The sequence below is a fragment of the Manacus vitellinus genome, unplaced genomic scaffold, assembly GCF_001715985.3.
Source record: "Manacus vitellinus isolate BGI_N305 unplaced genomic scaffold, ASM171598v3 scaffold_3_pilon, whole genome shotgun sequence".
NCBI classification, from domain to species: Eukaryota; Metazoa; Chordata; class Aves; order Passeriformes; family Pipridae; genus Manacus; species Manacus vitellinus.
In genome coordinates this window covers 20,864,509-20,936,597 of record NW_021940535.1, presented here as the reverse complement: position 1 = coordinate 20,936,597, position 72,089 = coordinate 20,864,509, and the positions used below count along the sequence as shown (strand labels likewise).

The 72,089-nt window shown below is 37.9% G+C and overlaps 1 long non-coding RNA gene across 1 annotated transcript; it reads left to right on the top strand.

The window, feature by feature from the left end:
- The first annotated feature begins 48,472 nt into the window (after positions 1-48,472).
- Positions 48,473-68,734, top strand: LOC115307669. The gene is made up of 3 exons (XR_003916011.1): positions 48,473-48,613; positions 52,561-52,616; positions 68,701-68,734. It is a non-coding gene; the product is annotated as an uncharacterized LOC115307669 (long non-coding RNA).
- Positions 68,735-72,089: the final 3,355 nt, after the last annotated feature.

The following is a 72,089-nucleotide window of genomic DNA, read 5'->3' as shown; positions in this document are numbered from 1 at the left end:
GCTGACAACTTCTTCCCCCCCCCCAGCAAAACTGTGCTTTTACTTCTTGAGTTGAGTGATAAATGCTCTTACTGAAGCTCCTGGTTAATTTTTTTACATACATTTCTGAACTCTTTCTTAATATTTTGCAAATACACTCAAAGCATGAAGAGTGATTTATAAACTTTGGCCTTTGACCATTGTAAGATCCACACTGAAAAAAATACCATTCAGTTTCCAAGCTAAAAAAGATACAAAGGAATGATGGCTGCATTGTACTATAAAATTTATTTTCACTCCATTGCGGTGATTCTTGCAAGGCTGAGGTAGTTCTCTACTTTAGTTTTTCCTGTTTGCAAATGTTAAGAGAAGCATATCTGACAAGCACAGGTTCAAAGTGGTAATAAGAACTACATACAATCTTGAGGGAGAACATCTGTCAGGAACCAGGATTTCTACAAATTTTGGGTGAGACACTCTTGACACTTTTGCACTGGAGATATTAGAATCAAAGTGTGATCAGACAGGAGAGAGATCAATCCTTTCAAGGATGGAAAAATGTTGGTATCTTTTCCAAGGAACAAGGGATAGGACAAGAGGAAATGGCCTCAAGCTGTGCCAGGGGAGTTTAGATGGGATGTTAGGAAAAGTTTCTTCACTGAAAGCCTTGGAACAGGCTGTTCAGGGAAGAGGTGGAGTCACCATCCCTGGAGGTATTTAAAACCTGTGCAGATGTGGTACTTAAGTTAAACTGGCAGTACTGGGTTAATGTTTGGACTTGATGATCTTAGAGGTCTTTTTCAAACTAAACAATTCTATGATTCTCTGTAATATATTCCAAAGAGGTATTATTTATTCTGAAAGGAATTTGGCACACATTAGGATTTTTCCTTCCTTTCCCCCCCCCCATCCCCAGTTTCTGTAAAGCACTCTGGAAGTTTTCACTAACAACTTCTGTCTTCTTAACTGACATATGGAAAAGACACGATGTTGGCATGAAGTTATCTCCTGGTAACAGTGCCAGGAGAGTGTTATTTTGCAGCATTGTTTAATACAGGAAACTGCTTTGCCTTTTGTCTATAATTTCAGTTTTTCTGAATGTTTGTTTTTATATTGATAATGTTAATATTGACAGTTTCTTCTGCATTTTGAAATGTCTAATAAAAAGGATAACGGTATCAGGAAACATTTTTTGTTGATCTTGTATTTCTTTTTTAATTCCCTCTGTTTTATGTGTCTTTAATGAGTTCTCTGGGGCAGATATTGAAGAATAGCTATTCTAGGAAAAATTGCAATATAGACATGGCAGCTTTTTATGTCTGAAAACCTTCTATTAGTGCTAACATTAACATCCATTTTAGCTGTGTAACAATGAACTGGGTGCTTCTCTGTTAACACAGAAATCAAAACTGTCAGTTCAGGTCAAATCCTGATTCTTTGCTCACGACAGCAATAGGCAAGTCAGGAAGATGGGAGTGGGATTTCCACATCCCTGCTTGTTTCCTGACTTACAGACTGAGCAATTTTGATTTGGGAAGTAACTGAGTCTAGGCATAAAGGCTTCAAAATCCTTTTAAATAATAACAGCCAACATTTTTGATTGCAAATTGTAGATAAAAATCCTGGCTCTGTTGGAGTCAGCATTAAAACATCCCACTGGCTTGAGCAGAGCCAGGATTTCACACGCGGTGTTCGAAGCACCATGAGGACATTGATTGATTCTCTCTTGCCCTGTCTAAGAAGTGGGTTGTCTTTAATTTGCAGACCAAGATAGCAAAATGAAATAACTTGGTCCTTCCTTCACAGAGAGTTGATAAGTGCTGGGTCAGGAATTTGGGGTTCATGTTTGTCAGTTCATGCCTGACACCATCTTTTACAGAGAACTTTTGCATGGTATCCCTGCGTGTTATGTTGATACTCCATTCTTTAATCTTGTTTTCACTTGACCATCTTTTTACTGATCTTTTCATTTATTGTGTGCTTCTCTAGCACTTTTTCCCTCTAGTTAATTTACAGTGGTTCTATTTCTGGCCATTAGATTTTCTCTCCTCCTTTTACGGTTATAACAGAGCAAACACATGCAACTCATCCTTCGGACTGCACGTACTGGCTGCTTTCTTGCTACAAAATATGAGCAACTCTGTCCTGTCACAATTATGCACTGACATGTAGCAGATGTATTACTGTTGTTCCAAAAGTACTATTTTCTTACCACTTTTAAATGATTTTAAAATAATTTCACTAGCCTTCAGTCTCTCTTTATGAACTTAATAGATGCATTCTAAAATGTGTAAATATTTATTGAAGTATTTGGAAATAATCTGTACAAGCTTAATTTTTATATTCCTACCGGTTGCTAGCTATTAGTTGGGTGATGTGAAATTCATTTATCTGTCCTTGTTGTATATTGTATTCTACACAAAAACTTAAATTACTTCCATAACAAAGACATCTTGTGAACAATGGTGGACATGCCTGCTGTATCCAACATCTTATGCTGTGCTTCTGGGAACAAATAATACACTATCTTTTTATATTTCCTATTCATTTCCCCAGTCCGTTCGTTGTTATACTTGTTCTCAGTTTAATGCTGGCTTCTTTCCTCTATCAAATGAGATCTTTTGGAGTACCTTGGCATGTATTGTGATTTAATAGTCATTAACTGGGTTTTCTCTATGGACAAAGAAAGGCTGGCACAGCTAGAACTCCCTGTGTCCCTCCCTCCTTTCTCTTCTACCCTGGCACCTTAAGCTCCAGCTTTTTAACAGCTGAGGTCTTATCTGTGATCCCTGATATTTGTCATGAGGGTTCATCACTTGGAAAAAGACAGTACTCAGTTGTTTAAGAGTTGTGTTCAGTGATTTTGTAACAGCGTCAGATGGCTCGGACTAAGTGAGCCGAATCTGAGTTTGAACACAAATTTTCTATGGTTGGTAGTCCTTATCGTTTTGTTTTTCACTTGTAGAGCAAAGTCATGCTGAAATTTGCAAGTTTAATTCTTTATAACAAAATGTTGAAATGTGGCAGCTTCATAACTGAATTGCCACTTGCTTTCTGCTAAGCATTATAATCAGTTTTGGCTCCAAACTGAAACCTGTTCTCAAGTACTCCTACATTTTGATCTGGGACAAATCCAAAATGCACAGAGTATTTCTCTCTTGGTTCTTGTTAGGAAGGTATCAGGCTTTGCCAAGAGCAGTGATTTTTACTAGATATCAATGTAAGAAGGAATGATGTCTTTGTAACAAATAATTCTGTGAGATTTCTACTAATTTGGTCCAGCTATTTTTCAGAGATACTGCCTTTCCCATCAGCTTGGGTTGCTATTGCTGCCAAAGCAGTTGCTTGATCCAGCCTAAACTCTAGCGTAAAACTTACCGAAGTCTGTACCCAAACTAGTGCTTCTCAGTATACCTTTGCCTGTGTTATCACATCACTATTGACATCATATATTTCCAAAGTGGAGGGGAGGGAAGGGCAGAGGAGGAACTGCCATCTGTGTGACCAGCTTCATTCATTATATGCTCAGTAACACATTCTGTGACTGTGGTGGGCTATTCATTTTAAATGGTATTATTGCTGTTCATGGAGGCATAGCTGAAATGCTAGCTTGAGCGTTAGATTGTGTATATTTAAATGCTAACAGTTGTAAAAAATGGTAAGCACTTCCTAGCTCTGTAATTTTTTACTGAAATGATCGCGTGGATTGGTACTATTTTCTTATGTGTTTGAATAATCCATATATTGCTTCGACTCAAAAATAGGAATATACATTTGTATGTATATACCTGGGTATGCCTAGGAGAATGCAAGTCTCTAGAAATTTTGGAAATCCATCCAGATAGATACAAATTCAGTGATTCTTCAGGTCCCTGAAATATTGACTGATATGTAACAGAAGATGATAGCAGGGTTCATTCAAAAATTTTTGAGTATTCATTGACATCTAAGAGTGCTTGATTCTGTGGGTAATTATTGAAATACAAGTGCTTTTTATGAAGGAATTCAGTGTTACTGGAAAACCATTTACATCATTGCTCACTCTTCCTGCATTGTGCCTGCATTGTGAACAGGCCAGATGGTGCTTTGCTGCATGTGAGCACAGTAATAATTGCAGTTCTCAAAGTGAATGACTACGTTTTGCAGCATGACACCAATTTTAGATGAAAATGAGTCCTGGTGTATTGACAGGGACAAGCAGAGGGAAGCCATGGCCCACAGAGGGGGAGTGGACTTGCTTTCTGGCTATTCCCTCTTATTATTCCTTATATACATTAACAAATGTCTATGTAAATTAGGGCCATTTGAAGAGATGTTTGAGTGGGGTTAAGTTTCAGAAATTATTCCTTGTCTTCCCCAAGGCTGTGTGTTTCAGGATCCTGGCAAATTTCTTACAGTATTGTTTAAAGGAATTAAGCGTAATAGAAGTTAATATGTATTTTGAAATGCAAGTTTTGATTGGTAGAGCTGGAGAACATTTTGCTGCCAATTACCTATTATCATGTACTCAAAAACATTTGTTTCTTAGCTCTACACCAAGTTGTTTTCATTCTCCAAATAATTTGACCAACTTAACTGTTAAATGCATTTTTACTCCTCTATTCTGCCCAAAGTTTCATCACTAGTCTCCTGGTCTGCTCAGAAATGACTAAGCATCCATCCTTGCCTCCCATTCCTGCTCTTCTCTTTTCACTTTATGCCTCTTCCAGGACACCTTTTCTCTTCTCTTCTCTCCCTTCTGTTTGAAGTTGCAGTGTTCAGCTACCTGGGCTCTCTGCTTCCCCTGTCCTCTTTTGAGGTCCCAGACTTGCCTGGCCTTTTTGAGTGGGAGGGGAGGAGATGTTGGAGGCAAGTTGTCAGCTTCAGCAGGTCTTAATAGGAGAGAGAGGTGGGAAATTGGGAAAGGGAAGGGGGCTGGGGTGGAAGAAGGTTGCTAGGGATTAGGTTTCCATCTGCCAGTCTCTCATCTGTCCTTACCCAGGTTGTGGACTGCTAGTGCTCCCCTCCTTTTCTGCTGTTGAAAAGAAAGAAGAAAGCATGGGCTTTTGTTTGTTTAAAAGCATAAAAGAAAGAGGGAATTAAGCTCATTAGGCCTCCTTATTAGTCAGCATTGAATGTAGAAAGTAAGCTTGAGTAAATGCAGGCTTGAAAAATGGTGTAAAATCATTCAATAGCAGCATTTAAGGGGAAGCTGAAAGTCCTTTTTTTTCCTGCAAATTTGAAAAATTCTGAAAGTAATGATTTTACATTAGAGTACAAAAATTAAAATCTGACATATGAACAATTAATTGTATCACCAGTTGATTGTTTCTCTCTTACTGATCATCTAAAGAATCTAAATACTTTTGAAGCAAAAATTTTTAATTCATACTTCAGTTGTTTCTGCAGTACACACTACAGACTTGGGTTGTGTATTGCTGTATGAATTATAAGAGCAGATTTGTTACTTTAAATAAGTGCTCTGAGGTAATGTATATGAATATATACATGTATATGAATGTATATGAATATATATATGTCTATATGTACATGAATATTCTCAAATAACTATTTATGTTTAGTAGGATGTTGTTTTACTTGCAAGGCAATTTTCTGTTTTCCTGCTCTTGGCTTTATCTCCGATCTATGCTATGCTGGAAAATAGACCAAATTCTGTGTTATCTGCTCTGATAAAAAATGTTTTCTTGATTTTAATCATGGAAAGAGAATTCCTGTTGACAAGTTACTGGATTTACCATAATTAGAAATTGACTGGGTGCTGAGAGTGCTTAGTTAACTTAATATTTATGATACAGAATGTCTAAATGCAGGATGCAAGTTATTTGCTAAGATATTTTGAATGTAACAAATAGGCAGCATTTGACAGTGAAATAGTACAAAGTTTCAGAAAAATGCAAAAACCAGGTATTGGTAGCCTAAAAATTCACAGGTAAACTACTGATGCCTGTTACTGCTGCTATTGAAAATGAGACATATCGATGTTTCAGCGACTGCTGCTACTAGAAACCACGATACAAACTGACGATATTGACAGGAAAAATTATCTTGGGAAAGCAGTAATTAGTGCATTCTTAGCACATTTACATGTTTGATGAATGCAAGGGGTGTAGCAACCAGAGTGATGTGCTCCTAGTATTACTAATGGCTTTGTGCTATGCCCCCGTCTGCCCATCACCATGGCCACATGCTCTTGCAGAGGGCAAGAAGCCCTGGAGCTTTCAGAGGGATTGGAACACCTTCTTCGAACCACAGCCACTCTGTTTGCCCTGCCCATTAGATTAGAAATGCAATTGTGCAACTTCAGTAAAGTGCTGTGTGCTTGTGGCTTCAGCAGTGTCACTGTACCAGGGCTTTAGCACCTGTGCAGGCCTGGTGTGGTGAACAGTGAGTGCAAGAGCTGGGGTGCTGCATCACCATCATGGATAGCTCCAGTGCTGCCAGTTAGTGTCTGATGGTCTCTTCCAAGCTGCTGGCAAGGTTTTTCTCTGGTGTGTGGGAATTCAATTTTCATCGAAAATTCTGTTAACTTAGTGTGGCGGTGGCAGGTGGAGGTGGTCTCTTGCAAGTAGGACATGTAGAAAAGGGAAATGGGCATTATTTTCACCTCGTAGACAGTACTACTGTTTTCTTCTTGTTTTGTTTTGAAAGCAGTCACTTTTAAAGATTTAGTATAAATGAGGTAGTTGCTCCTGGCAGTCTTTGAAATTCTGAGCGTGCATCATTAGTATGTCTCCATGAGCTACATGGCTCCATTGTATTTTTCCATGATTTGCTTGCTTTTGAAGGAACCAGTTTCAGAGAAGACATTTTCACACAGTGCTTTAAGAAAATAAGAGAAATCAGACAGTTGTTTACAGTACTTGTAACAACACCTTCATTGACGTGTCTCATTTTTTGGTATCCTTTTATCTACATGTCTAAAATTAAATTAGGTCTCCATTACTAAAATTAGAAGAGTCATTGGATTAGAAGTGCTCTCTTTCTGATCCTTAACTGAATGAAAGGAGCTTCTTTTGATAAAACTGTAATAGAATTAAATGCTCTACATCTCACGTCCCAAAATCTTATGGATGGAGTATTAAGTTTATTATATCCATCAGACTAAAAACACCTTAAAAGGTGGGACAGAATTCTCTGAACAGGGAAGTAAGGGTTTTGTGAGTAAGAGAGATTAGTCATTCAGCCCAAGTATTACCCTCACATACTGGATTTTTGTTCAAGGTAGCTTTTCTACCTTGCACAAACAGAACTCCTGTTGTATTCAACACAAGTTTTACTTGTTTGAGATGGCATGCTTTTCATAGACTTCATTGGATTACACTTAGGCTTAATACAAAGCTTGTGCATAAGTATTTCTACTAATTGGGACCACAACATTCAGCATAATTTAGCTCTGGCATCTTTAATCTACTTCTTGGCACTGTTACTCAATATATGTGTTTTGTATGATTTAAGTATTTGTATATTTCTAAAATAATTTCTTTTCCACTCCAGAAATTATTTATTGTTGAATCCCAACCAAGTTATTTTCTGCTGAAGTTTCTGGTTCAGAGGTATTGAGTGAATCTTCACTAAAAGGGGTGTAGGGGAAAAGCAACAATCCCAAAAGCATCTATACCTTTAACAGGTCCGAGCTTGAGAATTGAATGGAAACAAGAAAATAGGTTCCAAACTTCACATTTCTCAATGAGATATGCCCTGTTACCTGGCCAGAAAATAGTATTAAAAGTCAATATCATCTGTCAACAAATGGCTACATTTTTCCATGATTTAAAAGTAGCAAGATCAAACACCTTCAGAGCAGTTGCCCTTAGGAAGATGTAAATCCTTCAAGGTTGTTGGGGTCTGTGGATTCCTTTGGTGTGAAATGGACTCTGGACAAGGCCTTTGCTACCTGCTTCTGAGAGGCCTCGGTGGATGACACTGAGCAGTGGGTGATTGAAAAGTGACCTTTTTTTGAGCACTTTGACTCACAATCTATGCCAGTCCCACACTGAGGTTATTGGGTGAGCTGGGATGATGCAGCAGGATATAGGATGGGAAAGAGTTCTCTTTGGAAACAGTCTAGTTCCTTATGTACAGGAAATGGCATTGTTGGGCCCAGTTGAGTTTCATCTGGACAAGGTATATTCAATAGGACCCTGAGTTCTGCCCACATTTTTACAAACAGTACTGCAATGGAGTGCCAGCTCTCATTTCAAAACTGTTCACCCAATCTTGCCAAAGAGCTAGGGCTCAAGTTAAGAGGACTACGTTTTTGTGTAGATAAGCCTACTATGTAGCCATGTGTGCCAAATTTTGCATGTATCCTAACATTCAAAGTAAAGAGAATGAAAAGCCATTTTGGTGACACCATTTCAGCTGTTGAATGTCTGTTGGGGTGTGAAATTTATACATCTTTGAATTTATCTATGAACTTCTCATTGAAATTTATGAGCATAATCCACATTTGCTCTTCTTTTAAACTTGGTGGCATAGGAGGGAAAGTTGGTGTTTAAATTTCTTTCCTATAATTGGGTTATTCTCCATGAAGGAATTTTCGGACTGCACTCAGGTTATTTAGCATGATGCAATGTATTCTGTAATGTGAGCAAGTCTCTTTCATGTCTGATGTGTCACTTTTATAAACAGAACTACAGAGGAGTACCTTTGAAAACTGCTAAGGCGATATTTGCAGTTTTCATTACCTTCTTCTATTAGTGGCTATTCAAGCTGATACATCTTTTATGTGAGCAGTTCCAAAACTTACCTGCTTTGGACTCTTTTCTGCCTTCCAGCCTTGAAGCACCATTTCCAGATGCAAGTTGCACTGCTTCTCTGAAGTTGAGATATCCTTGAAACCCTGTTTCTGATTGCTGGGATCCCACATTCAGACCTGACACTATATGCAGAAGTGTTAAAGCCTGACTGGCCTTGCTTTAAACTGCTGTGATATACTGTTGTGTTTGTCACAACAGGTGACAACCGTGAGATTTATCCAACAGGAGAATGTCCAGGCCTGCATGAAGAAGTCAGTTTGTCGTCATTCAGGGAAACAACAGGCATCTACTAGAAAGAATGAGAAAATCTAAGGAAAGGTGCATTGGGAGATGCTGACTATGTAATGGTGTCAGTCTCCTATGGAAGAAACTCAGAAGAAAGCAAGGAGTGGGAGCTTTGAAATTAAAAACTCATCTGCAGCAGGATAAATGAACTATGGTCTGTACATCAGGAACAAGTGGGGCTGTAGAAGTCATGCTTCACAGTTTACATAAGGGATTTATTCGGAAGGGTTGGTAGGAACATACTTGTGGTGGAAAAATGTGTTTAGTAAGAAAAGCAGACAGACCTAAACATAGATCAAGCAAGTGTAGTACCCAGGTTATGTAGATGTAGTCTTAGACTGGATCTATCTGATTCTAATTTTACATTTGGTTTTAAGAAATATAGTAGGTTAGGGCTTAAATCTTAGGCAAACTGCTAATTATAGAAAGTGAACTCGCTCCTATTGTTTCTTTTTAGGTTGGAAAAAGCTTGAAGTGTTAAAGGCTAGTCAAGTTCACAGAGGGGCAGGATGTAACTGGAAACATTTCCTTGTGCATAGTGAAGCACTGATCTAAAGAGGAAGTGTCTGAAGGGTGGATAAATGCCTGCGTGTATATTTAGCCAAAACCTCTGTGACAAAGGGCAGCAGGGACTGGAAGGATTGCCCGGACCTTGGTGCGCAGCAGTGGTGGTGGAGGAGCCAGCTATCTTGAACAGGCAGCACCCAACCTTCTGTCCAGGCTGGGTGCTGGCAGCAGGGTCTAACCTCACAAAATTTCTCTTATGTGCCCAGTATCATCTCAACATCAATATAAATTAAGAGTTTAAAGAGTACTATTTTTCACATATATTTATGTGAAGGCTGTGAAAACCTTTGCAAATACAGCATCTTAACTAATTTGCAAAATCTGTAAGGTTTTTTAAACAATACACATGTTTAACTGGGTTACTGAGGGAAACAAATGTTTTGGTGTTGTGATCAATTTTTTGAAGGAAATGAGTGTTGCAACCGCTGCAGGAATTAAAAATCCAAATTCAGTTTTGTTAATTCAATAAATAGTTAGGTCATTCCAAGACAACGGGGTTCTAAAAGATAGTCTGTGAACTAAAAACTGTTCATAACTATAATGTTCTGTTTATTATATATGAAATATATTTTTTAAAAAAATTTCTGACTTGGAGATTGTTTATTTGAGGGCAAAAAGCTAACTCTTACCTTTTTAGAAAATGCAGTGTTTTCTGGAATGCTTGGTTCAGCAAATATAGAACTATATTTTGAGAAATTTATTCCACTTAACTTCGTTAAAAGAAACTTGAGCATCTGGCAGTGTAATAATAAAATCTGTAGTGTATTTCTCTTCAAAATACAGCTGAATGCAATCTTCCCCCCGATATTTTGATGAGTATGTGATAGCTATATCAACTATTTCTGTTACTTATTTTGACAGGTTAACATTTTGATGGGAATTTTCCATGGAGTGAATCTTTTTGTAAACATGTACTTAATAAATTAGAAGTTGACTAGCAGGCAGTGATGACTAAATCATTATGTAGGAAATATTAATATTACAAAGATTCATGTATCTTAAGAATTATTTGAGTTTGTGGTCTCTTTGCATATGTTGCTGTTACCAGAAACCAACCAAGGAACAAACAATCCATCCCCTTGGTATATTTTTGCTAGTTTCCAGAATGATGTCAAGTGAAGAACTGCACACTTTTATCTTCTAAATGCAGCTTTACCCTCCCATAGGAAAAAAAATTGGAAAAATCTCATTTAATGTAATTGACATATCACAAAACACAATTTAAAAAAGTTATATCCATCAGTACTTCTTCTATTTCTTGTATTTGGGTCTTTAGTGTTTTGTTGTCTTTCAGGTATCATTTTCCCATGTATAGACCATTTCTCCTCTTAGAACACCAAGAACATACATATGCTGAAGGCAATATTTGGCATACGAAAATCGTGTAACGATAAAAACCTTAGGAAATTAAACTAGGGACCAAAAGTGCTAAGATATGATAAGATGTTGCATTGCACTTCAAAAAGCAAAGATGTTTGTTGTTTGGGGTTTTTTTTAATAATAAGCACATGTCAGACAAGACTTTTTTCCTGTTAAAACGCATGGTTGGATTAGCAGAAGAGGTGGTGCCATTTGGACAATGTATATGCTAATTTATAAACACTTGAAGTTTATTCCTTTTTCCTCCTTGATATGCCTTCTCAGTTGATGAGTAATAAATCACTTTTAAGCCAGGGCACAGGGGACTATGGCACAGAAGAAAATGCAAGGATGACAGGCTCATTTACTGGCTTAGCACACAAACATGTTGGGCATATTGCCATTACTCATCTTGAGTTTGGAGTTCAGTTCAAAGAGATGCTTGTCAATGTATTTCCAAAAGGATGCGTCATTTCCATAATGATGCTGGTGGTGACTGCACACTCAGTAGAAGCTGTGAAGAAGCTGGAACTTCCTCTTTGTTCTTGTTTTGACATGGGATATATGGTTTATACAAACTAGGTTATAGGGTATTAAAATAAATGAATAATTGTACATTGTTTTCTGGTTAGAAGAAAGTTGAAAGCACGCTTTTCAAAACACCAAGCTTTGCCCAGACTTTGTCTGGTACATTACCAAGGAGGACATGCCCTGATTTGTTGGGTGGATCACCTTCATCGAAATGGACTTTCTGGGGCTGCAGCTGGTCAGAATACACTGAGGAAAGGAGGATGCTGAGGAAGCACTGGTAGATGGCCCAGTCACATCTGTCCACCATCCTTCCTGCTCTCCTGTTAAAGAAAGGCAGTGTCAATGAACTCTCATTGAATGATAGCTCTGAATAAGCCTTATCTGGGTGACAATTCTAGAGAAGTTCTAGCAGAAATTTAGAAATACATGTAAATGCATGTCATAGGGGAAAAAAATTAAACCCCAGAAAATTAGTCTTATCCTACACCCCCCAGGAGAAAGTGTTCTAGCTTCTTTTCTGTCCTGCTTGCGAACATGAGGGGTTCTGGTCATCCTGCAGAATGATTAATCTCCCTTTCAAAGAGCTATTATGGTCAGTGGCAGGATGTGGTGATGCCATCAGAAAACCTTTACTACATGCTCTTTCAGGAATAAAACACAACTTTAATTTCTCAGAAGAAACATTCTTTGCCAAGCAAGAGGAAGGAGTAATTGTAGGCTGGATAGATGGAGGAGGAAAAATCCCGATAAAGTCCTTGCTATGTTTTGATAAAGGACATTTTAACAGTTCTGATTCAGCAGCTTCTCAGTGGCCATAATACTTACCTGAAGTCCCTAAGTATTGCCATGACCAAGCCTGTATATGCACTTTACCTGACCCATGTGCCATAGATTATACTATAACTGTTTTACTGTACTCGCAAAAAAAATCTGCCTAAATGAATTAAACTTTCTAATACTTTTTCAAATTTATAAAGTGAACTATATATAAATCAAACTCTTTTTAGATAAAATTTTATGTCTATGAAGTCTTTCCTCCAAAATATCTGAAAATCAGATCAAATTCTGTCTTCTTCTCATCTTCATAGTTAATAGTTTGTGTTTATTCCTTTGTATCTAAGTTAATTTGTTTTAGCATCAACATTTTATTGCCTACCACTGAGCCCACAAACATCTGTAACTTCCCTAACAAAATTATTTTTTTCTAATAATAAAAAGGGGTGGGGTTTTTCTGTGTAGAAGTATAATCAAAAATTGATTACACCAAACCAACTAAAAATTTCAATGGGAACTTGAATCTGAAGAATTCCCAATACAGAGAATAGAAACAAAGTGCAACTAGATAAATGTGACTCCTTTTCATAGTTATTTATATAAGTAACAGGAACTAGGCTATGCTAATAAGCAAGTCAGCCTTTGAAGTACAAAGCATATGCAAATGTGTTAGCCAAAATTTGGAGTCTGGAATGTAATTAAGTGAGCAGAAGAAATACTGAGGGTGCAGAAAAGTTACAGAACTTTGGCCCACTTTGCAAGTGGAATTTTCTGAACCTTGTGAAGTTTTTCATCATGTCCCACATCTTTTTCATTCTTCTAAGTTTAATTTCAGGTGGTAAGTGATATCGTAAGCTGGCAGTTCATGGATACATGACTTGTGTGTTAATGTTCATACATTCTTCCTGTTGTTTATGTAAATAAGGGATTTGTGCATTTACCTTTGTGTTACTTAGATCTTAGCAAGCACAGTGTTTTTGGGAATGCTCAGGCTTAGGTAATTTTGCTCCTTAATTTCCTTTAGCTTCTTTCCAACCAATATGCTCAACGAATTTAAAGGGAAAAGCTGGCCCAGACCTAGGGGAATGGAAAGGTGAAGGATGAACATATGGACTTTGAATATTAGGAAAATGAAAAAAACTACATGTGAATGGATATAACTATTTGTAGAAGAAAAAGCCAATAGAGAGAGTATAGAAAAGGGAGAAACAGAAGGGCAAGAAGGGAAATTTTGAACACTTGAATAGTAGCAGAAACGAGTAAATTAATTTAAAGAAGAAACTTATCATATTAGTGGTAGGAAGCTGGTGTGTACTTTCAAAGCAACCCAATGCCTCCTTAAAGGCATTTCCTATCTCTGTTGATTAGCACAGGTCACGGAAGTAGCTGGTGAAGCCCAACAGGAAACAGTCATGTGCAGCCCCGCACGCTTTCACTCCTCTTTTAAATGGTTTGTATCCTGTTTTTTAAGCAGGTAATGATTAAATGTCTCACAGAAAAAACAGAATTTGGATGGTGTGGTATTTTAGCTTTGCTTAAAAATATTTTAACATGCATGTCTCTTTTCTGGAACTGGCAAAGTTTTGACTAACCATGTTTATAGTCTGGTGTTTTATTGCCATACCGCTCTATAATGTTCAAGCTGGGATTAGGAACCTTGTGGGATAATCACTGCACAAAACACCATTTACCACTTCAGAAAACTTTATTCATTCTTAGTCTATGTCCTGTATAGTCCAGAATACTTCTTTTGGCAGAAGTGATGGTAAGTTTCAGGATGTTAAAACACCATCTTTAAAGATTATGCTTTTTATACAATTTCTTGTTCCCATTTGTTCTTTGCTCAGCAAAACCACCTGAGCATCAACTGTACAGTGTGGCTTCAAAATCATAATTCTTCTGCTGAGGAAAGACATTATTTACCAAATGCTTCAGACTTTTCAAGAATGTGACTGAAACCAAAAAATATGTTCTGATTTCTGTTCACATGCACAAACTGTGTATTATTTTCCCATGGAAAATATGATTTTTGTGTGCCACAGCATTATTTAGAAATGGGTCCTGTGTTGCCTGTACTCCAAGAGTGACTGTGAGTGGCAGTAGGAGGTTTGGGAGTGCAAGGAATACACATCAGAACCATTCTGCACAGATCTTATTACAAACCAAGTACAGAACACATTGAATCAGATCTTCACTGAGACAAATCACTGAAGGTCTGCAGAAAGCTGCCATCACCACTGGCATCCTCAGAATTAGAATGAGGTTGGAAATCTGCTGGCTTAGGCAAGCTGTCTAGTCCACTTGGATGGTATTAAGGTTTTGGACTTAGCATTTTTTGGCAAATTTACTCTTGGGAAAAATGGTAGTTGAGCCTTATGTAATTAGGTAATGTCGTGTATGAAAAAAATAGAGTGATTTCTGAGAACATTTATACAATAGCAAGTTTAAATGCTCTTAGAAATCAAAAGTTGTTATGACTGTCCAACCAGAGGTTCTTAGAGCTTTGGAGACCCCAGGGTGCTTCAGAAATCTTTATGCTGAAGCAGCCTTCCCTCATATTGTCTAGGTAGACTGACAGTTGTTGAATAGATTACCAGTCCAGACAGGAGCTGGTGGGATGTGAAGAACAATTTTTATTTTGTTTTGGAAAGGAGACAACTCTAGAGATGTTGTGAAGAAGTAGCACTGCATGAACACTGATTGGACAAGGGAAGAAACAGAAAGTGCCTCCAGCTTTTTGAACTTAATTAATAGAGTGGTGGGTGACACTAGGAAATCGCAAAAGGTATAAAGCAGAAAGAGTTTCAGAGGCGAAGGAGTTTTACATTTAAAAATAGAAAGGTCCTTTTTGAAGATTGTCTTTTAGAACCTATTAGAAATTGATGTGTTAGACTCTCTTTCTTTTAATGAAATAGGACCTGAGTGTTTTATACAATAACATACATTTGCATGCTGTGGAAAGTGATTTTTATGTTAAACATATTTATTCTGTGAGTTCAGACAAATGCCTTGAGGAATGAAGCTTGTATAATCAACTTCAGTGTGAACAAAATTTTCATCAGGGAGAGGCTGTTAATGCAAGCTTAAAATGAAAATTTTGCAATTTTTTATTAAGAATTCGGAATTCATTGCATATCTCATACTGTACATGTTGTTAGAAAGATACTTCATATATACCATTGTACTTAAAAATTGAGCAGAAAGAAATCAGTGGTTCCCCATCTCTGGTAAGAAGCCTCAATACCTCTCCCAGCTTAATCAAGCATTCCAGATTCAATAACCCAACTCAGAACAGTTTGGCATAACCACATCCTGTGTTAAGGGATGATTTAGTGAGTGACGTGCTTACTATTTGGAGTAGTACGTGAAGCCACAACAGTATAACTACCATGGGTCTCCTGCACAAGGTGACAAGATCGTGACAAATCCCCAAGTTCTCTTAAGTGAATGTCTTTATTTGACATGAGAAGTGGAGATAAATGCTTCATTCTTGGTTTAAAATTTAAGATCTGGGTAATCTATACAATACAATAATAATATACCAAATATTGCTCACACAAATTCTGGTTTCCCCCTTCATGCAGTGTTACTGGAGTAGTGAAGTTTTTGTTTCTCACCCTACTTGCGATGCAGTCAGGAGAACACTTTTTGTAATAGATTGACTTCTAGCTCCATGTCCCAACTCTCATTTACCTTTAAGTCTATAATTTGTTCTCTAATGTCTATTATAAAGAAGGAAAACATGACTAGATGCCTTTGAGAAATCAGATGTGTAAAGTGTTGTGAAGTAACCAACCCAGAGCTATTAATTGCATTTTAGTTTAATGCTTCATATATTTTTTTGTCTATGTTACACATGAGAGTTTTTAATAGGAGGCATGATTCTGAAAGCCATGGAGCATATCAACAATGAAATAATTGTCTTAAGAGACACTGTAAGGCTGATAATCCCAAATTTTACCTACATGTTTTTTGTTTACTTTATGGGCTTGATGCTAGTCTAGACCTGCCACTAATGCTGCTAGCTTCAAAGCCTCTTTGGTACAAGAGGAACCTCCCTCTGCCTCTTTTACCTCCGGCAGTGTGGTTGTTTGAAGCTGTTCTTTGTTTTCAGTCTGCACATCATAATGTTAGTCTGCATATAACACAGGCGTTCAGGTTCTTTCAACTCCGTGTAGTAATCAGATTTATGAGAATGTTGTTAGGGTTGTAGTCAAAATGTTCATTGATAGTGTAAAAGCACATTATTACCTTACTTGTAACTTTCAAATCACCTCACTGCAGGAAAGTGACCCCATTAATTCAAAATGACTGAAATACAAGGATAAAAAGAGTCAAAGCCAAATACAGAATAAATTTTGAAGATTGAAAGTATATTTTGATAATGTGGAGCATCCTGGGTGAGGGCAGTTGGCAAGCCTCTAGTGATTCTGTTGCATGGGTATTTAGAATAGCTAAGCAATTGAACTTTTAGGGTCATAAGCATGCAACAGAGAACTTCAGTGCTAAGCACTGAATATATATGGAGATTTTCCCTTGACAAAAAGGAGATGAAAATTTGAGATAAAGCAGTGACTTCAGTAACACTTGATGATTAGTGTATCTAAATTTTCGGTGAGCAGTTTGATACTCTGAGAGCAGCTGGTTGAAAGTTTCTAAAGCTTAAAAACTAGGACTCAGAATCTCTTGAAAATAGGGCCAATGTCCCAGCTAACCTCAAATTTGCAGTGCTAAGTCCCTAGTATTTAGAAGTATGAGCAGTTGGCATTGTGCTGAGACTGACAGGAAGACAAAATTTGGAGAAGATCTCATTTTTAATACTTGCCACCTGAACACAAATATTTACATGTATTTTGCTAAGTAAACACTCTTTCTTTATAACACAGACTTTTTGGTGATAGATTTACATGTTATTTTTCCTTTTATTTGGTTCCAAAGTTTAATATGTTTTTAAATGTCTTCTGGTATCTAATTTAGATATCCTATTCTCTCATAGGCTGTTGACTTTGAGTGTGATAAGAGTCATTTGCTCTTAATAATCAAGTGTCATCATCATCATGGCTGGGCTTTGCGAATGAAGATTAGGGAAAGGTCTCTACCCACGTTTGTCACAAGCACGCTGGTGGCTAAAAAGGCCAATACGAGACAGGCACGTCCGGTTGCAAAAGGCACAGCAGAAAGACTCCTTAGATGGTATATTCTGAAAGGCACGATTCTTTCTGCGTTGTCTTTTCTCCTCGAGAGTGATCCTGCGTGTGTTCTCAAAAGCATCAGCTGCGTTATAGATGGTGTGTCTCCAGGCCTCCCAATTGGAGGCCAGAGTAGACCAGTTATGATGATCAATATGGCCAAGGCTGAGATGTTGTTTCAGGGAGTCCTTGTATCTTCTCTTCGGGGTCCTCTCTTGCGGCAGCCAGTGGCAAGTTCACCATACAGCAAGATCTTAGGGAGGCAGTGGTCCTTCATCCTTGAGATGTGCCCTGCCCAGAGCAGCTGTGTTCTCAGCAGCACGGCCTCAATACATGTGACTGCTGCTTGTTCTAGAACAGATGTGAGAGGCAGCCTTCGTATCAACGCTGCCATCAATCAGGTGTAAGCTAGAGAGTATATGGCGTACCATTTAAATTTATGTGTATTTGCTGTATCTTCATTGCCCAAACAAAAATAAATAAATAATAAGAGGGGAACCTGGCAATTTCTACCCATGAGTAACATGGCTGGCAGGTTAATTGCAGGTTTAGGCATGAATATGCAAATGCAGGGATGATTCACAATTGCAGGAATAAAAGGATAATGAATGAAATCTTTGGCTAGATGTAGGGTTATGCCTGACACTAGAGAGGATGAATATAATACTTCCTCAGTTGGGCAATCATCATGATCAAGAACAAGTTGTTCCATGAGCAGAACAGCAATGAAACCTAGTTTTTTATGGGTTCGTAACAAACCCATTGCACTGCATGACTTCACCTCCTCACCTTGTGCTTCACCCCAGTGTAGACAGCTACAGTTCCCGTGCTCTTCAGTTCTCCCTTGCCTCAAAGTAGTCCCCTGTACTCTTTCCCTGGTCATATTTCCTCCTCCCCTCATGCTCCCTTGACTGTCAGCTATGCAGCTATGTAGCTATGCATTCTTTTAAATTTAACAAACCAAACTCTTAAATCCCTACTGTGGCCTTTCTTGCGTTGGAAAGTCACAAATTTTAAGCTTTGTTTTTGAGAATGCCACTGATACAATGCAAGCCTGAAGACACTTGTAACTTAAGACACTATTTAGTTGGGAAGGAAAAATTTGAGAAGCCTGAAATTCTATTGGACTGTAGGATCTCAGTGGCTTTTAAAAATCTCTAGTCGTTAAGATGCAGAGAAACCCTTGACTAACTCCTAATTAACTCTCACCAGCTTAGGAGGAAAGTGAAGATTTAACCTTCACTTTCTATCAGTCATATATTTGTTCATGGACTTTTAAGTTTTGCCACTTCTTTGGTAACTTCCTACCTGTCCTACATAATGGACTAGAGAAGTTCTTTTAATATACCTGTTTTGGATAATATGAGTGGTATGCTCTTGTGGTTTTGTGACCATAAAGATTTGCAAAATGCTTATTTGCAAGGCGAAGAATAAGATGAATCTGAACAGTCTTCCTACACAACATGCTTTTAGCTGCAATAACCCTTCAGAGTTAATCTATCATCAAGGTTATGGCACTGGCAGGTTTTGCTATTGTTTCAGTGCACCACAGTTATATTTCTCTTTCTCCCTGGTTTTGCTTTATGCTCTGTGACAGTTGAGACACTTGGTGAGTGTCGATGAGCTCTGCTTTTTTTTGTGGCTTCTCAAATAGCCTGAGTGATGAAAAGAGCTGGAATGAAACAGGACTTTGGCCCTATCTGTGCTTCCTTGCTGATTTTCTGAAGATTTTTTTCAATGTAATTTCAATGTGAAACAGAAGATAGTGTGGTGGTCTGAGTAGGTTTGAAAAGTAATATGACATTTACCAGAAAGTACTTGTGAGGAATAAAAACAGAATTGGGTTTGTGACTGTTTGGGTTGTAGAGGAATGACACTTTGATCAATAGTCCTTCAGTATACAAAATTGCTGCCGATGTCTTTAGTGAATGTACATAATAGGGAGACAAGGCAGTTGTGTGGAACACTATGATCGTCTGGACGAGCTGAACCAATCTGAAGAAAAAAACCCTAACGTAGTTTCTGTTTTAAAGGATGGTCTCTGATTGACTGTGTCAGAATGGGGCTACAGTGTCCCAGCAAACAGTGACTGATATTTTTTGAAAATTGATAGTGAAAACACCACTTGAGAGAGGCTTTGGCAAAATGAGCTCATAAACACTGAGAACATGTAAGTAGGGCGGTAACTATCAGGAGCAGACAGATGGCTTATGGTATGACTGTCACTGGTGCTAGAGTACTGAGTCAGTCCTCCTCATCTCATTCAAAAAGGAAGTTGTAAAAGTTAACAGCAAACAAGATAGACACCAGATACAGGTCCTGAGTAATGAATGAGTCTTATACAATAAATGTAAAAAACACATGAGGCTCATTTTGTCATAAAGGAGTTTGAGGGAGAGCTAGATTACAGTGTACAAATTCCTCCACAGAGGAGATATGGAGTGCTAAAGGCTTTTTTAATTTAGTGGAAAATGAGTCATAGTCATAAACAGAAACCAGATAAAGTCAAAGTAGAAATTAGGTACTCGATTAAACCGTGAGAAAGGATGAATGAGCAAGGGAGATGGTGCAGTGTCTATCCCTTGATTTCTCCCAGTCAACACTGAATGCTTTTCAAGAAGGTGCATTTCCATAAAACATTAGGAAAAATAAGGATGTGAAACTTAATAAAATGACCAGATCACTTTGACTAAAGACAGTAATATAGTGGTTAATCCAAGAAGCCTATATGCAATTAAGGTTAATGTGCCTGTTCTACACACCGACCTGTTTCAGTGCTGAAGTCCTTCAGTGCTCAAGCTCATGGTGAGAATTAGTCACAAACTTATTTCAATCTAACAATTTCTATTTGTCTTTTAAACTACTTATCATCTCACAACACTTTTCTTTGTAAAGCAACATTACTAATTAGTAGACACGTGATACACATGAAACCACTGGTAGGAAAACAGTGCTGAAAAACCAAGAGAGGAACGGTAAAAATACTGTTTTATTTGCAATTCACAATAATTACTTGCTTTTTTAAAATTGAATGAATGGCAGTGGCCTTGTGGATGCAGAACAAAGTACCTGATGCCATTTTTCTAAAAGTTTATGGCTCTAGGAGTATCTCAGGATTGGAGAAGGGGAAGTGGGAGGGAGATGGGTTTTTCCAAAGCATTAGACAGAAACATTTCAGAAGGTATTTTAAGGTTAGATGGTTACAGAATTAGTACTGATGACTGTTAGAGGAATTGCAAGAACTTTTTAAAATGTGACTATTCTATTTTCTTCTGAGTTAGGCTTTCAGGAAAGATTATAGGACTTAGAGGTATAAATTCATAAAATTTACCGCACTAATTTTAGGAGTGAGGAAGACTTCAGCGACAGTGCAGCAGTCAGAGTGATTTTTAAAGCATAATTTAATGTTTGGTTATTGTTATGAGGGGTTTTTTTCCTTGGCTGTATAGCCTTTGCGTTTCTTTAAAAGTAGCTTCCAGGAAAGGTCAATTGAGGGAGTACAACTGATGCCTGCTGAGAGGGGGACATAGCTTGAGGTACAAAATACCTGGTCTTTAGCACCCTCCCCAGAAGCATCTGAGTACTGTCATTGAAAGCAGTGCTATATTTTTGTATTCAGCTTCAGTGTTGGTAAGTGCTAAATACCCTTAGTTTTAACTGTACTCAGATTTGAAAATGATCAGTTGCAGGAGTAATTCATGGTCTTACACATTGTGTACCTTGTCAGTCTTTTAATGACATCTACTCTGCCTCTTGACCTCTATCCCTTGTACACTGATCTCTACAAAAAGGACTAGAAGACTGTTATATTTAATAGAAGGGACATAGCAGGAAACACTAGATGGGTCTGGAAGAAGAGACCTGTCCGTAATACCTGGGATTTGATTCCAGATCAGGTACAGTCCTCTAGTATTTTATTTTCTGTATTTCTTTCTTGCTCCAGAAGTTGTACTGTGTTAACTGCCAAGGGAAGCAGTAATTCATTGTTCTTATTTTTGCCATCCTAACCATTTAAAGCTAAGTTTGGGTCACGAATTAGAATTATCTTCTGTTTCCTTCCCTATCATTAGTGGGGCTTTGAGTGCTGAATGACTTTTTAGGAGACTTGCATTTTCTTTTATTTTCCTCCCTGGCAGAGTGGAAGAAGCTACAGGTGGGTGAATTTTATTTCACTGAAGTATTCCTCTTCAGTAAAATGAAAACTGTGCCACAAATCCAGCCCCAGGTATCCAGTCTGGGGCAAGGCCAACATTTGATAATGACTTTATAGGTTCTAATGGGTTGTGTGACAGTTCCTGTTTGCTAGAGCCATCTTTGTGAAGGTAGCCCGACCTTCTACAGACCTGGGAATGAAGAGGAGAGCATGTTCAGTAAATGAGTATCACATGAGAGGAAAAAATAAAACTTCATTATTGTCACTGTTCAGTTCATTTGAGGAAAAATCATATTCTGATGTCAGACTTACTGTTACTAATTGTCATTTATTGTCACCATTTTCCATTTTCTTGTTGAAGCGTGTGCCCACTAAAAAATGAGTGAATGTTCCTCATGAGGGGAACTCCTTAAACTCAGGATTTAGAAACTAAAACAGTGATTTCCTGTCTCTCTGTCAGAAGAAATCATTTCAGTTATTTACAATTCTGTTCCCATTTCCTACTTTTGTTTTAAAAATGGTCGAAAGAATTCTTAGGTGAAATAAGTACAGATGGAGATAATTTTTAAGCAGACCCACACAACAGCCAACATCTAATTTATAAAATACAGATAACGGGTCTGAGCCGCAGGGAGCATGGAGGTCTTCTTTCCTTTAGGTATGTTCAGTTTTGCATGTTTTCTAGAGGTCCTAATGTTAATAGGAACTACACAGCAACAGCAAAATATGAAGCAAAATTTTATGTTATAGATTGGAAATTATTTTTCTGTGGTGTTTTCACATAAATTAAAACTCTTGAGGGGCAAACTTTGCACTCCTCTGAAATAAGTAAGGTGTATATGTATTCATCCAGGGATTAGAACTGACCCCGTGGGGTTTTTTCTCTATCAGCATTCTCTTAATTCACATGGGCAACAGCATTTCAGTTTTAGACAACTGAAAGTGCAACTTTACTCTGAGCTATATATGGTTGCGTATGTGCATGTATGTGTTGTGCATATTATTTATGCATGGACAAGTTCAGGATCTCTTCATAAGGTTGGATGAGAAATTCTTGATTTCAGAATAATCACCCTTCCAAAAGTCCGAAAAATTTAGTTAAACTATATTTTTGTCTAGTATTTATCTTTTATCTTCTCTTCCATCATACAGTCACATAAGCAGCAGAATCTGCTGTAGAGGTAGAGATTAAAATCCTCTCAAAACCTCTACCATGATGGACCACTTGTCACAGTGTTCTGAAATGGCTTCTTCTTTATGGTAGAAGTGGAGAGATGTAGCTGCCTCAGTGGGAGGAAAAGGGAGCGAAGAGATGGTTTATTCCATCCATCTTACACAGGACTCAAACACACATGGAAGCTTCTCTCTAGACTGGTAGTTAAAGTAGCCTAAATGACTAGGTGAGACCTAGTTGCACAACTTCTAGATGTTTAATTTGGGAAAAATCCCTAGAAATATTTTGTTATGCTCACTCTGTCCAGACATAGTTTTTAGACAATCTGTGGTCTGACAGAGGGACCAAACCAGTTTGTCTCAGCAGCTTACCAGTAACTAGTGGGTTTGTGTCCAGGTGTCTCAATGCACAGGTATGTCTTAAGTGTGGTAGTAGATCAGATTAATCTGTTTTAAATAAGTATAAATGACATGACAGTCAGAGCCATCATTTAATTGGCAAATTCAGGCAAAAGGTAATGTTGATTTTATCTTCTTTGAAAAGAATATACCAAGGACAGCATCCATGTGTTGTCCTGATTTATTCTTTGTGATTTTTGACATGGTTTCAGCCACTGGATTATCTGTGCCAGTGCCACGCTATCGGAAGCTATTAGCTAAAGTTTTGGCTGTTCTTACCTCCTCATCCACTATCATGACAGCATTTTACTAGCTTTGCACTCTGTATACCTACATTCATTGGATCTTGACTAATCAGTTAATTGGATCTTGTTAATCATCTTTTAAACTGCTTTTATTGGAGATCTTTGGCTGAGATGTCGAGACAGTGTCAGCATGGTTGGCATTTCTGCTTCTATGTCACATAATAAATTTTAAACTCCAGATCTAATGAGTTTCACTGTTTGATAAATGTAATCTTTGTCAGTGAGCTGGACCTGCCCGTTTGGCTGGAAATCAGGAAAAAAGAGAACACGACATGAAAGTTCTTGAAGCTGTTTGTAGTGCCACTGCTGGTAGATAATGAAGGTATAGAGTTCTTGGTGTATACAGAGCAATCCTGGCAGAAGCTAAGAAGTGCACAGCGACTTACATAGCACCTATTCCAACTGTGAAACATGTTGCAGCTTTTTTTCCAACCCATCTTCAATTGCTTATGGTGGCTGTAGTGCTGGAAGTAACTATTTTCTCAGATCTTCCCACAGATATGCTCATTTAAGATGTTTCCTAACCTTATTCCATCCAAAACAAGCTTGGTTAATTTGTGCAGCCTGGAAAACATGATTTTGTTTAACCCTACTGTTGCATTTTTGTGAGCTGAGACATCTCAGGTTGGACTTGATGATCTTGGAGGTCTTTTCTAACCTTAATGATTCTATGATTCTGTCGTCTGGCAGGAGGGCTGTGCAAAGGAACTGGGCAATAATCATTGTATCAGAGAAAAGTTGGTTGGAAGGGGTCTTTAGAGGTCTTGACTCAAAACTATTTCCCAGCACTAAGTCTGGTGAACCTAGGCTTTGTTCATCTTTGTCTTGAAAACCCTTAAGAGTAGATGTTGCACCATCTCACTGGACAGCCTGTTCCACTGCTGCCCAGGTTTTGTTAATCACGTTTTGTCAAATCTGAAGTATCTAAGCTGTAGTTTGTGATGTTTGCCACTAGTTGCATTGTCTGCTACTACTGAGACAAGTTTGTCAGCACTCCAGATGCTCTTTAAACCATTGTGAGTTGCTATTAGATTGCCTCTTGACCTCCCCTTTGCCACACTAATAAAGCCCAGTCCCTTACCCTCTCATTGTGGGTAATATGCCTTCTGTATGGTGTTTGTATTGTTTGTGAAGAAAGCACACTGTTGGTTCATATTCTATTTGGAGTGCACCGTGACCTACAGGTCATTTCAGCAAGGCTGCAACACAAGCAGTCAATTCCCAGCCTTGAGGGATGTATGGAGTTAGTCTGCTCAGAGGTGGAACTTTGCACTTCTAGTTGAACATGTTTCTGTTGTCCCAGTCCTCAGGTTAAGGAGCATGGGTCCTCACTGGATTCTCAACTGAATCTCTCAGGGAGAAATTAAGCTAAAAAGTCGTTTACTATTGTCCACAAAGTTGCTGATGGATCTGTTTTATCACTCAAGTAGTTGATGAAGATATTGAACAATATCAGCCTCCTGTTGATATTGGGGTACTCTGCTGATTACCAGCTGCAGAGCAGTTGTAAAGTCTCTTCAGGACTGTCAGTCCAACCAAATAATTTTCAACAGACCTAAGAGTCTGTTCTTCTAACCCTCACTTCCTCAACTCCCACATGAGTATGGGAGAGTCACAGTATCAAAAATCTTAATAAGTAAAGATATATCACATCCACCTCTCTCTCCTCATCTGCAGAGCAGGTCATTTTTGTTACAGAAAGCAGTCAGCTTGATGAAGCATGGTCTGCCTGTGTTGAGTGTTTTTGATTGCCTTCTTGTCCTTCATGTTGGGAAGCAGACTACAAGGAATATGTTCCCTGCCCTGTCCAGGGACTGAGGTGAGGCTGACCAGCCTGTTGTTCCCTTGGTCCTCCTCCTTGCCTTTCTTAAAAGAGGCATATCAGCATTTTTCCAACTCTGGGGACTTACTCTGATTTTGTGCTTTTTCTCAGACATAGTGGCCACACAATCACATCAGCCAACTCTTTTGCACCCTTGGATGAATGCTATCCAGTTCCAGATGTTTGAATAAATACACTGAATTTTGCTTACGAGTCCCTGACGATTACTTCCCTGCCTAAACTTTCCTAAACTGTAGAGGTCCATGCAGTGGTCTGGAAGCAAGCTTTTCCATATTGCTTTTCTGTTCCATTCATCTCTGGGCCTCCATTTTCCCTGAACTTCCTTTTGCCTCTGGCGTTGCTTGCAGAAACCCTTCTTGTTTCCCTATGCCTAGCTGGCTAATGCAGCTGTAGCTGGCCTTTGACCTTCCTGATGTTAACCCTTAGTGACTGAGCAATGTGTTTATACTCCTTCTCTGTTGCCTTTTAAACCAGCAGAAATGCTTCTTGGAGAGGATGTTTGTCTGCAGCTTGGGTGTTCATTAAAGCACAAGGAAGCTGTAAGTGCACAGACAGTGTTCCCGTCGCTCTCCCTCCAGGGCAGAGGAGTGCCTGCTAAAGATACCATCTTAATATTTACATCATTTCAGTCACTTGCTTTTGTACACATGTAATAGGTCATGAGAAACTATTACTTTCCATATCCCTGATGGCTATTTGCAGTATGCCTAATTTATCTCAGCAGGCACTCTATTATAAATATGTATTATATTAGGATACTGGTGTAAATGGCCATGTTGTTCAGAGGAATTGCTCTAGTTCAACATAATACTTTTACGATTACACTACAGCGTTACTGGTTTCATGTGCAGTGCAGTTGAAGTGTCATAAAATTGAAATATAGAAAGTGAACCTGTTTACAGTTTGCGTATTTTTTACTACAGAGACCAAATAATGGTACTGGTTACAATCCGTATTTTAAAGTTAAAATAAGGTAATGCATACATAAAACTTTTCCCGTGGATTTTCTGTATTGGTACTGATGTATGCCATGGGATTGTTTATGTCCAAAGCCCTTCAGAGTGAGTGGGTATGATGCAGCTGTGATGCTGTCATGTGGGCAGGAACCTCCTTCAGCTTGGTTGTCATGCTCTCAAATTCTTTGGAAATGTTGGGTGAGATGAGCATTTTGTCTTCCCTTGGTATTGCCACTTGTTTGTTTTCATGACCTTTATGTCTTGATACTTTTAACTTTGTCTTACACATATTTAGTTCAAGAGAATGTGTTTTCTAGTACATTTTATTAGTAACTAGAATTTGTCAGTTGGATGGATAAATAAATAATGTTGTGAAAGCTTTTCATGTCAAACTTCTGGTGCATGTGCTTGTTTTGTAACACATTAATGGCAGCAAAAATATCCACTATTTCACTGATTTGATTTCTTATTTAAGCTGAAATGGCTTATTCCTGGGTTAGTTTCTGGTACCAGACAGTAACAAAATAGCAGTTGACTTTGACCTTAATTAAGTTTACTCAATGAGACATCAGTGTGTAAGGTCTGCTGCATAATTGTGTTTCAAAATTATGTTTCTTTTAAGAAGACATCTCAAAGGTCACAAGAGACACTTCTCCAAAGATTTTCAATAACAGCTTGTTTGCAAGATGAAATTCCAAATCCATAAATGAATAATGAATAGAGTTGGAATGGGGTATATAATAACTTTTAGAAGTGGGTAAGGTAAATATGTCCTTGTCCAGTTTGAAGAGATAAAAAAAGTACATGACTTGAAAGAAAAGACACCTGAACTATACAGCCATTTGAGACTTTTTTCCTGGGTAGTTCTGTCTGTCCCGTCATACTTAGGGTTTTCTTTTTTATTTTTTTGTTTTGTCTCAGTATTTCTGTTACTTCCTGCACTTCTCTGCTTCTTCATGGAGTTAGGGAGTACTTTGTTATTCATGAGGAACTAAATCAATCATCACTTTCTCATGTCATCTTGCATTGCATCAGCTTCCTTTTTTAGATGAAATGGATGGGTGTAGCTCCCTAAGGAGTTTAGCAGTGCTGTTTGCTGGGTTGGTTTTGGGTAGTGGTTACTCAATAGTAGTTTAAGCATTTAAAAATTAAAGTTAATTTATGTTTATCCATGCCAGTGCAAGGGTTGGAGTTTAAGCACCATTGAGGTAAATGGGCATTTTTACTTAAGTAATGTTGTACCATTATCCCTACAGTCATAATTGTAAAGATTTGCATTTTCAGTGGAAGTGGGTAAGGATTAAGAGCACAAGCAGGAGAGAGGTGGGTTGTAGAGATATAAGTGAGAGAGTAATTTGTCCTGCCAGCATCCTATAATTGCTAATGATGCCTTGGAAGAAATAAAAGAACTTGGGATTGTTGTTTGCAAGATTGCCAATTAATTTGTTTACTGGGGGGTTGATGAAACATTTTATGGGGTATGAGAGCTGCCAGGTAGCAAAAAATACCTTATCATGTAAAGTTTACTCTTCAGTCTGGAGCTGCATTAGGGTTTGAGTAGAATTGAAATTCAATTGGAACAGAAAAACTGAGATGTTCTTCAGTGCATTATATGACCTGCTCCACTCTGATTTAGTTTCCTTATGGCGTAAGACTCTGCTACCTAAGTTATTACATTAATATTCATTGGGTAGATCATTATTGCACTGTTGGAGCCAATAAATTTTGGTTTAGTTTAAAATGAGAGATGATATTTTATACATTATGTAAGCATACAATTTTTATTAGCATATCAGACTGTGAAAGAGTGATGCATTGCAGTAAAAAGCCAAGTATTTCAAGTTAATTGCTGTTGTATTAAGTAGAAGTGTGGTTTTGGCTTAAAAGAGTGTAGAGAAATGTTTGGCTAATGAAAAGAACGCTCACAGTGATAAGTGTTTGATGTAGTAAAGCTGCTGGCTGAAAATACTCACCTCAGTGGTCAGAACTGAAGGCCCTCAGAAGGAGGTGGTGCGATGAGACTAGTCCAGCATGTAGAAGCACTTTTGGGATGAAGCCAAGAGGCAGTGGTGCCCACCAAGCCCCCATTGAACTTCTAAAGATAAATGAAGAAATAAAGAGCCGCCAAGATAAGCATTCAGCAGCAAGTTTGTCTGACCTGACCTGCTCTTTTTGTCCAGAACAAGTAGTGTGAGAGAGCAGAAACCACATTAAAGCACTTGGTTAGAGGGTAGCTGGTAGATGCAGGCATGATCCAGCAGATTCTTCTGCATCGTGCAGTGCTGGTGCACTGTCAGCCCACACAGCCAAGCATCTCCTCTCACAGGGCCACAGTGAGGGCAGGGAATCAAGGCAGGTGGTTTTCTTAACCACTTTCCTTCTCTCCTGCTCATCCTCCTGCTGTACTTCGGGTAGGTGTGGAGCCTTGCTTTTTGGGATGTGCTGCCAGTCACTGGCAGCTCCCGGCCAGTTCCCCCCAGTTTATATACTGAGCATGATACTCTGTGCCATGGAACATCCCTTTGGCCAGTTCGTGTCAACTGTTCTGGCTCTGTTCCCTCCTGGCTTGTGCATCTTGTCACTCACAGAGCATGAGACACTGAAAAGTCTTTGACTTGGACTAAACACTATGTAGCAACAACTAAAACATCAGTGTGTTATCCGCATTATTCTCATCCAAAGTCCAAAACACAGCACTGTACAAGCTACTAAGGAAGAAAATTAGTTCTATCCAGCTCGAGCTCATTCTTGATTTCCTTCCACATCCACACCCTACAACTTCTTACTTCCTCTACCATGGTGGGGTGGAGTTGCAGCTAAAACCAGAGTGGAGGGAGGGAATTCAGCTTTTGCTGTCTGCTATGGAGATCTCTGTTTGGAAATGTGATACATTTTGACTCATGATGCAACAGCAGTTTCCTTCCCTGTACCCCTCTTCAGTGATGCTCTCAACAGCTGCCATGGATTTCTGTTCCCTAGTTGGAGCACTACGGCACAACTGGGCTGTTTTGGTCAGAAACATTCAATCCACTGAACTTCTCATTGAAGATTGGATTGTTTACTTTAGTCTTCCTCTCTTTCTACTCTACCACTGTAGAGACCTGCTTGTTTTTGAAATGTGCCCTGTTTTTTGAGGCAGCAGATGTATTTGTGGCTCATTTTATGATGATGTCAAAAGGCCATATTTGAACAGGAATTCTGCCACTGCACAAGGCTTGGGGTAAGGTGGCTCCATCCCCAGGCAAGCTCAGAGAGGTGGTTTTTCTCTCTCTTATAGGGATGGAGTGTAACACAGACCATTTGGAAGTTAGAAATTAAACTCAAAGTCTGAAGATTCAGTACTGTCCTTTAATTGCAAGTCCATTCTTTATAATTTCTAGATATCAGGGTGTTCCCTCCTGCTATGTCCCTGAGCTGTGTCACTGGTTTCTCTTTTGTCTAGCTGGACCTATGAAACTCTGAATAAAAAATTGGTAAACCCACAAAATTTATTTAGGAAGTCAGTGCAGAGAGGGAATTATGAAAAATCCACTGAAGCCATAAGGATCAAGAGATATTCAGAAAAAAAAATTTGGACTTTGATAAACTTTTTTATCTGTATTAGAATGTAGTCACTGGAATTCATCCACTTTTTAATCTGTTTGTACAGTATTGGGGTTTGGCCCGAACTGCTATATTTTACTTTGATTATAGGTGAAGATTCAGTTTTCAGTTCTAAAATCAAGTTATCTTCACAATATTTAAGGATGAAGGAATTGGACTTAAAACGGATATGAATTTAAAAAGTGTTTGATGCTGTTTCTATTTTGGGATTTTGGTAGGTTTTTAGCTTAGCTTTCAGAGAGGTTTTCAATAGGGTCTTTTCTTTTTCATCAGGGTAGATACTTCTTTCAGTGATCAACAGAATCTCTATTCATCCAGTGGATAGTTCAACAAATATACTTCTGTAGTTCCATATGCCATTTTAATCTTCACTGTTTTAGTGGTTTGTGCAAATTCTGTCACAAGAGAGTACTTCTGTAGATCTGGATATGGGTGCTAAGTCAAGTGCCCTTTCAGTGGCAAGAATTTTGGACTGTAAGGGATAAATGAGAGAATGGCAAGCTCTAGCTAGTATATAGTGCATGAATAAAATTATTATAATTGATAAATATAAGTTCCTGATACTTCAGAATGAAGTAGGATATGTTGCAGTCACTGGTACTGAACTTACTGAGAAGAGCCTGAGAACCATCTACAGTTATAACCACTGGGATTTCTGAGCTCACAATTCTTATATATTGCAGAGGTCAATAACTAATCAATCCCAATTCGGGGGTAGACACTGGAATATTTATTGAACACGCATCTCGCAATTTAAGGGTCTTGGGGGCAGGACATGTTAATGAGGTGGATGGGTTATGCTAACTAGGGGATGGATTATGCTAACTAGAGGAGTACACAATTTCCTGCTACAGTTACACAAGTGGTTAATATTTTCCCTTAGCTAGGACCACATGGGGGGAAGAGAACAAAGGGGTTTCTACATGGTCTGACAACATCCTCACAAAGTCTTTCCATATCTTGCTGAAGGAGACAGGACAATCAACATAGTTAAGTATTAACAGGTCTTGTGATGAAGGTCTGGTCCTCAGGTGATGGGATTTCTCTCAGCCCCTGTTGCCCAAGGCCAGCTACTCAATCCCATCAGACTCCTTCCTGCTGACAGCCGAGTTTCGGTCCTTACAATATATAACTCTGGACAGCTCTTTGGCTAAAATAAATCACTCTCACCCTACTGAAATCAATGGAGAAGTTGTAAGTTTTATAAGTCAAAGTTTGTCAATTTCTGATATAAAAATTTTTATTGAGTTGAAACACCATGTGGGTCTCAGTCATAGGCTGCATTAATTTTTTTTCTTCTAGGAGATGGTTCTTTAGTACCAATCATACTACTGTAATCCTAATTAAATTCACTTCTTGATAAATTTAAAGTTAATACATATTTTGTGGTACTTTTTAATTAAAACATGCAAGTATTTGTCACCTATTGTTTAGAAGACAATTAAGATAATAATTTAGATGCAGAATAAGTAGTGCAGGAATGTAATGCACCAATCTACAACATGCAAAAAATAGTATGCCTGCTAGGTTAATGCTTCTGTACACCAACAGGAGCACACAGGGCACGGCTCTGAAATCCTGATTGGAACTGATACAAAAGGCCCCTGTACTGTGAAGGACATTGCAACTTAAAGTTGAATCTGCTTTAAGAGAAATCATAAGAGCTGCAAAGCCTTTCTTCAGAGATGGCATCAAACCATTTTGACACCTAATCAGTTGTTTCTTTCATTGTTATAAAAACACTGAAACATTTTCAAGTGAGTACTTTGAGACTAGCATTTGTACAAGGCTCTCCTGCTGTATTAAAAGTGCCTGCAAAGCGTTTCTTGGGGAGGTGTGATTTGCAGCTAATGATCATGAAGCACCACCTCATGTTAATATTCTAGTACTTTTGGGTTGTTAGATGGAAGCTCACATTTCACATCTCCTTTTATCCAAGGGTTATGTCATCCTAAATTGCCTGCAGCAGAACTTGGCGTTCTCCTGAATTTCACTGTCTAATGGCACCAACTGGATGCCTCCTGAACCTCATCAGATATACATGACTGCTCTCAAATCTGGCCTCTCATTTCATCAGGGAATGAGTTTTGGACCCTAATGAGTGAGAAGCTGGGAGGAAATGTAGTTCCTCTAGACAATAAATTAGGGTCAGAAAAGAAGCATTTATCTGTTTACTCTTTGGGGACTCTAGACGAGACTTTGCACAGCAGCAGTGTAAGTAAATTGACTGGCATCAGATAAAACAATGCACTGAAATCCAACTGTTGAGCAATAGGCTATAGGCATATTTTAAAAATACAACGAAGTCAGCTGCTGTTCTCTGATGCACCTTAAGCAGGGAAGGATATGCCCAGGGTGAGCTGCAGTTTGTTTTGGAATAATTCAGTCTTCAGTAGAAATAAATTATTATAAAACCTTGATCCAGAATAATTTTATTATTTATGTGATGTGTCACTTCAATAAAAATGTAACATAGATGTATTGAGGTTGGTTTTTCTCATGCTCTCAGAAGGAACTAAATCTCCACCATGTTTCTTAACATTTGTAAGCAAACCTCCCTCATATAACAATAAATCAGCTTATCCTAAGTTATCCCTAGTGTATTTATGTGATGTTCTGTGCTGCTTAATTTATTTTTTTAACACCATCTTCTTCTGTTTTCTAGTAATCTTTTCATTGCATTCAGATGAGACTATTCTCTTAATAGTTAGGAGAGGATGCTGTGACTGGTACTTATGATTCTGACATGGATAGCAGTCCTGTTGTCCTATTCCTTTTTCATCTCTTTTCCTTTTATCTGTTGGATGCTTGCCACACACTATAATCACAAGCACTTTTAGGTCAGCAACTGCTGTGTTTTATTTTTAAACTGTACTGGTTAGCAGTTGGATGTAACACCAAACCTAATTTTGGGTTCCAAATGCTACCATAGAGGGAATATTTAATGATAATAAAATGCTTTACTTCTCTCTCATTTAGAGTTCCACCTAATCTGACTAAGCAATCAGCAGTTAGTAGGTAGATCTAAATGAAATATTATTACTCTATAAAACTGTTTAAATTTGAATGACCTTTTATTTAAGATGCAGGAGCATTTTTCCAGCATTTGGACTGTGAAGCAAAGTATATGCTGTAAAAGAAGCATTTATTGCTCGCTTGTAAAAATAAAATACAATATTGGTAAGTTAGCTGGAAGCTTGTAGATATCTTAAAAAGATGACAAGGTAAGATAAGCAGTAGAGCTAAGCTGAAATTGCTCTGGAGGTCTTTCTGAATAGCTGTCAGTTTTATGTTCTCCTAGCACAATAATGGGCACTCCCAGGAGGTGGGAGTCTCATGAGATAATTATTCTTCTGAGGTTTAGACTGGTTTTGCTATGCCTTTTCCACAGATTGGTAAGACTGCCTTATAATTATTCTGATCCTCTTACATTAGATTTTTCTAATGTAGAAATTAATAGAATTAATTTTGTATACATACACTGTACTTATGTTACCTCGCCTATTAATGAATTTCAAGCAATATTGAATGCTATCAGATGGCAATAGTAAGTGGTCTGGTTAGCTTTTATCTTGCAAATTGGATTTTAGTCGCACTGCCCTTGCCTCTTGAGATGTGTTTCTTTTTAATATTCAGGTCTATTTTCTGCTATCATAAGCAGGCATATTTACTCTCTCAGACTGGTTTACCTTTAACTATCCTTGAAAATAACAAAAACTAGAAATAAAAGTTTAAAATAAATCCATATTTTATAGCTGTTGAATATTTTTATAGTTCCTGGTGCACAAAGCTGACACAGTTGTTCACTTTCTCTCTGTGAGCATTAAATAATATTGAGGAAATGAAGCAAAAACCTGGCAAAACCTCAGTTTCATTTGGGGTGGGTTGTAGGGCAGCACACTGTCTCAGTCATTAGCTACAAACCTTTGATGTTGCCAATAAACCCACAGACAAATAGCAACCTCAGCCTCTGGATTCTCAAGGAAATCTATATTTTTGGAGGTTTTGCTACTAGGATGATCTGACAAGCTCTGACAGGCTTTCCTGTATGATAAAACAAACATATAGGAAAAACAGGAAAAACTTTTTTTAAAAAAGGTTACACGTGGATTGGTGTCTTTACAAGTTGAAATACCCATCTGAGCTGTGGTGATGTTGGACATGAGTGAATTAGATCATATTTTTACCCAGCTTTCCCATCTCTCAGGATGAGAGCAGAACTGCAGTGTAGTGGTTGCTACTAAGACTTGCAGTTCTTGTTTGGCACCAGCCCTTCCCCTTAGCTTAAAAAAATTGCATCCATTTTGCTTTGGAGATTTGCCAGATCTTTCCAAAGGAAAGGCTTGAATTTGTTTTGTTCTCCCCTCTCTGTGCTCCAAAGCAACATTAGTCAGTTTTGAGTCTCTGAGCATGTAGACACATGCTTGTCCTTTGGGAGTAACAAAATACTTAAACATAAACCTTGTTTTGTTAGATGAAGATTGGTATGTTATCAGAAGAACAAAGCTCTCCTTGATTTCATTCCTGGGAAGCAATTGATGGAAAACATCTTTTTTGTGTTGATAATATTGATCTGCCAGAGTACTGGTACCTCCATATGAGACCTGGGAGCTTCGACACAGGGATGAAACAGCTCCTGTAATTCTGCCTTGCATTTAGCCAGGTTTCATCATCAAGGCTGTGGTTATGTTATGGCATTTAAAGAATTCTGACTCGCTGTTTAAAGCTCTGCTGGATCATACAGATCAGCTGCTGATTCTGGCCCACAAAAAAAAATGAGGATATCTGATGTGTAAACTTTATCATTCAGAATACAAATCACAGCAGAAGGTGTACTTGCTTAATGGTATCGTATATTGTTTATTATTTAGCTGCTGGAAGATTACAGCAAATACATTTGCAAAACTTCTTATGACTATTGCTTCTTTTCCCTGTGCCTCCACCATGAAATATATTAAATATTTTTGTGCCAAAACCATAACCTTATTAATAATTAATTGTCCCTACACAAAGTGTTTCAGTGGGATGAATTAGAGGGTTTGCTCGAAGTTGCAGCACTTGGATGTATCTTTAAAAATAACAGGAAAGAAGAGGGTATTTTTCTTACTGACTGATTTTATGGCTAAAGATGTGATGGATGTGCTTTTAAGAACTAGCTTGACTGTCTTCTGAGTCTTTCTGAAAGATAAGTGGGGTAAGGAACAAATGTTATTTCTTTGTTATTTCTGCAAGGGTGAAGAACAATTCCAGAAAAGTTACTGAGAAAAAATATGCTTTCTCCTTCCTTTGTAATTTATTTATGTAAAAAAAACAGCCTATCTCTCATTACACAGAAACAAAATCCATTTTTAAATGGGAATTACTGCTTTCACTGTATTTGTTTTGCTTATGGCATGTAAAGAAACTTCATATATTTTAAAACACATAAATACAGTATTCTTGTGTTAAATGCATTTTTAAAATTTGCAAAGCAGCAAACTGGGATAGTAGCCAGGCTGCAATTGCACTTTCCTTTATACATTAGGGATGGCTAAATTCTGTCCTCTCACTCAATGCCCCTGGAGGTACTCGTACCTGTGAGCACTGTTTTGGAATTGTTTTAATTTGATGACGAAAATGTTAGAGAGACATGGGGTTGGCTTCATATGACATGCCATTAGCCAGTGTTTCTCTAGGGAAAATGCTGTCAACATTGCAAGTTACAAAGAAAAATTGTCACCTGTGCCCAAGCATCAGGATATTCTGCACAGCCCTGCTAGTTAGTTTTATAAAACTTGTGGAAGACCAAAGTGTACTTTAAATTTTATAGTGTTTCATACAAGGTATTTTGTAAATATATTATACTGTAAGAACTCATTATCAACTGTAAAAGTGCCAGGCTGTAGTAAAAAGCTCTTAGAAGAATTATAGACTCCCACAAGGCACTTAAAATTCCTTCCAAGTAAGGAAACAATACGTAAACCATATTCTTCCATAGTCCATGGAAGTTTTCTAGTAACTAGACAATGGTCCATGATAGTTTTCTAGTAATTTTAAATACTGGTAGTAATTCTTTTATGGCTAAGATTGCAGAGAGAAAAGTGTAGTTACACAGACCTTTCTGAGACAAAAGACTCTTGTCAGCACAAACATATTATGGAACTGAATTTTAAGAAAATAAACATTTCTCTAATATTTAGGTCCAAAATAGTTAGTGCAGGAACAGGTCTACTGGGAGAACAGTTCAATGGTGGGTGATGATACAATAGAACAGACTTGTGGAGTGTTGGCCCATTTGTACAACATACCTGAAAAGTCTCAGTAACAGCTGACATTAATCCAAACCATTTTTTAGAAGAGATAAATTGAAGATTCAGAGACTAACTTCACATAAAATAATAATTCAGTTGGCCTTGAATGTAGTTAACACACTTAGATAAAACTGTCCAGCAAAGAATGCAATTACAAGTGTCATGTTTTTGTAGTAGGCAAAGTAGACAGGTTGCTTCTTATCCTAGGAGCCCTGATTATTCAGAATTTTATCCAAGAGCTGTGGGAATGATAAATATGCTTTGCAAGTGGGTGGTGTTTTTCCTGTTTTTCGTGTTTTAATGTATAGAAGCAAATACTGCAGCAATACTACAGGACTTGTAAATACTGCAGCAATACTACAGGACTTGTAAAGGAAGCCAAAGTAAAGTCTATTTGCTCAACTTTTATTCTTTTGCAGGTCGTCGTGCACGCTCTGAATGACAGGGTAGTTCTCATCTCTGATGTCCGAGGCTTGAATTTGTGTTTAGGCCACAGAGTTCAGTAAGGTCACTAGGATATGAGTAGCTTGTCTGCCAATTACAACACATTCTGTGATTTTTGTAAGTTATCAGTGTAACTTCTCTGATTCCCATGGCTTTGCCACGTGAGATAAATTACTGGATTTCCACTTCATTCTGAGTCTGCAGTTTCAGTCTTTAGAAATACTTTTACTTCTGTATCCAAGGAGGGGCAAGTGTGGGGCGAGAGGAGGAAGACTGAGAGGATTTCTGAAAAGCTGATGAACAGCCTCCACAGTCAGCTGCAGGACTAGGACCATCTCATATCCTTGGATAGCCAAACACTTGTGCCCTCGCTTAGTGAGATGATAAAATGGCACATGTCAAAAATAACAAAGTTTCCAAAAGCAATGATTTGAACTTTACTAAATCTTAATAAGTTTTCAGGGAATGTGCTGGCTCTATTGACAGATAAACAGGTATCATGTCAATGTATGAGTGCATTTCTGGAACAGGGAATGTGCTGGCAATACTTCAATGTAAATGTTCTAATTGAAATACTTCATGGTGATCATTTCAATGCCATTTTTTGTATTATCGTGGTTATTTCAGTCATATACTTTTTCCTACAATGCCTGGACTGCTTTGCTGAGTCCAGGGATCATGGGCTAGAGGGTTGAGGGGTGGTGGGTGTTTTTTAGGATGCAGTAAGTAAATGAGTGGAAATGCATTGCCACATCCTGCACAGTGATAAAATTATGGTAGCAGATCTATTCTCAGATATGCCAACTGATTATCTGGGTTTGATTTTTAGACAGGAACTAACTGGTCATTAGGTAGAAGCTAAAGTATACATGTGTAAGATAGGAGGTCTGATAATGGGAAGTGATTTAACTTATGTCATGTGTTTATTCCTACCAAAATAATGTCCAGTCTCTCAGTCAAGCAGAGCCCTGATTGTCCCATTATGATGTCAGGATACCTCTGGTTTATAGAGTAAACATGTGAAAATGTGAAAATAACTGTGTTACATTTTAGTTACATTGGCCTTAGTGTTAAAATAGAGAATGGTAACAATCATTCGGGTATTATTTTTAGTGACCAGATTAAATTTAATGGCAGCTAATAACTTAAACAGATTTTTTGACAATGAAAGATGAAAGACATAGTTTGTGATATTTTTTCATTGTCTGTCTTTCTAGTTTTTAGACACAAATCTTTAATGACTTGCATAAGGAAATTCTTCATTGTTGTTCTGTGAAAAAAAAAACATTTCAGAGCACTTAAAGCATGGAGGTTCTTAAAGGCCATCTAAGGGCAAATAAATTCAGGGTGATTCACCATTAAAAAGGACCTACCTGTCAAAGATTAGGTAGTGTGAATACGTTTCTGCACTTTTAAATCTTACACATTTCCCAGGAAATATTTAAAGCATTGAGAATATTTTCATCAGCTTACTTAGCTCCCTATCAGGTTCTTGGATGTGCACTCTGGAAGAGCCTCTTTAATTCTATTTCTTGGGCCCTAAGAAAGACTAGTCTCCTAAAGAGAGTTCTAAAACTAGAACTGTACAAATACCTTTCCCTTTTACATTTCTGCTATTACTATTGAGAACCTTGATTATTCCTTCTCTCAATTTCCAAATTTAAGCTTATATTTTCATCACTTTTAATTCACTTTAAATATGTGCAATATAGAAAGGCAGATTTTTTAATTAAATGGGATACTGCTCCAATCTGGTGGTCATAGCTGGCTAAACACCACTCACTAACTGCAGAACGTGGCTCCTTAAAGGTTTTGTTCTACCAATTTATCTGTGGCTTCAAAAATTCAAATCTTCTGTGATCTGTTGGAGTAGGTCCCTAATAATTCACTGACTTCGCAGTCATATTTTATTTGATACTTGGTAACTCTTCTAAATTACTAAATTTACCTATTTGCATGATCTTTCATCTGGATTCTAGTAAAAGAGAAATGTGCATTAAACAAAATTAACCATAGACTGACCACCTGTTTATTAGTGGAAAGATACTGTTTTAAAATCTGAAGCAAAAGCAGGAGAGAGCACAATTTGGAATGACCCTGATTCGCAGAATGGGCTGAATGAGCTACCTTTACAGCAGTGGCTTCTAATAGCAAGTTTGTGGTAGGCAAAAGGAAAAGATTCAAAATAGCTGTCAATTTATATTGTGGTTATTAAAAGCTTACTGTCTCAGTCTAATTGCTGTGCAAGAGAGAACTCCACCCCTTTTGTGAGCATTTTTTGACATTTAAATTACACACTATCATTGATTTTTTTATTTTTTTTTAAGAGAGAACAGCGCAGTGGGAAGCTCCCATCATCTGAATTAATACACCAATTATAAACTGTGTTGCAAGTAAACAATTTGATCATTTCTGTGCCTTACGCTGAAAGCTGAAGTATCTCATTAAGACAAGAACTGAAGTCTCATTCCATATTTTAGCTGCCCGTTTACTGATGATGAGAGAGTTCATTGATAAAGCTGGAAACTGCTCGCTCCTCCATGGGCAACTGTGTGTTCTGAATGAAACATTAAACAGAGTTTTTGACATGCTGAAATGTTTCAACAGCTACATTGCTAATTATTAACTGCAATAGACTTAATTTTGCTCTTCAAAGGAGCAGTGACTTTTCAGGAGTTAAAAAGCAGGACTCATTTGAAAATACGATTATTTGCAACTTAAAAAATAAGAATGTTCTTTCTCAAAGTGTACTCAGATGTGCCTGCAAGGACAGTTACTGTATGTAAAGAAGTAATCATAATGCCCAAAATGTATGCCAAATGACTGCAATCAAACATAGAAAAAAGTGCTAATTTAAAATAGTTGCAAAATGACTGCAATGTGACATAGTTGTATATGTGCGTATATTAATTGGTGAGAGGGAAAAATAAATGAAAAGGACTAGCCATTAGGGGATCAGACAGGATGAAAATGAGCTTCTATAATTGATATTTTTAAGCACAGAGTGGAAATTAAATAATACAATGATGTTTTACATGGAGAGAAAGAACCGACTCTACCAAAGCAGCCCCTTATTACTCTTTCCCTTTAGTCTTCATCCACTAATATATGCCAAGGACTACCCAGCTAGAGAACAGCTTGGCAGAAAAGGACCTGGGGGTCCTGGTGGACACAAAGTTGAAAATGAGCCAGCAATGTATCCTTCCCTTAAGGAAGGCTGAATGAATCCTGGGCTGCATTAGCAAAATGATTGCCAGCAGGTGGAAGGAGAGGTGAATATTCCCCTCTGCTCAGCACCAGGGAGGCCACACTTGGAGTGTTCTGTCCAGTGCTGGGTTTCTCAGTATGAGAGATGGAAATGCTGAAGAGATTCCTACAAAGGGCCACAAAGGCAGTGAAAGACTGGAGGATCTCTCCTATGAGGAAAGGCTGAGAGAGCTGGGACTGTTCAGCCTGGAGCAGAGAAGGCTCAGAGGAATCTTATTAAAATGTATAAATATGTGAAGGGAGGATGCCAGGAGGACAAAGTCAGCTCTTTTCAGTGATGCCCAGTGACATTACCAGTGGCAATAGGCACAAAAATGAAACACAGGAGGCTCTGTCAGAACATCAGGAAACACCTTTTCCCTGTAAGGGTGACTGAACACTGGCACAGGTTGCCCAGGGAAGTTGTGGGGTCTCCATCCTTAAAGATACTCAGAAGCTGTCTGAACATGGTTGTAGGTGGCCCTGCTTGAGAAGGGGGTTGAACCACATGACCTCCACAGGTACCTTTCAACCTGAAACATTCTGTGATTCTGTAATGGCCATCTGTATTATAGTCAACTGAATAATATAATTCTGTCTGTATGAAGAAAAACATTAAAAAAATATATGTGCAGGAAGAGTACAAACACTGTTTATCTTTCACAGAGCCTTTTACTCAACAGTTTTATGTTATTAGTCTATATATAATTACCTATATAAAAAGAAGAAAAATGTATTTAATAATATATGCTAACTTAATGTTTTGGAAACAAAGCAATAAATATGAAAGTGTACGTGGTAAACATGTAAAAAAACTCTTTACGGGAAATATACAAATACTAATAACTATTAGTCTTGATCCTATAATAACAAAGAAGATTAAAAAAATTAGCAACTAGAGTTGTTTATCCGGTGAATCATTTATCTGCACACTGCCAGTAAGCCAGTGGCTTCCAGATTGGCTCTTCTTCACACACAAGGGTCTTTCCTTGCACATGCAGGTCATAGTTTTAAAATTAGTTGTTACTGGAAAGGAAGTCCAAAATTCAGACAATGGTGGCAGAAAATCTAGTCTGAGAAAGTTCTTCCAAGGTGAACTGCAAAATGTTTTTTTTATAATCCTTTAGTAAGGAAAAGGCAAAAAAAGAAAATTTTTACTCCTTTTTCATAGTGACTATAAAGAAATTAGCAAATGATGACAGTTCCCATGTGGTAACTGTCCTGCTACTTGTCTGCATAACTCTTTACTGTCATAGGATTCATTAGTACTTTTTAGCATATCTAGAACTGGGCACGGCATATAGCTGCACTATGGATGTTACTGTTCTATTTATGACCAGAAATGCCACTCAGAAATACTTGATTCGGTGACATAATTTGTGGTCTTCCCTGTAAAACAGAGTTTCCTGTTTCTAGTGCAATTACCAGTAGTGGTAATCAGAAGAATCAGTTTGAACTTAGGTCAGTTTCTTATTGGACCTGCTTTAGCTAAGTCGGTCCCAGTGCTGGTAGCACAAAACCACAAGTGTCAGCATTACATCATCATCTTCAGAAAGTACAAGGAAGCAGGAAAAAGCAGCTCAGTCATTCCAGTGTCTTTTACAACTACATCCAGAAAGGTGTCACTTTGGTACAGAGCCAGGCTCAGTGAAGAACAAGGGCTGAAGTCCATGGATAACTTTACTTACTATATAATTACTGTAAGCCCATTTCCCAGAAATTGCTTAAGAATGGCTCTGAGTAATGTATTAACCCTGTACTGCCCATTATTGGCAGTAACACTGTATTCTGTCTTCATGTTTCTTTGAAATAAAATCTTATGTAGTTTTACTTTTTATGTGTCTGCTTAAAGCTTTGCCAATTTTTCAGTAGTCCCTTTACTGTAGTCTTTCTACTCTTACTCAGCTTCAAGGGCTCCATCAGCTTTATAAAAGTATTTTATTCCTAAGATCCTTTTCATACTCTCTACTCTGTGAAGAGTAAAGGAAATAAAGTGAAGAACTAACCTGTTTTACCTTACTTTCCAATTCTACAGTATCATTTTTGGTTTGACAATTTTCTACAGTATCTTTTCATATCAATTATGTATTATGAGAAACCTTCTGGTAGCTGTAATATTCCTCAAGAGTCAGCATTCGGCATTCCTTTTCCCTTTCTGTTTAGCATACAACTAACTCTTAGTACTTTTTTAGGTCTAATAAATATTGACTTTCTCAACTGGTATGTTTCAAAGTTTTTAGTTAACAGTATTGCCTGTAATATTATTTGAGGAAGTCTCTCATGCTTTATTTCCAGTTCTAGTCTTTCCAGTGAGTACTCAGGTTTTCTAGTTTTGCCAAGGTCATTTATGATACAGTTTTGATAAGACTCAAAATAATTTAAAGAAATACCTAATCTGGACATTCTATAATTCTTTTACAGTAAGTCTCTCTTTTACAGTGGGACTCAGAAAGGTGTGTCATAGCTGACCCTGGGACATTTTGTTGAGTGTTTCAGAACTGATTCTCATCTTGTGATCTGAGTTTCTCCTGTGACAACTGCTTTTGACCTTATCTGGCACAGTTTCTGAATCTAAACAAGAAGTCACTGTTGAAAATATGAAACTTTCAAGAAAACAGCAATAGAAGAGACCCTGTCTTATCATCTGAGAGCGCCTCAGTGAATCCTTTTTCCAGTGCTGCTAGTCCCAGTTCTGATAGGCTTTATGATCAAAGTTCATATTAGGAGTATCATTTAATGAGAGATCAACACAGGGCATTTGTCATTTGTGCCAAATCTGATTGTTTGATTGATTGATTCATTTTTGCTAAGTGGCTCAAAACCGAGGTGTGTTGTCCTTGCTAAGATCATTACCATGTGTAGAACTGAATGCAGAAGGTGTGTGAGTTAAGGTGTCAACTGACCACCCAAACTAGTATTGGCAACTTCTGTGAACCAGAACTGCTGTATTAAGTCTAGTGATAGACAAGGAGCATGAGCTATGTGTAATAAGAAGGACTAATAAAAAATAGCAGAACAGAATTTTCAAAAAGGGCAAATAGTAGTAATCCAGTCTGCTCAGGCAGGAGTTGCCTCATTTGACCTCTGACTTAAGAAGGGTTGAAGTTCAGTCTAATCTAGTCAACCAGGATGGGAATGCTAAGACTTTATCATACAAGGATTAGAGTGTCTAAACAGGGGCCCAGGATCCTCCTTCCACAAAGGGAGCAAGAGGTTTCCTTCTGAGTTCCATTAAACCTCTCCCTGATCTTCAACCATGGCCTTTGTCTCCAGGATGTATTTAAACTAATTGGTTTTTATTTCCCTACAAATGGTTGCCATCAAATGCATGATAGCTTGACAATAAACTCTATTAATACTATCACCTCTATGGCATCCCTGTGATTCAGCTTTCAGCTGAAGGGATCACAGAGGGTGTTGCAGTACCTTGTAAGGGTGAATGTGGAGCCAGTGACCTGTGGGTTTTCTCCAAGTGTACAATCCTTAAGAATTATTTTACCTGTTGAGGAACGGTTCTTTCCACTCTTCCTGGGCTGACGGATTCATAACCATGACAAATCAAATGCAATCATTGGGAGTTTTGTTTTATGACTTATCTCCTGGATGATTGCTCTCCACCTAGGCTGCAGTGTTTCCTCACCATCAGTCTGTCTCAAGTTAATGAAGCACTTTACAGCCACTTGTAGATCAGCTTTCACTGTTGAATTTACTGTGCACTTTCTAATTAATTTGGAAGACTAAAGCAACAACTGATATTCACTGGTTTCTCATTGTTTCTCCCTCTGTTATTTCCTTATCTGAAGTCACAAGTATAGATAATAAGATATTTGCATTATCTCAATGTTTTTTCTATTGGAAAAATATAATAAGTGAAGAAGGAAATTCAGAAATTCTCTTGCAGTGGTGCAGAATTATGACAGAGGAACTTAATACACAATATTATGGTATTATGGTAAACTATATGTGAAGCAACAGATGTATAGAAAAAAAAGAGTAATATATTACTATTATAATGTAAGAAGAGAAAAAATTACTCAGTTCTTGTATGAATAAATTTCAGTGGTCTCATGAATAGCTTCATATAATTTAAAATACATATTCTGCATAATGAACTTGCAAGCTAATTACTCTTGGATTGCCACAGCAGAGTATAACTCTGTCGTCAGTCTGGGAGCGTTTTGAATTTTGCCAAAGTTGTGAGGTGGATATAGTTGAAACTGGGACCGAATGGGTTTTCCAATCGATATAGCTACAAATTGCTGCAGGGAGTAACTGTGATCATTGCTAGATTTATCCTCTTTTAAAACAATAGAGTTAAAAATGGCAGATGGCAGTTAATGATTAACATTCCTAGTAAACAAACTTTTTGCAGGGTTATATTTAAAGTGGTTGTATGTATGTAAATAGACAAGGAGCATGAGCTATGCAACTATAATTGAATTATATTAGCATAACTTAAGGAGAAGTTCAGTAAATAACAAACACCTTAATTAGCTTGCACAGGATTGGGAGGTTAATGACATACCCTCGGTAAATGACTCTTCAAAGTGTTTGGCTACATGACAGTTCAGAGCCAAAGTAGTACCCGGTGCCCCACCCTCTGTGCTGGTGTAAGGTAACTTAACTCTTACCACTCGAGCTTGGTCTCTGTTGTGATTTTGGAGGTTGCAGCAAATGGCTTTTTTGCAGAGGGCTGGAAACTCCCCTGTGGAGTGGGACCATACAGTCCAGCTGTAAACTTGCTTGTGGAGTGGGCGCTAACAGAAGATACCAACTCTTCATGCCCCTTCAGTCAATAATGGCAATAATTGTCTGCTTATAATTACAGGGTTTGCAGTCTTTCCTTTTTCTATATTTTTCTCATTATTTTTGTTGATGCCATTTCTGGAAAATATGGCAATTGCATGCTCCAGTGGGTTCAAGAAGTGTAATTGAATCTCATTGAAACTATCAGATCTGTGCATTGTAGTGCAGCCTGAGCTTGGCATCTTTTTAGCTCAGATGTGTGTTGTTCATTGATACTCATTCTCAAATCTTACTAGTGGAGTTAGAAGCCTGACTGAAACCAGTAGTGATTTCTCTGTTTATCATCCCAAATAAAGAAAATTAATTAGTTACCCGTCTAGTTAATTATTTTAAAAATACTGGTGAGTCAAGAAACTATATGCAAATTAGTAAAAAATTAATTTCTGTTACATTTGAGTAAGCTGGGAAAGCACATTGGATTCACAAGTGTTTGAAATTTATATTCTTCTCTCACATACGAAACTGTACTGTAAATAGGCCAGCATCTCTCTGGGGAAAAAAATGTGAATTTTGCTGACAAGTAGAGGTCTCTCAGCAGAAAAATACATGCTGACAGTTTGACTCAGTGGCCAATTGACTGATTTGTTTCCTCCTTTTTGTTTCTATTTTAGATGCTGAAGAATACCAGCCTCCAATATGGAAATCATACTGTAAGTATACAAGAAACTTGAATAATCTTAGTACCTTACCGAGGTGTCAGTCACTGTTAAGTCTTTTCCCTGTCTTAGTTTAGAAGAAAGACATAAATGTACTAGGTGCTTGTAGAAATTAATGTATGGGACAGCAGCAAAACCTGAATCTTTTTGGATTTCCATGAAGCAAGGGCAGCAGGGTTATGTGTGCCAGACTCCCTGGGTCGCCTTACAAATGTGGAAATCCTGGGTTTCATGGTTTCTCTGCTGAGATTTTCAGGAAGGATTTCAGAGGTAGAGGTTAATGCTTCATGTGTTTACTAAAGGTCAGGCTTGAGTATACTTGTCTTTTTATATGGGTCACCAAATCACTTTAAGATAATAATATTTTTTGATCCTTAGCAATAGAAGCTGATTTTTGAAGTGACAGTTTAGAAGTTGGAGACAGCACTATCAGTTCTTTGAACCTTCCTGTCTGCCTTTAGAAAAATCATTTACATAGTGTGCGGTGCAGAAGTGCATATTTTATGCTCCCTTGCTTTGTTCCAAATGTATTTTCTAATAGAGTAGCACAGATCTAAGACAAAATATTGGCTTTTAAATCCCTTGTTAAAGATGGCCTTTAAATTTGATCTTTGTATTTTAAACCCTTACTGGAACTTTAATAAAAAGTAAGTAGCTTTGGGTATAGAGGCTGTTTTATTTTTTTGTTTTCAGATACAGAACTATCCTAAGTGTCTCTTTTATTGTGGCAACTCCAAATTCAGTACAGTGCCATTACCAAAATGGAACTACAAAAAGACAAGGATAACAGTAGTTACATGCATGTACATGTATAATTTTAAAGACTGGAATAAACTTGCTAACTTCACTTATATGCACATTAAACTACCTTGCTGACTTCAAAGACATCACCTCTGTTTTACCCGAGAATGACATTCTGCCCCAGAATGGACTCAGAGTTTTTCAACCAAAATTTGAATATCCCATTAAATTTCAAAAATTGCTTTTTAGAACACTGTTTTCTAGAGACTTTGTTGTTGTTATTGCAATGTTTTGAATGTGTAAGAGAAACCTTCTAAAAAGTCAACAAGAGTGTATCTGAGTTAGACCATTCATGCATACTTTGCTGAGTACTTAGAAAGAAGCAGACAGTTGAGTGATTTTTTTTAAAAAAGAGGAACCTGGCTTACTCAAAATCAGTGAAAAAGCTCCCATTGACTCTGACAAGACCAGTATTTGAAATGACAGATGTTTCCTTGTTAGCAGGAAGTTTCCATTAAGTCAGGAAACAAGCATATACCTTTACTTACCTGCTCTTAGTTGGCCTAATGATGCAGCAGGCAGATCACTGCATGCAGTGAAAAAGTTTGGTTACTTTTACCTGATAGCTTACAAATAGTCCAAGAAAATTTTTTTTTTAAATTAAAAAAAAAAAAAAAAGAAAAAAATAATTAATTCATAGTCTATGAATATATTTCCTCTTCTGCTACATGAAGGATGTCAATATTGTGGTAATGACAAAGTCATGGCCTCAGCATCTGAACTCCATGCATGAATGACCTTGGAAGAAGTTACACAACTCCAAAATGCAGAAAATAGTTTAAGGTTACAAAAATTTACTGCTGAGACTGCTTAGCTACAGATACACATTTTTCTTTGCAATGTTAGGTAATGTATACTTCTTTACTCAGCTAGAAAAATCCTAATCTGGTAAATTAATTATAGAGGTTATGTCTAGCAATAGTGTTCGTTTGTGATTCAATCCATTGTCCTGTCTCATCACAATTTTAACTTAGTGTATGAATTTCATGCTTAGTACTCTTGTGTTTACTGCAAATTTAACAATTAGTTTTGGTCTATTTTAGCTAGTAGCTTTTAAAGTCTCCTAACTTATAGTAAGATACTTTGCATACAGTTTTGATTTCTGTTTTAAGTCCTGCATAAATTTAGTTGCACTATGTTGCCTATTATTGACATCATGATCAAGGGTTCAGTCCTTCTAGATTCTCAACAAAGGCAGATTTTCCTGTTTATGCCAAGTATTCAAATAAACAGTATTGCACGTGTCCATGGACAAATGCTGATCAAAGTGGAACAGTTTTCAGAATTGAAGCCTTACTGTTTTGACATAATGCATAAGTTTGTATTCAGAGAAGATGAACCCTTCTAATCAAAAGATCCTCATCTGCTTATGAAGAATTGTTAGAATTTCACATAAATTTCACAGGTTACAAAGTTTTTCAGACTTTTCCTGATAGCCCTGGGACACAAAAAATAAAAGAAATGGCAAGAATAATTTTGTAATACCAGGAAGGGACTTGGGAAAAAAAATCTAGAAAGTTTCTAGCATCCAGCAGGGTCTAGGCAGTGGGTTTGATTGCATTTATACCTGAGTAGCAAATCAACAAATAAATATCAGATAACTGATTTCTTTGTGTAGTCTGCTGTGTGTTAGGCGTATTATACAAAATAGCATTTTGCCTTTTTACTATCATTGAGTTAGTAAAGAAAGGAAGATAAGAATCATAGAATGTGGGTTGGAAGGGCTTCTGGGATGAGTTAATCCAGCTTCCCGCTCAGAGCATGACTGTTGTCAGGTCTAGAGCAGAACAGCCACGACTTTACATAACAGTCCTGAAAACCTTCAGGGATTGAGCCTCTGCCATCTTTGTGGGTAACCTGCTCCAGTGCTGCACTGTCCTCTTAGAGCAGAGACAATGATCTTACCTGCTTCATGGGATGAGTAGGCAATTTGTTTGACTGTTGAAACAGGGTAGTCATTGGTTTCCAGCTACAGGACGTATGTGCTTGAATTTTGAAGAGATATAAAACCACTCTTTTTCTCCTTTTACCACTGTTGAGATTGGCATGTGCTAAGTCAGTCATGTGTCAATGCCACTTCAATGTCTATTTGCATTATTTAAGATCAGTATGCTGGTGTGAAGCAGTGTGGCAAAGCCCAGAGCATCAGCTGATGCGATGCTTCAGCTCCTCACAAAGTTTCTGTGCCTTCTGCCCTTCATCAAATAATAAGCACAGTGTCCGAGACTCATTTTTGTTAGAAATTAAGTCTTTGTTTCAGCCAAGCACTTAGGTTCCTAATTAAGCATGTGAGTAATCCTGCAGAAATAGGACAGCTCATATTGTTCAAGCTCGGCACATGGATAAATGCCTGACTGAGATGAGGCCGAGGAGGTAAAACTAAGGAACTCTGCGAAATATTCTCAGAAGAAGGCAGTATGTTTCCTTGCTGCTTTATAAAACCGATGATAGGAATTTTTCCTCTCTGCTGGAGCATCACTGAACACTCATCATAGGTGAGTTAAAGGAGAAAGCTCGAGGTCCTGACACACTGCAGAATGAAAAAAAAATATGAAGAAATTGCTGATAGCCCTTCTTTCCTGGCAGAAGAGGAGTAAGTGTTATTTTTTGCATGTCAGCCCTTTGTTTCTTAGACAGATTGGATTTTGGAATTAGACAGTTCTTCCTAAAACATATTGTAGAATTTCCCTTATTCATCCCCTGAGACAACTCACGCTGTAGCAGGAACAAAAGAGAGAAGGATATATTCTAACCAGCTACTTTACATCTCAAAGGAATGTTCCTGTAAAAATTCAATAATAAATTAGAGTTTTGTTAACACTGTAAATTCGGACATGATTATGATACTATGAATGCAGGCAAACTCTCTGAAGTCTGAAACTGATAAAGATGTTCAAGAGCCAATTAAAAGCTACAACATTTTTCTGTAGCAGTGCTGCATTTTTGTCTAATATTTAGTGTGTATTATTGCTGTACATTTCATTTGCATCTGATGCTGAACAAAAAGCCACTCCTAGTCTGATGCTCTTCTCTGAGCAGTAATAATACATTTTCTTTTTGCATGAAATTGATTTTTTATAAGATTCATTTTCTCAGGTCTAAGATAATAATGCATCATTATGTTCAAGTGTCATCTTTTTTATGATCACAGCGGGTTTGTCTGTAACCTGCCTGTCAGTTCTAAATGCTGGAAATAGACTGGGTCAGATGTTAATCACTGCTTACCATTGTATTAAATAAGTGTGTTTTTCTGTTATTTCAGTTAACCATATTCTTATACATTGGTTTCTGTTTTGAAATTTTCAGAGGTGGAGGTGGGAAAATGAGGCAGAAAGGCAAGGCTTGTTTATCATTTGAGCAAGTAGATGGGCATGTACCTTCTGAATCTGACCATTCCCTGGGCTGTGCCGGGGTCTCAGCAATGTCAGCTACAGTGTGAGTGCCCAGCACTTTGGAAAAAGTGTATAATGAAATCAGGCAGAGCTGCAGGATGTTCAGCACTTCTGAAAATGAGGTCACTTAATGAGGTGCCTGTGCTCATTGGAACTTAGCTGTAGGGCACATTTTTCTCAAGTCACCTTAGCCATAATATTGCACTTGTATTCAAAGCCCATTAGCAGGCTTTCACATAGCAATCATTTGAAGCAGAAACAGGAGAGACCCTTTCTAAAAGAGAACACAGCTTTTGGTAGGGTCACACTGGCTTTGCTCCCTAATACTTTAGTCTGTGAGATACTGCCTTTCCTTGTTTTCCACTTTTTTTACCTTCTTCACCCTTACATTGCTGTGTGTCTTTTTTGGGCATCCTTGGCAGCTGTGTGTCAGTCTGTCTCTTCTCTGTTGTTTGTCTCCCATTGAACTGCTTGGTGTCCCTTACCACAATGCCAGTGGTGGTTCTCAGTTCTTTTCTCTGTTCCTGATCTGTCTTCTCTCCCTCCATCTAATGGTTCTCTGTCTCTCTCCTCTTGTTGTTCCTCTGGCTTGACTTTCTGTCAGCTTAATGCCTACCAATTTAAAGCTAATATGGTCAAATCTGAATTCTTTATGTTTCACAGGAAACCATTTCCCATTCATGACATTTTCTGTGATTACCACCATTCACAACCTCAGTCGTGCTTGGGCCATTTTCTCATCCTGCACACTTAGCATATAATTTATTATTATTTATTTGTATAGTAATAATCTTACCACATTTTCTTCTGATGTATTTCTAAATCAGATATATTTCTCAGTCCATATTATTGTGCAGATTAATTACCCATGTCTCTCTGAGAATGACAGCAACCTTTTCCAATCTATTCAAAATACAGTTGTTAAGAGGATTTGTCTTCCTTGCACTGATTCATCCCACTACATCCAATCATCATCCAGTTTTTTGTGTTTGCTTTCAAGTCTTTCATGTACCTGCTCTTTCCTGTTAATCATTCCTTCCTTTGTTTTGTAAAATGCAGACTCTTCTCCCCACCATTGCTTCTCCAGAGTTATCAGCCTCAGAGATTCTTTTGGTTATTTTAGAGACCTCTTTGCTTTTTTCCGTTTCTTATAAATGCAGCACATCACAAGATGGGCTTCCTATGTGATCTTCAGACCAACTTGTTTTGCACCACTGTTAACAAATTTTCTTAGAAACAGCCACTAGCTTAATATGCTGTGTCAGTTAATGTTTAACAGATTAGATCACTAAAAATAGGATTTTTATGAAGTATTATTTTTCAGTTAAAATTTAAATGAATTAATTGGGGAAATAGATAATTAAATGAGAAGCAATCATATTCTTGCAATGTTTTGAATCCTTAGAGTTCTTTCTCTCCATTGAAAATGTATGTGGGAAAGGAAAAGTTCCTATTTTTTTACTATCTTTAGTAGTAAGCATCACTAACTTGCTGAATCAGTAGTTATGCTGATTTCAGACATTCAGAAATTAACTCTAAAATTGGGCTCCAGAATAATCAGAGTTTTAAAACATTATCTGTGATTTTTGAACAAAATTTTCATGCTTTCTTTGACAATTCATTTGGATACACAAATCATTTGGTCACAAAAGAGTAGAAGTAAGTCCTTAAATCTTAGTTACATAACTGCAAGAGGCAAGAAAGACCAGAAGTTATCTTGTGCAAAAGTAGTGGAAGTTCTGACAGTGCTGAATGATGCAGGGTGTATCCAAAGACTGAGTACAAACTCAGAGCTAGACCACATCCATATGCATTAAAATTGATAGAGAATATAAGAAATTGTGAACTCTCTGTGCCCCTCTAAGGAACCAGGGATAAAGCTTGGGTTGGGAAAAGAAGAGGTTGTGGGTTTTTGCACTTTGACATGAGCAGAAGGGAGAAGCCCTCAAAGCTTTACCATCCCCTGTGTGACAAACTTGGGTGCAGGCTGAAGGACTTCCCCACTTTCTAGATTTCATCACTTCTTGCCCCATTAAAAGAGAAGGTGCACAAGGTGCGAAAAAGTGCTGAGGGCTAACACCTACTATTTCCATTCACTTTCTGCAACAAGGCTTCTGTGTTTATCAAACCCACAGGCATTTCTATTCCTCCCATAATCTACCACCTTTCAGGGCATAATTCTGAGCTTCACTACCATCATGAAGAAAATCATCCTAGAAACTCAGTCTTTTAAAAGAATTCATAGACTCAACATGATCTTTCCAAATACAAGAAGGTCAGCATACAGAAGGCCTTTCTCAAGGGAGGGAATCCAAACCTCTGGGATTTTTACTGGAGTTACAGAGAGACAGTCTGTCTGTGCTGGAATTGATTACTGTCATTGCATGTCAGCTCCTTCTCACGACTCTGGAGTGGAAGGGAGGGAGAGGATCTCATTAAATACATGCAGTGAAGAGGCTGGGGCCAGGCAGCAACTACCTCTAGCCTCAGGTCTCTCTGCTCCAGCCCTCAGAAGATTTGCAAAATTGATCCAGGGCCATTTGAATAGGACATAATGGTTCTGAAAGGAATGTTTGCTTGCTCTTCAGTAATTGCCAGCAAATTTTGAAATAAATTATGAGATTGCGATGAGCCCTTTCAAAGGTACAGAACTTTTTCTAGGCCTATCCAAAAAACTGCTGGTGCTACTGGTAAGCAATCTGTTCTTGGGTTGTTGCAACACAGTATATGCAATAGTGGGATTTTATCCTGAGATACATCTAATAATTGGTATCTATTTCTCGCTAGTCTTCCCTAGTATAAAAATGTAAAAAACAGTACAAAAGGAGATAATACTTCTAAAAGTTAAAGCATTGTTCACTTTAGTTAGTTTGCAGGTCAACAACCAATTTTCATATAAATTACTTAGACACACTGCAATACCTCATTTTGCTGTCATATTCTTTACATTTGCATTTTTCTCTGCAGCCCCCGGCTAAAAAGACTCATCTGAATAAAAGTTTGTGTATGTTGCCATCTTCTAATGATCTGTACATTTTTGTGTTTGACAGTGTATCAATTGCAACAAGAGGCACCACGTCCCAAGAGAATCATCTGTCCTCGGGAGGTCAGTTTTTTTGCTCTACCTAGTTATATCTGATGAATTGTCAGCAGCATATGACTACCAAAAAATCTTTTGTGCAGTCTGTGGGTAATATTTGCTTTAGTTTTTCTGTGCCATTGTTTTATATAATCATTTTTCTTAAGGTTGATTAATTAAAGCAAATTAATATCTGCTAATTAGGCATGGCAACCTCATTCTATCACTAGAAGCACCTTCATTAGACAAATGCTTATTAATCATTGCTTAATGTGCTTTTCTGTATACTACCTGAAGTTTTATGTTTCCTTGTCTAAATGAAGGTGTATTTTTCTTCCTGAATCTGCATAATAACATCTGTGTGATATGTTTCACCATGATACATGTAGCTTCAGTTTGTTGAATGCCAAGTATTATGTTCAAGTTAAAATACTGAAGTGATACCCAGAGAGCTCTGTTCTGTCACAGAAACTTTAAAGGTTGTAGGATATTTAGAAATCTGCAGGGCTGCAGGTTTGGCTGAGTTATCTTGTCCCCCTATTTTCTTTTGCTGTATTTCTTCCACTTCTACTGACTTTAATATGTCCGTTCCTCAACCTGCATGGCAAAATAGTAATGGAACACATATGTAGATGTCTCTGCTCAATCAATAAGACTGTGATAGCCTTATCTTCTATAATGTCAGGGACAAATTTTGTGCAAATAGACACGTAATACTAGTAACAGAAATACTAACTGCATGAAGTGATTGCACAAGGTATAAAAGATGATGTGCAAGAAGACAGAAACTGCAGCTCATGTCCTGATATGTAGTTGTACTCCCAAACATCATCCTGAGTCATGCTTCCCACACTGTGTACCCATGAAAGCAGAGTCCTGGCATCTGTCAAATATTAAGGTACTGTCTCAAAACACTTTTGTGTGGGGCAGGAGGTTTTGTATCAAGGCACAGGTACTTGCCTCGGTTTGTGAAGAAAATCCATTGCAAAGCCAGGAATTGAGTACAGTTTTCCTGAGTCCACCCAGTGCCTTAACTAAAAGGCCATTGCATTTTTCTCTCAAGTGCCATTTACCAGTTTGAGGGCAGGGAGAGCAGGGTCTTGGCCTCAGACTGGAAGTCTTCAAGCCCTGTCAGTTTGGGATGGTCTCAAAACATATACACTGGATGCTAAGAAGGGCAAGTAAAATACCAGAGTGGGTGAACCCTCATGTCATTCTTTCTCCCTGTCAAAGACAAGGCTTGGGGAGATGGAGCACATGCTAGTCCTGTGGGACTTCAGTGCACGTGTGCTGAAGGGTTTTATCGAGACCTTGCTCTCTGAAATCCTCATGCAATCCAAAAGACAGTTAGTTCACTGTGGCTGGTATTCTTTGAAGGAGAGAACATAGTTGAAAATAGTTAAGATAAAAAATTTATTTATTTCCAGCGTGGCCTTAGAGGAGTTTCTCTCTTTGTGTGAGACAATGGTTTATCTAATATTTTATTTATCTATTTCATATTGGAACTACTTTGAGGAAGAACTTATTTTTAGAAAATCTGATTAATAAGCACTGAATGCTTAGGAAACCATGTTTGCAATTCAAACTCATCTTTTTGGGGCTACAAGTTAAGCTAAATAAGTTTAATCCAAAATTCATTGCGCTAACTAGAAAATTAAAGCATTTTCTAGTTTGCCTCCATGAGTGAAAATTTAAATCAAGGTAAAATAGTATGTTGAAGTGGAATAGCAATTGTATTCTGGTTCTAGGAACAAGATTATCTGCACAAGTGGATTAAATGTGCAGCTGTGAACTCTTTACTGGTGTGCTGTATTGAACTTATTTCCTTGAACTCAAGAACATATTACATACAACTGAAGTTATCCTTTTGCCTGATGCTTAAAGACCATATACATATTTAGTGCCTATTCAGGTCACTTCCAAAGATTTGCAGAAAGAAGCTAAGATCATGTTAATTAAATTAATACATCATTGACAAAGCAGTACATATCATCATGGCTAGACTTCACGAACGAAGATTTGGGAAAGGCTCTATCCACATTTGTTACAAGCACGTTGGTGGCTAATAAGGCCAATATGAGATAGACATGTCCAATTGTAAAAGGCACAGCAGAAAGACTCCTTAGGTGGTATATTCTGCAAGACACAATTCTTTCTGCATTGTCTTTTCTCCTCAAGGATGATCCTGCGTGCATTCTCAAAGGAAGCAGCAGCGTTATAGATGGTGTGTCTCCAGGCCTCCCAATTTGAGGCCAGAGTAGACCAGTTATGTTGATCAATATGGCCAAGGCTGAGATGTTGTTTCAGGGAGTCCTTGTATCTTCTCTTCAGGGCTCCTCTCTTGTGGCAGCCGGTGGCAAGTTCACCATAAAGCAGGATCTTAGGGAGGCGGTGGTCCTTCATCCTTGAGACGTGTCCTGCCCAGTGCAGCTGTGTTCTCAGCAACATGGCCTCAATACATGTGACTGCTGCTTGCTCTAGAACAGATGTATTGGTCACATAATCTGACCAGTGGATGTTTAGAATTGTACGGAGACAGTGTTGATGGAAGCATTCTAGGAGTCACAGGTGATGGCAGTAGATGACCCATGATTCGGAACCATATAAAAGAGTAGACAGCACTATGGCTCTGTAAACACTGATCTTTGTACTTTTCTTCAAGTGTTTATTACACCATACTCCTTTATGGAGTTTTCCGAAAGCATTATCATTGACAAAGTAGTACATAACAAAATAAGTAAAAACCATCTGTTTCACATGATCTACGTTTGGTTCTGACTAATGAACCATTTTTAGTGGCTCACTTCATAGACTGCAGAGTTCTATTTTGAGTTGTTTTGATTTTGTTTTTAATTTAGTTAAACAGCTGAAAATGCAGACTTTATTTAAGGGTAGGTATATAAAGCAGTATGAATTCCCAACTGCGATCTTTCGTTCTTGTTACTTGGACTTTGAATCTTTGTGTAGCTCAACTGCATGTGTTCACAGACTGATTGCTGGAAACACAGATTCTCTGACTCAAGGGCCATAAAACCACTGAAACACTGCCGATGTGCTTTACTTTTGCATATAGTTGGAGAAGTGGGGCAGATGGGGTGTCCTGATAGCTAGATTGCTCCTTGTAGTTCATATTATTGGTTTATTAGAAAGCAGAACTACATAGTGGTTTCATAGAGCATCGCAGATTATTTTAGAGAGAGAATTCATCACTATGTTCCTATGACACCTATTAGCTTTTTTTTTAGCACACAGTCTGTAAGAAGGGTGTTTTGGGGTTGTTTTCTTGATTCTAGTTTGACTTCAGTGTGATCTGATGACTGTGTAGGCTTGCTTCACTGAAGATGATGTCTTACTAATCCTGAATTTGTCAGTTACATAGAAAGATCTCAAAATCTAATTTTGTGTTGTGTGTGAAAATATATTAATTAGAAATATGGTAGTTATTTAGTATGCAACATGATGCTCATCCAACATCTGCAGAGCAGGTGTCAGTGGGATATGTGACTGACAGGAAAGATTTCTCTCTCCATGTGCATATCATAGGAACTGGACCTTGTTGAGAGTGTTCACTTCTTTAATTTAGTATTCAAACTGCTTCAGACAAATATAAACATTGCAAATAATTTGAAATCCTTCATGCCTATGGGACAATGCCTTGCATTCACAGTTGCTAAATTCTCCACTGTTTGCAGGGGAGTTGAAGCATCTGCTGCAAACAAAATCTGTGACATCAACAGATAAACAAGTGTTGAAGGTTGTTTTTTTTCTCTCACCACTTGGCATTTTCATCATGCCTCCATCTTTTCCATTGCCATCTTTCAATTCTCTGCATTCATTTGCTCTTCCATTACCTCTCCATAGTCACAGGGGGTTTAGCCTCAGATCTCTGCCCTTCTATCTAATTTGTGTGGATTTCTTGATTAAGTATACTGTGGAGACAGAAATCCTGATATGCAAACCACCAGACTAAAAGCTGGGACTGTAAATAAACATGAACATTTATATCTTTTATTTACATTTATATATTTGTGTCTTTTAGCTTTGCTATGATGATTTTCCTTCTTTTTGCTTGCATAAATATCTTGTCTAGCAAAAGCAGGTTGTTCCTGCAATGGGAATATATTGAATTAACTGTTTTGGCTTCAGGTATCTAATGTCTTTTAATTAATCACCACTGGTAGTGGGACTAATACAAAAATCCTACCTTCCCAATAACATTGGATTTCTGCCAATATTCTCATTTGTAACCATATTTCTTCCAGCAGTGTTTTAATGATTTATCTTTTAAGTAGAAAAAGTTCCATTTAAAAGCACAGTTCCAGTGGAGGAGTAGCTTTTAAATATTGAGCAAATTTGATAATAGGCACCAAAGAATCAGATTTGTATTGTAAGAAAGTCATATTATGAAGCATCTTTAAGGGTTTATTCTACAGAAATGCTGATGAAAAATTATATTCTCAGAAAATAACTCAAGCTTTCAACTTCCTTATTTTATTCAAAAGGAACATTTTAAATAATTCTTAATTTTAAGAAATATTTCAGGAGTAGATTATTCAAAGTTAAAATATATTTTGAAGAAATGGAGCCTTTAAAAAAGTAAAAGAAATTAAGAAAGGATGGGGACATCACTCTGGACTATATCTGGTTAAACAACAGGCACATTATAAATTTTCTTCAAAGAGGGAATGAATCTTACCCATGAGTTTTTGGATTATTTGTGTAGAAATATTCATACCTGTGAATGCTATTTCCATTCTGTTCCAAGAAAGCCTTAATTGCTGACGGCAATTTTTAAGGCTGCGAATTTGTCTGCATTAGACCTTCCACACTCCTAACAATGCCTTGGCCAAGCCAGTGTCAGCAACATCGAGAAACTCATCTAAATTTCCCTAGTGTAGGCAAAGCCTTAGAGCCCTAACTTATATTATTATGTAGAAAAATGTCAGTTAATTGCCTTCCTCATCATTCTGAATTCTAAATAGGTTGTGTCAGAAGCGGTAGAAATTATTGTCTCTGCCTTTAAAACATAAAAATTATGGTTTCTTGACTGAAAGCAAATATGATTACAAAAGGGACACTTCTCTGAAGAAAGAAATCCCTCTTTCTTTTTGCTTAAATAATTATAAGAGACTAAAATAATGGTGACTGTACTGCTGAGGGTTTTTCACTCAAACCGTCCAGAGGGTCTGGAACTCTTTTGACCCTCTGGATATCCATTACCTAGATTTATCAAAACAAGAGTGTACATAGTGGCATTTCATAGAACATAACTGTTGAAATGGTCACTAGCAGGTTTGTAATGCTATTGCCATCTTGTACATTACTAGCTGCAAATACACAGACTTATTGCACAGTTCCCAAACTGAACTGCTGCAATTTACTCTTTACTTAGTTATCATCAAAGTTTCTCCTGAAGCATGGGATTCAAGCTAAGAACATTGCAATTAGAAGTGGGTAGTTTAAACAATAGCAATATTAAAAACACTGGTTAAAAAGCTTATGACTAGGTAAGCTTGAGCAAGGTTGTTAAGATTCAGCCTTAGTAAAATGTTTGCATAGTATATCTGACTGGATAATAAGTCTTTAATCATTGCAATAAGTTTTCCATTAATTCCCTTATTCTGCTCACTTAGTGACCTTTACAAGTGGAATATTTCCTCTTTCTCTCTACCCTCATCTTTCTAAGAACACTATCTATACTGTGGTGAAGTACCAGAGAGCTGTAATAGGGCATTAAAATTAGCCATAAAATTGGTGGTAAATAGCAAGAGCAAATGGGAATTTTCATGGCACTTGTTCAAATCACTCTACTGCAAAAGTCAGACACTGCTATGAGGTGTCTCTTACTGCCAAGTCATGAGAGCTTATCTGAGATAATTCAGAATATTGTTATCTTTCCCTTAGAAAGAAACCTCAGAACACACACAGTGACACACCAAGAGACCCTATTAGCTAGCAATTAAGTGAAAATGAGCAGAATTGTACTGAAAACTATTTTCATTAATGGAAATGTTTGCACATGTAAGACTTAATGGAGCCCATATTTTCAAATTCTTATAATATTGCTGATGCTTTAATTGTGTTTTCATAAACCTCTTTATGATAGAAACAAAAAGATACAAGGAGGACACAGCAGTAGTCTGTGGATTGCAAATGAAGTTAAGAGCAATTTTGAATAGACATTGACAGAAAGAGGAAAATTCTTCAGCTGAAATTCATAGCAAATATAGAAAGCCTGGCTGCATTGGTGGTGGCTCAGAGCAGTTGAAAGCCAGGAAGGCTGTTCAGCTAAAGTGGTGCAGAGGACCCATGGAGTGAATGTCAAAAGTTATTGTATCCATCAGCCCTCGAAACTGGCTATATGCAGGTTTTCCTATATAAATTTAAAATATGGGTTTACACCCAAGGTCATTTTTCTGTAGTATGTCCGTAGTGAATTTCGTTCCTGCAAAATGCCTGCGGTTTGCAGCAGTGGAGGAAAGAAAGAAAGGAAGACGGAATATTGCTTGCCCAAAATTCCCTTGTATTTATCACATCAGAGAAATTTGCTGGTGTTTTTTTCCAGGGCACTTTATTGACTGACAGGAAAGCTCATCTCTCCTAGAGTCCAGGAGTCTTGCAGTCTCACTCTGCTGCAATAGTAAGATGGTGGAGCACTCAGATGAAGCCACATCATTCTCATTTTAACAGTCCATTGACTACTGAACGGAGGAGAAAGCTTTCTAATTATTTTGCAGATGTGATAGTAAAATTTCATTTATGTAGTTACAGCTAAACAAAACTAGAAGAGGTTTGTCTGTTTCACTTGAATTTCCTCAGGTTTGATTTACTAATGTTCTACGTTATGATTTGCAAATTAGACGAGTGTTGATCAGAGGAATATGGTATGAACCAGTCAGTGCGCTTATTGATCACTGTGAAATGGAAAAGTTAAAACCATCTTTTTGGAAGACATGATGGCAAGCTCTGACTTTTTTTGATACAGTTTGATTAGCACAAACTGTAGGTAGCTGTCTTTAAGGACTGATGAACTTGCTAATTATTCCTATGGATTTGCTTGAAATCTTTGCAAAGTTTCACCCTCCCTTCCATCTCTCTTTGGAAGTGGGTGATGTGTGTGTTGTCATTTTACTATTTCCCTAGTTTTTTATTTCCCTTTATCCTTGTTTAATATCACTCTCTTCATTTAGTTTTTTTTTATTTAGACATGGTGTTGAATGTAAGCAGTTTTCAAGCCAAAATAAATGAAAGCCTATTTCATATCTCCACTTAGATAAAGTTTATCTGTAAGCCTATGTGTAGATGAAAATGCTAAGTGCTTGTACAGATTTACATACCCGTTCAAATTTGGGCTAGTATTCATCATATCTGGTTAAATAATATGTAGAAAGGGCTCTGGATGTCTCTGCTCTCTTTATGTCTGGTATCTTTTTTCAAGTTTCAAGATGAGGAATTGTTGTGGTTTAACCCCAGCCAACAGCTGAGCACCACTCAGCCACTCAGTCACTTCCCCACCAGCACGATCAGGAAGAGAATCGGAGGGGTAAAAGCCTGAAAATTCATATGTTGAGATCCAGACAGTTTAACAGAGAAAGCAAAAGCTGTGCACACAAACAAAGCAAAACAAGGAATTTGTTCACTGCTTCCTATGGGCAGGCAGGTGTTCATCCATCTCGAGGAGAGCAAGGCCCCATCACACGTAAGAAGACAAACACCATCACTCCAAATGTCCCTCCCTTCCTCCTTCCTCCCCCCAGCTTTATATATTGAGCATGATGTCGTATGGTATGAAATATCCCTTTGGTCAGTTTGGGTAGCTTGTCCCAGCTGTGTCTCCTCCCAGCCTCCCATGCACCCTGAACCTCCTCTCCAGCGTGGCAGTACAGAAAGCAGAAAAGGCCTTGGCTCTGTGTAAGCCCTGCTCAGCAATAACAAAAGCATCTCTATACTATCAGCCCTGTGTTCAGCACAAATCCAAAACACAGCCCCATACTAGCCATTGCAGAGAAAATTACCTCTGCTCCAGCCAGAAACAGCAAAGGAACACAGAGTATTGAGCACATGATTAATTTGTATTTCCTAATATGAATAAATATAGAAACTTTACATATCTCTCTATCGTCCTTCCTATACTTCCTGTACATGCATGTATATAGCTACACACACAGAATGGTCAAATCAGCCAACTACACACATCTTTTTGGAATTGTGGACTGTTGTGGCATGTGTCATAGGAATGTTTTAGTGCTTCTCAGTTGTTACAGAAGAATTTGGAGCATTAATGTGGCTTACTGCATTTATCTGCTGCTGGGGATATTTTTCCTCCTATTTAAATGACTCAACACATCATTCTTGAAAAAAAAGGAGCACAGTTTAAATGTTATATTCAAATTTTTCACTTGCATTCAGAGTAACATCGATATTCCTTTTACATTTAATGATGCCCTTACTGTGTGAATGGAGGCTGCATAACAAAACAGATGACTCCCACTTTTGCTGTTGAAATTGTTTGAACCTGACCCTGCCTCCTCCAACTATTTAGCAGCAGGCTTCTTGATTAAGATTTATTTCAATTTATTTTAGCTTATGTTCAGGAGCCCATTATTTTCCTTACTAGGCAAGAAAATATTTGTATTTTCTTTTCTTGTTCAATCTTACTCTTTTCTGTTAGAGCTGTATATATACAGAAATATATTCTGGTTTTGTAGCAGATGTCCATGTTGGGGGAGACTTTGTAACCTTCTAGTGTTTATGGTGTTTTGTCAGGTATATTGATTATTGGCTGCTGGACAGTTTGCTCAAGGTCATAGAAAGGAAACAAACCTGAGTTAAAATTACCCTCATAAAGGATGGCTTAAAGCAGCTCTTTTGAAAGTTTGGTACAAGCAAGTAAGCAAATAAGCACATTAAATTATTTTTTAAAATATTTGTGTTTAAAAATGGTAGAAATAACCTTGATTGAGTGGAAATCAGCCAAGTGCCACAGTAAGAGTCAGAGTTGCTGAGCTTCCTGTGTTTCTTTGTGATGCATTATCTTTCTGCAAAAGGGTCGCTATGCATTTTACTTTCTCCATGGGTTACAACATGCCACCATAGCAGAGAAGTTGTGCAGCTTTGAACAGCAGTTAATAAAAGCATTCTTTGTGTTCTCTACTTTTGTCTTGTATTCTTTTTCATTTTTCCTAGTGGTGAAGAACACTCCTACCTTCTCCCGGGTGCTGTAAATTTTTCCTCAGAGTATTTTTTAGAAGATACCAAACACAATTTGGCACTTTGTTATGCTGATGGATTGAAACTGAGTCTTGTTATTTAGTTAAGTGGTGACAAGTTTATCACTTGAATGTTTGGCTTTCTCTTCCAGAACAGTTTACTCAGTCCACTGCCTTCTGGGTGCTGCCTTCTCCCCTGAGAGCCTCATAGAGGTGGGCTGAGTATTATTGTGGTTTTATAGGTGATTTTTACAGCCTATTCAAGTCTGCTCCCTGCTAATCCCTATCTCCTGAGAGCAGTCCAGGCAGAGGTGAGGACTAGGCTGGATGGGGTATCTCAGGGCCAGAAGAAAGTCAAGAGGTTGTCATTCCTGTGTCAAGAAGAGATGTTTGCATATTCACTTCTTAAAGCCTTGAAAAAGGCTTCATGAAGATTTCTTGACTGCCTCTGCTTATTTACTTAGTGCTTAATTATTTTAACATTTTTCTATCTTTTTTTTGCAGTTTAAGCCTGTTTCTTCTTGTCATGTCTAGTAAGCGTACAGAGAACAAATTTATTTCCTCTGGAAAGCAGCCTTTTTCATACCTGTCTGCTACAGCCCCTCTCTATCTTGTTTTCTTTGGGCCAATCTCTTTTCATGTCTTTTCATGGTTGCTAAATCCCTGCTTACTCCAGTTATTTGCTCCAGTCTTTCTTGAGACGTGGTGCCCCAGCCCACAGTCAATATTCCATCTAGAGGCTTTCTGAGTAGACATTGCAAGGAGAGGATTACTCTGATGTCTTCTTGGCTGCATTCTTGGTTTTATCCTCAGTATAGCCTTCTGGTTTTGGCAGTTTTTGTTACAGACAGAATCATTGATTCAAGTTCATTTATTGATCTGTAACAATGCCAGGATCCTTTTCTGCAGAGACCTGTCTAGTCAATGCCTATAATGCATGGCTGAATATCCACCCCTTAAGTGGTCATAACGTTGGCATCTCCATGGTTCTGTGACTGAATGACAAAAGGAGATGCACACTTCCAAAACTATTCATGTCACCTTTCTCTCTGGACAGCCTCTGAAACATGGGCAGAGCAGGTGGAATAAATTATGGGGACTTGGGCATTGCTAGTTTCTTTCTGAGGAATGTCTTTGCTCCTACCTCATCACACAGTCAAAGTACATGAACACTCATGAAGTTATAGGTGCTGGTTAGGCTTGTCATATGAAGCCTGTCAGATCAGTCATGCTGAATGCCATTGACTGAAAATCTTGGGGGAGAAGACCATCTTTTCATTATGTATGTACATAGTAGGTACATACATACTATTATTGGCCTGTCCTTGGCCAGGGACTAGAGATGTTGCATTGCTGCTATTCCTACTAACAAAATTAGCAACAGACTTTATGATATGACACATTTTGCAAAACCAAGAGTTGTTTCTCTTTGAAAACATGGGTGCCAGAAAGCCTGATAAGGTAAGAGAAAGAAAGTGGTTAAAAGCTAAAAAAAGGTCGATAAATATTTCCCATCCAAAAGAATCTTCTCCCAATTTAAATTGCTTAAGAGTCATTGATGTGAAATAATTTGTCCTATTTGGAGGGAATATTAGACATGCTAATAGATCTAAGTAGAATTTTCTTCAAGAAAAATTCCAAGGCAAAAAAACTGTTTTATAGGAGAAATGAAATACAGCTTATTCTTCATTCCGTTTAATGGGGGCTTGCAACTTGCCTTAATCCTTTTGGTTGGTTTTGTAAGTGTAAAGTTTGCAGTGAGCTTATGATAAGTCTGCCAAAAGTTGAACAATACAGACAATAAGCTCCTTTTCTCTACAGTCTGTTTTTCCTGGGCTTGTCTTGAAAGCTTCTATTCAAACTCTTCTATTTCTCTTTATGTCAAACTGAGCTGAAAAACATATTTATATCCAGTCAACCAGAGTTACTGAAAAATAATTAAGATTGTTCCAAACAGAAAATATATCAGATTAAACTTCCTTTGGGAAAATGCCTCGCTGCCTGCTCTGAGTAAACACATCACCATTATTAACTCGTGGATCTTGTTTGTCTGTTCTTTCTGTGTATTGAAGAAGAGAGTGCCAGGTGCAGCTCCCCACCTTATTGTTTCCTTCCCCTTTTATATTTTCATCATGGATGTATTAAGGCAGTGGCTGAAGTCCACAGTACACACTGTTATGCTGTGCTGGCCCTTCTGAATTACAGACAGATTGCTGTCCTGGAGGGATTTCTAAACTTTCATTGCAGCATTTCTAGATTTCAGCTTTGGCCACTGGATAAGAAAATATGTCTGGTGCAATGAAGCTGAAGAGAAATCAAATTTTTCTGAAATTAGGGTTATCCTATTTCTGTGGTAGTATTTCTATGCAGAAAGAATTCTTCAGGGTATCTTCAAATCTTCGCTGCAGTGTGGCTTGGATGTCAATGCTTGCAATGAAAATCTGTCACATTAGCGGATGCTCACCTCCTGCTTGCATGATTCCCAGTAGTTTTGTGATGAGTTATCTTGCAGAGTTGTGTGGGATTTTAATATAGTAATCTGTACAGTAATCTGTACATTAACAGGAGTGTGTCATGCCAGGGCTAAACCATCCTGGCCAAAACAGGAGCCGCAAGTCCCAGTGCATTAAATTCAGTAAATTTCAAAATTATGTAAACATAATATATTGAATCAGCTCAGATATCTAGTCTATTAGGCAGAGTTATTTTCTCCTCAGTCTTGACATCAAACCTGAGTACAACTAAATCCACACCTTGAAAAATATGCTGTAACATTGTAAAAAAACTTGTAAAACTAGACTAAGTGTACAAGTAAGGATTTTTATTTTTGGACTGGGGAGAGGCAATCAGGTTTGGCAGGCTTTCAGTCAAAGCTGGAATATGCAGAGTGTCTCAAACGTGAGCTTCCAAAGGCCTCTGTAGAGTGGCAGGAAAGCTGTGCTGGGTTTCATTTCTCTTTGAGCATGCATCAAGATTAGATGTCAATGAATGTTGCTGGCTTTGTAAGATTACTGGATTAGTAGTGATTTAGCTTGTTTTACCATACATCTTATTTCCTGATCAATGTGACTTTAGTTTTAAACAATTTTGGCATTCACTGCTGTTTCACAATTTATACAACTATGAATTTCAGTAGTGATTTTCAGCATTTTCCCCGTGGTTTCTGGAACAACATCCAGAAATGCCTACTCTGCAACAACATTTTTGGTTTGAAATTGGCAATAATACCCTTTTCTAAGCCAGAAAATTACCATTTCACATTTGAATTGAAGGCTGCCACGTACTTTTAGTGGAGAAGGCACAACCATTTAATTTATCCTCTATATGGGAGAAGTAAGAGCAAGCTGTGGTGCTCTTTAAGGCAAAATATATTTTCACTAGTGAAGACCTATAATTTGTCATATGTAATTTTCCTCGTTTGTGTACTTTGTTTATGTCTGTTAGCATAAGAGTCCTAAATGACTCAAGCTGTCTGATCTCCCCCCTTACTCAGTGTCTAGGAAGATGGGCCAGTGATGCATAAAACCAACTGGTCACCTGGGAAAGGTGGCTCTTTTTTCAGCAAGGAAATTGTGAGGGCTATATGGAAAGTGATGAAAGTGTTCTTTACAGCCATTACCTATGCAAAAAACCCTAAATGTGTGTGTCTTCAGAAAAAGACTGATTGCTCTGGACTCCTACCACCAGGAAACAGTCACTTTCCTGCCTGTGGATTTTCTGTTCTTTCCAGCGCTAAGAATTCTCTTAGGTGGATCTGCTTGACTTTGTGTGTGCAAACCTATTGATAGCAGGAGAGGGAAAGCTAATCCCAACTGAATTTCAGTCACCTTTGCCTTCTGGAATATATAGAATTTCCCTTGAAGTTTTTACAGAGTCTGCAGTCGCACAAAACAGACCTACTGGCTCCTTTGATATTTTTAAGCCTCTGCTTCATCAATTGTGCAGGCTTTTGGTTTATTTCCAAGTTCAGTCCAACATTCTGGTTTTGATCTGGAGACCCTGATGGTATTTTTGATCTTTTATCTTTCAATATCTTTGTTTCCTTGTGTTTTCCTAGTGGTGAAGTTGGAGAGAAATAGGAGAAAAATTATTATTTCAGGGTAAAGATTGCAGTGAGGACACGGGGGGATTTTTATATTCTGGGGCACTTGGATGGTCTGACAGATCTGGAGCTTCATTTCAGGAAATGCTACTATATCTTTTCTGTTAAATGCCAAATAGTGAAGTTGTGGCTATTTTAAACACACGGATGCTAAAAGATGTTGGAGTGAAGGTTTCTGTTTTATGGAATAGGCGGAAGAATAGTGGAGTAGATGGGCTTTGTGTGGATTCTCAGAAGAGCAAATCTTTTAGTTTGTGAACAGCAGGAAAAGTGGAAATCACATTATCCAGGGTGGCTCAGTCAGTTGCTAGTTAAATGATGAAAGTTTCACAGATAAATTTGTATTTTTCTATAAATGGTGTTGAGAAGAATAAAAAAGGTGCTTCCATTTGTTCAAGGAGTTATTTCCAGATTGCTTTTATACTTTATGTGTATATTTAGTTATATGGGGGGGAGTAATTTATACTTGGGGGGAGCTTGTACTTAAAGCTAATTTTGAGGGTGGGTGCTAGTGCTGTTAATTCATTTTTCTGAGGTAGATTTGAAGTGTTGGGGTTTATTTAGTGTATAAACGCAATCAAGGTAAATCTGTATCTTTAAATAGAAGCAGATTCTGACTACTAAATGAAAGTCATGCTTTACCTTCTATAGTCTAAAGGTTTTATTTGGCCTTCCGTGGGAATGAAAGAGCAATGTGTTTGTTCCTTGTCCCAAATTTCAATATACTGAGTGGCCTTTGATTCCATGAAAGAGAAAATTGCATGTGGTGGTCTTACCTAACTCAGCTTCTGATACCCATTTTTTAATTGAGTTCCCAGCTAAATATATGCTTTCAAGGGTTATTAAGATTTGTAAGGATGACAGGAAGGCTGCTCAGTTCCAAGATAATAAAGTCATATAGTGCTATTGAAGATGAATATATGAACAATGTCCTTTTAGAGGTAATATGTCTTTTTCTTGATATTATTTTTTTTACTTATAAAAATAGAAAATTTAAAAAATTGAATTCGTACACTTTCTTCTCTGAGTTCCCATATATGCACATAGAAACACAGAACCTGCACTTGGCAATTCCTTTGATTTTGCTCTCTCTTCACTTCTGTGTTTGCTTCCCCCTCTTATTCCTGCCCCTCAGAACTCAAAAATGTTTGTATCAAGGTATTATTCCTAGGCAGGAGTTTCAAGGGTATGATACTGCTATTGTTAGAGCCGTGCTAGAAAAGAAATGCCGAGCTGGGAAAGAAGCACAGTAAGGACTTGATTGATCTCCCATAGGTCTTCCATTGAAGATTCTCATTATCTTGTACAGACTTTTGTTCATCTTGTGCTGTGTTGTAGCCTCAGTGACTGCAGGGTAGAAATTCAACTGCTTCGCTTTAGTGCATGGCGTGTGGATTATTGAATCAAAAATGTGACAGTTATGCATTTGCTATTCAGGAAAAGAAAAAAGGAAAAAAGGAAAACCTTCATCAATTTAAAATTTTTATGAGCGAAATAATGAGATATCATGAAAACAAGAACAAGAGCTCTTGTTTCCAGTCAAGATAAAATGGGGTAAAACCACCTAATTTTTTTTTTTATGCTAAAGGATGAAACAGTTTTATGCTAAAGGATGAAACAGTCTTGAAACCACAATTTCTCTACGTGTGTGTTAGCGTGCATGAAGTAGTAATTCCATTGATATAGACTTCTTTATTGAGATATACAGGCACTCAGATAATCTTTTTCAATAATTTGGAGAATTTATGTGTATCTTCCATGAAGTTCTGTCGTGCTTCTTGTATGAAAGCACTGACTGAAGCTGCAGCGCGGCGAGATGACACCACTGAAAAGTGCTGCAGCTGGGGGAAGGGGCAGCTCTTTATAAAGACACTTCTGTGGGAATACGCCTGAAGAAAACCCCCAGCCCTGTGAAGTAATTAGCGATGGCCGCGCGCGCGTTAATTGGCCGAGCCCGCCCTCAGGGCCCCTGCAAGGCGGGGGAGCGGCGCCCCCTGCCGGCCCCGCCCGGGCCCGCCGCGGGGATGGGGGACACGGGCCGAGGGGGGACACGGGGAGCTGCTTTTTTGGGAGCGAGTCGCGGTGCCAGGCCTGCCCAGGGCTTCTGGGTGAGGACGTGGCCTCCCCTAAAAGTTGGTTCAACCATCTTTGAAATAACTGGGAGTCTTTCCGGCAACTTTGAGCGTGCTCTGGGTCCGGCCCGCAAATTCTTGAGACTTCTAGGATTTTGAGGCTTATGTCTAAATACAGAAACCTTTTTTTTCCCGAGAATATTAAACTTTTTATCTTCTGTCTGTTGCCATAAATAGGCAAAAAATGCAAATAAATGGTATCTAAATGTACATAAATGTACACAAATATATATAGTATATGTACATACTGTATGTATAGCATACATAAAGGATATATATAAATGTATACAAAGTGTATATAACAAAAATAGTCTTACTTTATATTATAAATACTAGATTGGCAAAACTAGTATTATAAATACTAGATTGGCAGTAAAATATTCTTTATCTACTTGGTCAGATTTTATACAATTAGGTGTAGTTCTATTTTTTCACCACTGATACATGTTATTTCTCCCAGAAATCCATCAATAAAACCACCTCCTCTGTTTTCACTCTTCTCTTCTTCTGCGTTGTCACACTCTGGTCACAGTTTTGAAACTGCAGAACTTCATCACTTAGATAGGTGCAGTAGTCCTCATTAATATACAAGTATAATTTATTTTTCTGTAGTTTATTTTAAAATGAATATGTTTTTAATATTTTTTTTCCTTTCTTTCAAAATTTAGGTGGAGAACAGGCCAAAGTATTATGGAAGAGAGTAAGTATTTTCCTCTTTTATATATTTGTTGGGTGTATCCAAAAGTTATTGTTCTAGAACTAAAAAAGAAAGACACAATGGAGGTCTAATAAAATATTTAATTTTACCTTTCACTTCAACTAGGAGCCAAATATATTGAAAGCCTAATGATTTAGCTATGTTTCAGTCCAGCACTGCTGCTCACAATCCATGGATTATGCTGCTGTGTGAGCCTGCATGTTTATTTTGCTTTTCTCATGAGAGTTTGGGAAAAGAAATATTGTCTGAGGTACTTCATCCTTTTTTGGTTCTGGTTGTCGCTTATACGTCCCAGTGGTCCTGCAATGGCCTAGGGAGGAGAGAAGCACGTGTCTCTCTCACTGCCTTTTTGTGTATGTTCCTATGCTTTCCCCATCCTACACGGCTGTGGAAGTGTGTGTGTATCCTACTGCATGTGTAAATGCTGTTCTCCCTGCTGAAGTTATGAGGTTCAAAATACCCAAAGAAGAGGTGTATTTTTATTGTAAGGAATATAACAAAGCACTAGAGTATAATTCCTTTGTGCTCAACAGTCTTCTTGCCCCTAAATAGCTTGGAAGGGGCTGGGTCATGCATTGCATGGAGATTTGGGCTGGTGAAGTTGAGGGGCATAGCCACCGCAGCAGCCACCCAGACCTGGCATTTGGCCTTTACTAATCTGCTGAGACCCCAGCCCTTATCTCTTACTTAGATCCCATGTTCTACTTTTCCTCCCATCCCAGACCATCTGTGTTTAATGATCCTTTTCTACCACCAGAAACCTCAAGAGCCAGTAGCTTTGCCCCTAATTACCGAAGTTTCATTTTTTAAATATTGTCTTTAACAGCAAGGAATTCAGATCTAGCCACTGGAGTACAACAGAGCTGAAGACAGTACCTAGTTGAGTAACACATCACATTTCCTACAGCAGGACTTGTAAAACCATTGCTGGAGTCTCTTATCCAGGGACCTGCCTGGGTTTGTGGAGCAGCAGGGCTAGCGGAAACTGTAAGATGTCACCTTGGTGAACCTGCCCACACGAGATCACATTAGTTGTTATCATACAGAAAGAAGCACTGGGGAAGTCCTATAAAAACAATTGACTCAGTGTTTAGTGGTGCTTGGAAAGAGAAAAAGGAATTTTTAGGTAAAGAAACTGAAACAAAAATATTACTATATAAATCTGTGATGTGGCTGCATTTTAAATAGGGCATATAGTTCTAGTGCCTCTCTACCCCTTCCTCCTCCATCCTTTTTACAAAGGTTGTAGAAGAAATGAAAGGTATGGCGAAGGACAACAGTGGTGGAGTAAAGGGATGCAACTAGGGATGGCAGCTCTTACCACATATAAAAATGAACAGGTCTTCCTCAGTGAGTGTCCAAGAGAGGGACATGCACAGTGTCCTTCTCAAGTTCATTGCCATGGGCAGCTGCAGAGACCAAAAGCACCAAGATCTTAACGGGCTTACAAGTGAGATTCTCAGATTCATGAAGGGTAAGGTCACAACTGATCAGTCACAATTGTGGCTAAACCAGTGATGGATGGACAGGGATGTGAAGTGAAAGAAATATGTCACTGCTTCCTACAGTCCTTCTGTAAGCATTTCTTGTCAGCTGCTGTCAGAAGCAGGCATCTGAGTTCAGGGGAACTTGTGCCCTGTACAAGCTGTTTTCATGCTCTTAAAAAAATGTACTAAAATATCCATAAGAAAGCTTGGATTACCCAGTGCTTACCACCCATGGATAAAGAAATTTCACAGGTGCCCCAAGTATTTGTGAAATGGATCACAGGGAGAGCTTTTGTCAAAATATCTAACCTACAGCCTGGTATGTCTTATAATACATTTCTTTTGGGGAATAGCTTATGCTCATTATTTGTAATTAGAATTATGAATTGCCTTAAGTTTACTCGTAAAGTCATGCTTAAATTATGTCATTTAGGGGATGATCATTTCAATTTGGATGGACCAGTGAGTGTGTTCCCCACCTGTACAGACAGAAAAGATTAATCAATTTACGCTACTTTTAATAAAAAGTCACTCTGGAAAGGTCACCTAAACCTAATATTTTCAACATGTATTAGTTATGAAAAGACAACATAAAGAGGATGGAACAACAATTGCATTTACATCCAACATGTTTTTCTTCCCTTTCACTTCCTCCCCAGAGGCAGTGTTAGGGATGTGCCACTTCATATGTATTGTCAGAAAAGAGAAAATGCTGAAGGCCAGTACCTTTTAGTGCTTTTTTTTCAAACAGCAGCAAAAATAGAAACTTTCAAAACTGCTGAAGAGACCCTCAGAGACTTATCAGCTAGCAAAATGTGCGTAGGAGTTAAAACTCAAACTGCTGTCAAGACTGCATTTATACTGATGGAGAAATCACTGCTAAATATTGATTATCATAAGGTTAATTGTACATCCTAGGCCCTCTTTCTTTCTTAAAATAGCAATGACAAAAGAATCAAAGAAGTATTGCTTTTCTCCAACACTGAATGAGGACCTCATTGGAATGAAGAAAACAGTATTTTTCTCAGTACTATTCTGTACCTTCTTCCACTTTAATATATGCAGAATGGAATTTTGAATAATTGTTTCCATTTTTGTCTCAGTTTCCCTTACAAATTTGAGGAAGCATTGTTAATATAAAAATTAAGCAAACCGATAATAAGAAATACCTATAATTTTAATTATATTTAAATATTTATGTATATATATAAAAAAATAACTACGTACTTAAATATAATAATTCAATGTTTTAAAAATGCCCTTGTGCCTAGTTTACAATTCTGTTGTAAGACCTCTAGAAAGGAAACAAGGAATAGGGGTGTAGACTGGTAGAAGAGAAAAGTTGTGAAAAGACAGGGCATTTACAGAAAATAGTCTTTGGGTGCTGTTGATTGTTATATTGACTGAAACTGCATATAGAGTGTAATTTTTGTTCTGCCTCTGTGCTGAACTTGTCCAGGCTTGTCCAGGCTGGATGACTGTTCTGCTGCTTGGACACTCTCCTGATGGCTTGGATCATGATGCTCTAGAGTGCTGAAGTTTTCGAATGGTTTCTGGGGTGGAGGAGGAGGTGTTTCTGGTTGGATTGTTGTGTAAGTCACCGGAATGTCTTCCCTTAGGTTTCACGGGATCATTTCTCGGGAGCAAGCAGATGAAATACTTGCTGGCGTAGAAGGAGCATATATTCTTAGAGAAAGCCAGCGGCAACCCGGCTGCTATACTCTTGCTCTCAGGTAAATGGTGTTTTAATAGAGGCTTACAGTTCACATGTAAATGTGTTTAATGGAGGGAATTATATCAGCTTGTTGTAGAAATACATTGTGAAGCATGGAATGCTGCTGCTCAAAGAAGT